Raw genomic sequence first — 68,113 nt, forward strand, 5'->3', positions numbered from 1 at the left:
GTGTGGGCACGGAGAGAGGGAGCAATATCTAAGGAGCTGGGGCAGTTTTTAGGCCTGTGCAGGGCCTTGCTGCAAGGGGTTAGGGGAACGACAACACGGACAATACGGTATCTCAGAGGAGCTGGGAGGGGGCCCGGGGTCTGTGAGGTTCCCGGGGTCTTTGAGCAGGGTGGCTCTGGAGATCTGTGAGGTCCCAGGGTCTCATGAGGAGTTTGTGCAGGATTGGGAAGTGGGAGGCGAAGTCTTTGAGTCCCAGCGTGTTTGAGGTCCCGAGGCTCTGTGGTGCCGGATCTAAGCGATCCCGGCTCTGTGAGGTCCCGGGTCTATGCGATCCGGGCTGTGTGAGTCCCCTAGATCTGCAGGTTCCCGGGGCTCCAGATCTCTGAGCTCCCAGGTCTCCATCGTCCCGGGTCTCGGAGGAGGCGGGCCCGCCCTGGTCGCCGCCGTCCCTCCCGGCCGGTGCTGGCGCCGCCCCGCCTGACATCAGTTCCTGCGGCCGCGCAGGGCCCGCGTCTCCTTCCCGGCTCGGCGCTCGGGAGGCGGCGGCGGCGGAGCGAGGCCCGGGCGAGGCGAGGCGAGACGAGGGTGGCGGGCGCCGGGGCCCGCGGCCGGCACGACGGAGCCCCCGCACGGCCGGCGGCAGCGGTTGGCAGCGGCCCCGGGCTCCCGGCGTGGGAAGCGGCGGCGGGGCGGCGGCGGCAGCGCCATGGAGCCGCGGGAGGTGAAGGACCGAATCCTGGAGAACATCTCGCTGTCGGTGAAGAAGGTGAGCGGCCTCCTTCGGCCCGGACCCCCTCCCCGGTCCCCGTCGCTAGTCCCCTCCGGGTCGCCTCTGGGACCGGGACCCCGGGCCACTGTCGTCCCGGCGACCCTGGGCCCTGCTGGGGAAGCGGGCGGCTCCCGGGAGCGCCGCGGCCTCCGAGCTATTTTTAAAGAACAAAGTTGAGGTCAGCGTCCTCGGAGCTCCCCGGTGCCCGACTCGGCCTTGTCTTCCTGAGACTGGCCGGTGACACCTCGGGAAGGCTGCGGGTAGGACGGGGCAGGGAGAGCATCCTCGAGGAATCCACTGCATCTTCCCTCCCTCCCTCGGGGCAAAGGCCGAGAACCAGCACCTGCTGGTCACCCCAGCTGTGCCCTGCAACATTGCTTGGGGACCCACGGAATCCCCAAGTCGTCCTAACTCCAGGATGGCAGTTTAGAAAAAAGCGAGCTACAGACTTCTGAGTGAGGACCTGAGGTGTCTATAGAGTTGTAGTTTTGGATGGTGAGCCGTGGGACGGTGACACTATGACACTTTGCGTTGGGGCTTGTTAGTATTGGTCATTGCCCCAATTCCTGGTAGGAATGACTACCTGTCAAGGGCACGCAAGGGGTGAGGAGACAGGCCAGCCTCAGAAGGCTGGGTGTGGTGCTGCATCTCTGTCATCCCAGCACTCAGGAGGCTAAAGCAGAATCCTGAGGTCCAGGCTAGCCTGGGCTACATAGTGAAACCCTGTCTCGGGGAAAAAAACAAAACAAAACGGAAAAATAGAAGAGTGGGGAAGATTGACTAGCCTGCTTTCATGCTTTTTCTGTGTGTGTGTGTGTGTGTGTGTGTGTATGTGTGTGTAACTAAACTTTAGGAGCTGTGTGTGTGTCCATATGTAAATGGGAGAGTAGAGGTCAGAGGTCAACTTTTAAGAATTGATTCTCTCCTACCATGTGGATTCCAGGACTCAAACTCAATGTGTACGTTTTGGCAGCAGTGCCTTCACCCACTGAAGCATTTCTCTGGCCCTCTTCTTTCTTGCTTTTCTTTTCTTTACTTTTTAAACAGTCTCACTATATAGACAAGGCTAACCTCAAACTCTCTCTCCAGAGTGCTGGCCTTAAAGATGAGTACCACGACGCCTGCCTCCTTTAAGGTTCTTTGTGCATAGAGGCACATGCCTTTGATCCCAGCATTTGGGAGGCAGAGGCAGGTGGGTTTCTATGAGTGTGAGGCCAGCCTGGTCTACATAGTGAGTTCCAGGACAGCCAGGGCTACATAGTGAGACTCTATCTTGAAGAAAAAAAAAACAAACAAGAAAACCAAAACAAACAAACAAAAAACCCAGAAAATAAAAAATAAGAAGGTTTCTGCTTCTAATAAGACCTACTCCAAGAGAGGAAGTTAGTTGTGGCTATTTAGTTTGAAGGAAGCTATGCAGTACTAATTCTCTCTCCGGACAACTAGCCGGGTGTTGGCTCACACCTTTAATCCCAGCGCGCAGGTGCTAGAGGCAGGTGGATCTCTGCAAGTTCAAGGCCAGCCTTGTCTACAGAGGAGATTTCCACCACAGTCAGGGAAGGCTAAATGAAGAAACCCTGTCTCTAAAAATAAAACCAAGGGCTGGAGAGATGGCTCACGGGTTAAGAGCACTGACTATTCTTCCAAAGGTCCTGAGTTCAAATCCCAGCATCCATCTGTAATGAGATCTGACGCCCTCTTCTGAAGACAGCCACAGTGTACTTAGATATAATAATAAATAAATCTTTTTTAAAATGTTTTAAAAATTTAATAAAATAAAAATAAAACCAAAACAAACCAACCAACCAAAACCAGACAAACAAAAACCTCACAAAACAAAACAACAGCTAGAAAGTTCAGCTCCCGCCATAGACACCAAGGCTGAAGCAGCCATGGCAGGCCTGGTAAGATGGCCAAAGCGGGGAAACTGGCTTGCAAGCCAAAGTTGGTGTGCAAACTGGATGTCTTGGGTTCAGTCTCCAGAACTCACGATGGAAAAAGTGAATTCAAAACAAAACAAAACACAAAAATGCTGCTGGACAGATAGCCAGGTCAGTGGCTGGCTAAGAGCACCGGCCTCTTTTCCAGAGACTCTAAGTCGGGGTCCTAGCTCCTAAGCTGAGTGGCTAACTACTGCCTGTACACCAGCGCTGCATGCCTGTGTGCGTATCTCCCAGCACCAACACACATTGATACACACATGGAACCTTTTAAACAGCAGCCGTTGTCTTCCCGAAGACTCTGTTGGTAGAGACTGGGAGGCCCTCACTAAGCCTTGGCAGACGGATAGGTCTTCTCAGAGAAAGAAGCCGCGCGGCATCCAGGCTAGCAGGAACATCCTCCAAAGAAGTGCCCCGCCCCCAGGTGGTTTTCTGGGGGTGAGGATCAAGGGTTCTGCTAGAGGTGGCTAGAGTGTGCGCCCTGGAAAAGCCACACAGCCTCGCACAGAGGCCAGCAATGCACAGACCCAGGCCGGCCTTTGGATTCTGGATCCTAGCAGCCAGCGGAGCCTCTGGTGACGTCACCAGTCAGACGTCAGACTCTGCTCATAATGCGGTATGGAAATTCAGTTCCGTGAGAGAATAGATCTACACTGCTCGCATCCCTGCCACACACTCAGGCCCTGTGACAGCTGCCACTGTCCACTGCAGGGTTCTCCTGTCTCTTTTCCCTGAGGTGGGGCTGGCACCCAGGGCTGTGTGCATGCTCTATGAGCGCTCTACCATGACCCACAACTATGGGCCTTTTTTATTTATTTCATTATTTTACTTTACCTTGTTCTTTTAGATAGCCCAGGCTGACAAAATGGCCTTCTGGTGATTTTTGATCTTTCCCCTCCACCTTTGCAAGCGCTGGAATTACAGGCATGCACACCACATCTGGCTTCTGTATGTTGCTGGGGATTGAACCTGTACCTTGCAAGCGCTGGAATTACAGGCATGCACACCACATCTGGCTTCTGTATGTTGCTGGGGATTGAACCCAGGGCCCCTGGAGTGTTGGGCAGACACTCCACACACTGAGCTACATCCTGAGTATCCCGTCTCTCTCTTTTCTTTTTTGGTTTTGCAAGGCAGGGGGTTTCTCCGTGTAGCCCTGGCTGTCCTGGAACTCTCTCTCTCTGTAGACCAGGCTGGCCTCAAACTCACAGAGATTCATCTACCTCTACCTCCAGAGCACTGGGATCAAAGGCATTCGACACTCTGTCCAGCCATTTTTTTTTTTTTAATTTGTCTGAGACAGTATCTAACCATGTTGCCTAGGCTGCTCTCGAACTCATGTTCTCTATCCTTAGCCTTCGAAGTAAGTACAATTATAGACCTGAGGCACCTTGCCCTCCTTCCTGGAAACTTTTTCTTGAAGGATCAGGTGGAGAATATTTTTAAGCACTACAGCCTTCACCAAAATCACCCACTTCTTTCCTTTTTACTCCAAAGCAACCACATTTGTGAGTAAGACTGTATTTTAGTAAACCTTTATAAAAATAAACCAAACTTTGGCCCACAAGTAGTTATTTATATATGGACACCTGGGTATACCCAAAGAAGTTCCTGTCAAGGTGGGCTGGGGAGCACTGTCAGAGATGACATGAGGGTGGCTAGGCCTGTGGAGAGCCCAGCATGCGTGCAGCTCACCCTTGTTATATCAGGCTTGCAGGGTGAATGTGGCTGCTGCTTCACCTGTTCGGTAGAGTCAACACTGCCTCCTGCTGACCGAGCCTCAGAGAGGGCCTGTTTCCAGCACATGGGCCCTAGCAGCCAGAGCCCGCCCCCTTCTGGGTCTGGACCCGGAGGCTCCTGCTCAGATGACCAGGCTGCAGCTGTGGCCTGGCCCAGCTGCACAGGGCTGCGTCCAAGGCTGTCCTGGGGAGGGGGCTTTTCCCCAATTTTTTTTTTTTTTTCAGACAGGCCTCTCATAGCCCTGGCTGTTCTTGGTACTTGCTAGGTAGATCAGGCTGGCCTGGAACGTACAGAGCTCCACCTACCTCTGCTACCTGAGTGCTAGGGTTAAAGGTGTGTGCGGCTATGCCTGGCCTTTCCTTTCAGCTCCTTCAGATAGCTTAGCCCTGGCAGTGGGTTGAAAGTAGTGAAAGTCTAGGCCTTTGCTGAACAAAAACATCATTAGTTTTTGTTCTCTCTGCTTTCTGGGAAAATATTCTGAAAAAACCCCAAGGCCTTGAGTCACTGGGACAAAGATCTAAGTAAAATAATAGCCACAGACCTATTTTATGAAGGAAGTCCCTCTTCCTTCTGCTGGGCCATGGTATTGGCCACAGCTCTTTCTCTTTGGTTGCAGAAGAGGCTGTGAAGGATCCAAGGGCTCCCAAGCAGGAATCACATGGTGTGTGGGCACTGCAGGCTCTGACCCTGTAGGTCACCCCACTGACATCAGGAACAGGTGTGGGACAAATGTTGCCCTGCTTCTCCTGAGCTCTGCCCATCGGGCTTACAAAGTGCCTCTTTTTATACACTGCTTCTCTGACATCAGGTTTCTGTTAGAAGCCTTATAACGCTGTGGCCTAGTCCATCCAGGGCTTGGCTCTAGCTTAGAGCCATTCATATTGAAAGGTTCCAGGTGATGGTTTGAAGCCAGGCACAGCCACCCACTGGCAATCGTGGGCTGCAAGGAGGACCAAGTCTGAGTCCCTGTGGTCACAGCTCACACTCAAGGTTGGGTGACTCAGTGGTGACTCTCTGATCTTCCTCAAAACTCCAACTCTCTGGAGTCCAGTGTGAAAAGAAGGTCATGAAAAAACTGAATCTTTCTGCCACCAGCAGAAAGTCAGTGTTAGGTCTAGAAGCATGCTGAACGAGGGTGCAGCGGTCAGGATGCTAAGAGAGGAGCTGGAGCAGGGCGTGGTGGTGCACGCCTTTAATCCCAGCACTCGGGAGGCAGAGTCAGGCGGATTTCTGAGTTCGAGGCCAGCCTGGTCTACAGAGTGAGTTCCAGGACAGACAGGGCTACACAGAGAAACCCTGTCTCGAAAAAGCAAAAAAAAAAAAAAAAAAAAAGAGGAGCTGGGTGTGAGTGTGGTGGGGAGAAGAAGGCTGGCTTTCCTAGGTAGCTCACCGCCCCTAGCCCTGGGCAGATCGTTTGTCCTGCTAGCATGCTTGTCTTGGCCTCAGGGGTCATCACCATGGCCCTTGCGTGATGCTGTCAGAGCTGACAGTACCCTGAATTCACTGGGGCTTTCACCCCCCGAAACACTGGGGCTTTCCTGTGGCAAAGTTCTCCCAGGTGGCCTCTTTGGTGGCAAAGGGGTTTCCCAGTATGCTCTGCAGGATAGATAGATGGAGCAACCCTTCCCCTGGGGTGGCCTCCTGGAGTATCCAGTCTAGGGAGCACTCCTGGTTGGTGTGAGCAAATGTTCCCCGTCAGCCAGTCGGTCCTCCGGCTCAGCCTCCTGGTGGCCTGCTAGGTGGGAGGGTCTTGAACTCCCACGTGGGCCAGAAGAATGATAAGGTTTTAAGCTGGTCTGTTGGCTTTCATGAGCACGTGGGGTCCTGAGCGTATCCCCTCTCCTACAGCAAGCTGGTCTTGCTTGCGTCTTTTTTTTTTTTTTTTTAAGATTTATTTATTTAATGTATATGGGTACAGTGTAGCTGTCTTCAGACACACCAGAAGAGGGCATCAGATCCCATTACAGATGGTTGTGAGCCACCATGTGGTTGCTGGGAATTGAACTCAGGACCTCTGGAAGAGCAGTCAGTGCTCTTAACTGCTTGGCCATCTCTTCCAGCCCACATCTCTGTTTCTTTTTTTTTTTTTTTTTTTTGGTTTTTCGAGACAGGGTTTCTCTGTATAGCCCTGGCTGTCCTGGAACTCACTTTGTAGACCAGGCTGGCCTCGAACTCAGAAATCCGCCTGCCTCTGCCTCCCAAGTGCTGGGATTAAAGGCGTGTGCCACCACGGCCCGGCCACATCTCTGTTTCTTACAGTCCATTCTCTTCCCCAGACAACTGTTCAATGGTAGGAACTAACAGAATCTAAGAAACCCAGTGGCTTGGGAGAAGAAGGGAGGGACTGTGCCCATTTGAAATCCGCAGGATCCCCCACTAGAGTTTTTGGAAGTCATAGGTCACTGATCAATCTCAGCACAAGTTGTTTGCTTTTTTTTTTCTTAGTTTTTCTCGAACTCACTTCATAGCCAAGGATGTCTTGAATCTTCTGGTCGTCCTGCCTCCATGTGGAGCACCTCGCCCAGTTTTATGTGTTGCTGGGGATGGAATCCGAGGCTTTGTATATGCTAGGCCAGCTCCCTACCCTCCAAGCCACGCTCCCCAACCTCAGCCTAACCCTTCATTTCTGGTGTTTCACTGGCCCCTGAGGCTTGAAGCATGGAGGGGAAGGGACAGTCACACAACCGGACTCCTTACATTTAATCTACCGGAGCCGGCTCCTAGCTCCACACCTTCCTCCAGTCAGTAGCATTGCACACTGCAGGACAGCCCATGCTGCCCGCCTAAGCCAGGGAGGGTAGGCTCAGGGAGGCAGCTTGTCCAAAACCATTAACCTCAGAAGGAGCAAGGTTAACCCTGGAACCGTCTTTCTGGCTCCTGCTCTTTCCATTTCTCCATACATGACGTCGGCTTTAAGGTGATAATCGCATGTCTCTGTAGATTGGTCTTTTTAATGCATACAGCACTAGGTTTCATCATGACAGTCACACGTGTGGATCTTGGACTCTTGTTGTTTGTCCCCCTCCTGCCCTCCACTCCCCTTCCCCCTTGGCTCAGCCTCTCCGTGTTTTAGTATTGTACGCATTTGTTGAGTGACTGTGTGCTGAGCGCTCTTGTCCTCCTAGGAATCAGCAGCGAGTTCATCCTGAGAAAGGGGCTTCACTCTGGAGACAAACTTGAGGCCGATGGCAGTGGGGGGTCTGTGGAGGTGGGGGGGGGTCAGCCGGTAAGGTGCACAGGGTCCTGTGTGTTTGACCACTGGAATCCACTTTAGAAAGCTGCCCACAGCAGATCATGCTTCATGACCATGAGGAGTTGACAGCAGGATTCCCAGGGCTTGATGGCCAGCCAGCCTAGCCCATTCAGTGAATTCCAGGCCAAGTGTGAGACCTTATCTCAAAAAAAAAAAAAAAAAAAAAACCAAAAAAAAAAAACAAAAAACCCAAGGTGGACAGTGTTCCTAAGGAACAGACATTAGAGGTTGTCCCCCTGACTGTGGCATGTAACACACACACACACACACACACACACATACACATGAAAAGGTAAGAAGTACAGTGGATAGATGCCCTCCTTCCTGGTCTTAAGTAACCCTGATTTGGAATCCAGAATGCTCCAGGCAGACTTCCCCACCCTTTGCATTTTCGGCCTGTGATGGATCTGACTGGTCCCTGGCATTGCTTGGGCCACGTCCTCCAGACTAATACTGTATCAGGCAGTGACCTTGGTAGCCATTTTCTTTATGGGTGCACTGCTTGGGTGGAGGAAGGACTCGGGAGGTCATGCAGACGCTGTGAGTTGGGGAAAGGGGAACTAGAAGAGACACAGAGACAATGAGGTGCCTGGATTAACCCAGCTTGGATTCCTGGGGTTAAAGCAGGCTCTGAGCAACCCCTCCCCCGCCCCCAGAACCAGTGACTGAGGAACAGGCAGGGTTCTGCCAGCTCCAGCCTAGAAGGATGGAGGAAAGTCTGCGCAGTGTTCTTTCAGGCCAGTGTCCACCTTCTGGGCCTCTGGTGTTTGTCCAGGGCTCTTGGCAGTTTTTCTCCCCACTCTCAAAGGCATCCTTGGTTCCTCCAAAAGGGGTCAAGGCTTGCTCCCAAGGCTGAGGAGTACGTGGAGGCTTGGGCAGTCTCCTTCCTGGAAGGAGAAGTATTTAACGACTTTTTAAAAAATGCTTTTAGAACTGGAGAGACGCACGCTCGGCTGTTAGGAGCACTGGCTGCTCTTGCAGAGGATTCTCAGGTTGGGTTCCCAGTGGCATGTGGTGGCTCATAACCACCTGTAACTCCAGTTCTAGGGGATCCAGTGACCTCTTGGGGTTCCTACAGGCTTTAGGCGTGATTATGGCATACACAGAAGCAGATCAAGCTGTTCATATACAAAACATAAAATGTTTTTTAAAAAAAAAGTAAAAATTTTAGATTACATATAATTATTTGTGGGGAGGCAAGCATGCTACAGTGCATATTTGGAAGTCAGAGGACAACTTTTTTTTTTTTTTAAGATTTATTTATTTATTATATGTAAGTACACTGCAGCTGTCCTCAGACACACCAGAAGAGGGCGTCAGATCTCATTTCGGGTGGTCGTGAGCCACCATGTGGTTTCTGGGATTTGAACTCTGGACCTTCGGAAGAGCAGTCGGGTGCTCTTACCCACTGAGCCATCTCACCAGCCCAGAGGACAACTTTTGAGAGTCAGTTCTCTCTTCCCACCTTGTGGGACAGAAGGATTGACCTCAGGTCATCAGGCTTAGTGACAAGCACCTTTACCTGCTGAGCCATCTTGCTGGCCCTTAACAACTTTACGGTTTTTTTAAATTAAAATTTTAGATTTATGCCTCTAATCTCAGCACTTGGGAGGCAGAGGCAGGCAGAGCTCAGAGTCTGAAGCCAGCCTGATCTACAGAGTTGGTTCCAGGATAGCCAGGGCTATACAGAGAAACCCTTTCTCAAAACAAAATTTTAAATTAAAAAAAAAAAAAAGAATTTTATGTGTATAAGTGTTTTGCCTCAATGTATGTCTGTGTACCATGGACATGCCTGGTACCCATAGAGGCCAGAAGAGGACGTAGGGTCTCCTGGAACAAGGGTTGTCATGTGGGTGCCGGGAACCTAACCTAGGTCCTCTGGAAGAGGTCACTCTTAATGGCTAACCTGTCTCCAGCCTTTCCAGCCCTTAAGTTTTCTTTTTCTTTTTCTTTTTCTTTTTCTTTTTCTTTTTCTTTTTCTTTTTCTTTTTCTTTTTCTTTTTCTTTTCCTTTTCCTTTTCCTTTTCCTTTTCCTTTTCCTCCTTTCCTTCCTTCCTTCCTTCCTTCCTTCCTTCCTCTCTCTCTCTCTCTTTCTTTCTTTCTTTCTTTCTTTTGTTTTGTGTTTTGAGATAGGGTTCCATGTAGCTCTGATGTCCTCAAACTCCCCGTGCTGCTAAAAATGACTGAACTTCTGACCGCTAACCACCATGATTACGGGTGTGCCCTTCTCTGCCTACCTGGTGTTGGTCAGTGAAGCCAGGGCCTCCTGCATGCTTACCACGTGTTTGATCAACTGAGCCCCAGCCCAGCCCAGGCCTTTAGAGAGTGCATTCTGTCGAATTACTTAAGAGGCCTGTCATCTTCACCCACTTAAACAAGGCACATAAAAAACCCTCCAGAACCTGTTTCCTTTTTTTCCCATGGAAGTTTCTTAGTAGATCTGCCAGCCAGTGTGAAGTCATGCCACTGTCCTGGGGCTAGCAGCCGTGATTTGGGAGGTGGGGACAGCTGTGGGATCCATTGATGGATGTTGTAGAGGCTTTAATGTTATTAGTGTTGGTTCACAAACAGACTCTCCAGAGCCTCAGGGACCAGGCAGTGACTGCCACACAGAGACAGCAGAGCTCAACGATGAGCATATCATGTCCATGAGGAAATGGGCTCAGACCTCTGTGCTTCATCTCAGCTATGGTGGAAGCAGGCAAGCTGCCTCTGGGGACTGAGCAAATATGGTTGCGTGGTACCGGAGTGCCTTTGCCTCCCTCAGCCATGAAATGAGGGTTTGTTTTTCTGACTTTCCAGCGTGCTTGTGGTTTGCTAAGTGCCACACACTGCTCCCCGCTCTCCAGGCCTCTCTCCCTTCCTATGCCACTCTGTCCTGGCATTCTTACCAAGACCGTGGGAAACTGCTTGATAGCCACACGGTTGTCTTAGAAACACCAGGATGTCGGAGTTCTTCAGCCCTGGCAGCATCCGGTCCTGACTGAGACCTTGTTGGGGAATTCTCTCTAGAAATGCTGTTGGCCCTGCTGTTCTGCTCCTTGGATCACGTGACACGGGCATTCTTGTTCTTAAGCTTTGCGGGACTGGAGGTGCGGCCTGGTTGATAGACTGCTTAGCGTGCACACACAAGGCTGGGGTTGTGATTTCTAGCACCGCACAAAACCAGACGTGATGATGGATACCTCTGACTTCAGCACTTGGGAGGCTGAGACAGGAGGACCAGACGTTGAAGGTCACCCTTGGCTACGTAGACAGCTTGGACTACTTGAGACACCCCTCACACAAAAGGAGCTTAGCTAAAATGTCTATTCACTATGTACCTATATATGTTTGTTTTTAAAGGAGCCTCACTAAAATGTATATTTATTATGCACCTATATATTTCATTCTTGAGGGATTAGGTAGGTGATGGGCACTAGTCTCGCCTGTCTGGTCTCTGGCATCTGTGCCTAAAGATGGTACAGGACTTCTGATCAGTATAAAGCTGGGCCGGATTGCAAAAGTTTGTAATGCAACTCTCTGGGAAACAGGCAGGAGGATCTCAAGTTCAAGGCCGACCAGGGTAGCCTCTTGTGGTAGTCATCCTTCTATTGCTGTGAGGTGACACCATAACCAAGGCAGCTCTTATAAAGGAAAGCATCTCGCTGGGGGCTGGCTTAGTCAGCTATCATCCAGCTGGGGAGTTGGGGTGGGGGGGCAGGGAGCATGGCGGCTGGCAGGCACGGTGCTGGGGAAGTAGGTGCGAGCCACATCCTGAGCCATAAGCAAATAGAGAGACCCAGCCAGCGTGGTATTTTGAAACTTCAGTGTCCTCCCCACAGTGACACACGCCTCCAAGAGGTCACACCTCCTAATTGTTGTAACCCTGCCAAAGAGTACCATTCCCTAGTGAATATATAGTATTCAAATATAGGAGCCTGCAGGAGATGTTCTTATTCAAACCTCCATGTAGTAAAACCTTGTTTCAAGATGAAAAGTTTAAAAAGGGCCATGCCGGGCAGTGGTGGCACATGCCTTTAATTCCAGCACTTGGGAGGCAGAGGCAGGTGGATTTCTGAATTCGAGGCCAGCCTGGTCTACAGAGTGAGTTCCAGGACAGCCAAGGATACACAGAGAAACCCTGTCTCAAAAAAACAAAACAAAGCCGGGCGTGGTGGCGCACGCCTTTAATCCCAGCACTCGGGGGGGGGGGGGGGGGGGGGCAGAGGCAGGCGGATTTCTGAGTTCGAGGCTAGCCTGGTCTACAAAGTGAGTTCCAGGACAGCCAGGGCTACACAGAGAAACCCTGTCTCGAAAAACCACAAACAAAACAAAACAAAACAAAACAACAAAACAAGGGCCAGAATTCTGGAGACCCTCCTGAAGGGACATAGTCATACTTCTCTTCTCCATCTGTCACTGATTGGACATATCGTCTTTTGGCCTCTTCCTGAGAAGTTTATGAATCAGAATTTGAAGATGCCCTGATTCCCAAGGTAATAAACGGGTGACCTTTATTCAGCCTCCTCCAAGGGCCAGCCTCACATGAGTGACCAGGGAGACCTGAGGGGCTGCCAGGCATGGTGACATACACAGCAACCCCAGCACTTGATAGGCTGAGGCAGGACGATGGCAAATCTGAAACCAGCATGGGCTGCACAGGGAGTCACCTTGACTCAAAACTACACTAAGTCCGGCTTCCTGCCCAGTCAATGGCCGTGCCTGGAATAGAGTTCTAACCTGCAAGGCGGACATTGCCCTGTCACTTCTCCCGGGACACACGACTGCTCACTCGCTCCTGCTGCAGTGTCTGAGGGAAGCTTCACTGGTCTACCAAGTTCCTCGAGGATCGAGGATCTCTGTGTCCGCTCCATCGTTGATTTGAGCTCACTTAAGTGTGGCTGCCATCAACTCAATTATTTAAAAGGCTGACTTGGGCGAGCCCATCTTTCCTTCCTTTGCTCTGGGCCTGGACTCCTGAGAGCTTCCTTAGCAGTCAGTCATCCGAATCCTCAAGTGAGGCCAGCACGAAGCTGCTGTTACCAGGTAACCTCTACTCCGGGCAACAGCAGAGAGGCTCGCCCGCCTTCCACGTTGCTAGGCTGTTTCTTCTATGTTTTAGGTCTGTGCATTCTCTGAGTGAGCAGGACTAAGCACAAGGATGGAACAGGACTAGGGACCAATCTGCCTTGTGACTGGCAGGGGTGGGAATGGGCGTGTGCTGCTGTGGGTTCTCTGAGCAGCAGCTGGTTACCACAGCCATTCTCTGCCCTGGATCCATCCTGCCTCGTACACTCTCCTAATACTGTGTACACTCTCCTGACATTGTCGAAGTGGGGTTTATCCTGTCCTGTGAAGACAAGAGTGTGACCCCCTCTCCCCCCAAGGACAGCAGCAGAGTCTCTTGTCAGTCTGGACAGCATATGGCCTCTTTCAGTCCCAACTGACCAGGGTAAAAGAAAAGTCATCTGTCCCCATCTTTGCACTTGGCCATTCATAATCTCACACAGCCATGTTTAAATTACCTGTTAGGGACCAATTCCTAAGGGTTGATGGGACCTGCTGTGGGGTTCTATGGTTTTGTTTTGTTTGAGTCATGTGTCCACAGGGAAGACAAGACCAGCCCTAATCAGAATGCTCTGCGTCAGACATTTCTTGGCTTGGTGATGAGTGCCACCCCCGTTTCCCTGAAGTCATGGGGCTGGTGCAGTCACATGATGGCTAGTCTCCCCAGGGCACTTAAGGAAAGCATCCTCCTGGCTTTAAGGGAGTCCAGGATGAACCCTGAAATCTCTCCCAAGGCCTGGTGCCTGAGCATACCCCCAAAAATGGGGGACAAAGTATCCGCTTAGCCAGTCCAGGGTGTGGTCTGGGAATAGGCAGCCTTTTTAAATAAAACAAAAAACAGCTTTACGGGATTATAATATTCTGGCTCTCTCTTGTCCAGCGGACCTGGATTTTTTTGTTTTTGTTGTTGTTTGGTTTGGTTTAGTTTTTGTTCTGGGTTGTTTGTTTGTTTGTTTGTTTGTTTGAGATATAGTTTCTCTTGAGCCCTGGCTGTCCTTGAACTCACTCTGTAGACCAGGCAGGCCTCGAACTCACATCTCTTTGCCTCTGCTTCTTGAGTGCTGGAGTTAAAGGCGTGCACTGGCTTGATCTTTTGTTTTGTTTTTGTATTGCTTTATTTCTGCATATGTGTCTATGTGAGTGTATGGTGTTTGTGTGCAGGCCCCTGCAGAGGCCACAATAGGCAGGTTAGGTCCCCTGGAGCTGGAATTACAGACAGTTGTGAATCACCTGATGACGGTGCTGGGGATTGAGCTTGGGTTCTCTGGAAGAGCAGCCAGGGCTCTTAACCGCCAAGCTCCTTACTTGGATGCTTTGAAACTTCTTCTGATGGGAACTTTGGCATCCTCCTGTAGGCAAGCATACCAGCCCACCTGTGTCATGGCAGTCACCCCCACTCCTGGAGCAAGGCTGGCTTTCTTGTTCTACCTGTTTTCCCAACATCCTTTTAGCAAACTGGTTAAAGGAGTTTTTAGTATTCGTTGTGTCCTATTTTTTGGCTCCCGTCCTTCCTCTCTGTCTTTTTCTAATTATCCTCTTGAATATATTCTACTGAGCGTGCTCTGTGTCCATATAGATGATTCTTCCTGCGGGAACTGATGCCACGGCTACTTTTTACATACACTTTAGTAAGACAGTGATGGGAGGGGGCCTGAGGGGGAGGCATACTGCTAATCCCAGCACTCAGGAGGCAGAGGCAGTCAGATAGGAGTTTTAGGCCCGTCTGTTCTACAGAGTGAGTTCTAGAACAGCAAGGGCTACATGGAGAAATCATATCTCACAAGAGGAAAAAAAAATAGTGATAAATTTCCTTAATGTCATCAGGGCTGGCTTGTAGCTCTTCACAGTTGGTAAAGCGCATGCGTAGCACACATGAAGCCCTGGGTTCAATCCCCAGCACTGTGTAAACCAGGCATGGTGGTGCATGCCTGTAATCTCGGCACCTGCGAGTTGAAGGCAGGAGAATCACAAGTTTAAGGTCATTCTCTGCTATATAGCAAGTTCAGGGCCAGCCTAGGCTACAAGAGACCATGACTCAAAACAAGGAGATCAAGAATCTACTGAGTTCCAAGTTCCAGTTATTGCAGTCATTTTAAAAATGCCTTGTTTACACTAGACATGTTCCATGGAACATCCCTGCCCCTTACCCCAGGGGCTTCCATCAAGGATCCTATTGCATTCTTTTAGGTCCTGGGCCACTGTCACCCCAGTAACCCATGGTGTCCTCTCTCTGGAAACTCTTTGACGTGGCTTCTGCAGCATGCACTGTCCTATGTGACTCTCAGATGCCCTCCTGACCTCATCCTGTATCACCAACCCCCTCAGCCTCTGGGCTCCAGCCACAGTGGATTGCTTAGTGGTGGTCCTGCCTCTGGACCACACCTGCCGTTCCCCCAGCAGGCTGGCTGTGTGTGCGTGTGTGGGGTTTCCTAGGAATGGTGTCTGGCCCACATGTGGACTCTGCTGAGTTACTCTGGGAAGGGGCCTGGGCATGGCTATAGTTCTCAGGTTCTGCGAGGGCTCCTGTAGAGCCCCTGGTCGAGGGTGATGCCTCCTGGGCAGCACTCAGAGACCCTCTCCCTGACCTCAGCTTCCAACATGGCTGCCGTAGTGCCTCTCAGCCCATTTCCCCACCACCTCCTGGACAGCTCCCGTTTAACGTCTCCTGGCAGAGTGCCACCTGGGCTATGAATGGGACTATTCAGTGGCTGGGACCTGAAAACCTAGAATCAGCACCACTTTCACACAGCCTCTCACCCACTGAAGACCCCCGGACCCCCGCTCACTTCCTCCAGCACCACGGCTGCCCTGGTGCTGGTGCCCTGGCTCCCCATCGCTCCCCATCTACACGATCGGGATTCTCCCAACCAAGCTTTCTACCTCCCCTGGGCATCCACAGTCTGGATGTGCCACACAGAGCCTGTGACATGCATCTGATCATGCTAGCTCCTGGTGGTTCGCCCTTTAGTGGGTTCCCGTTAAACTGGAAATGAAGTCTGGAGTTCTTACACGGCCAGTACAGGGAGGGTTCGGCCATCGCCTTCCTTCCGGGCCTCATCTTGCTCACATCCTTACCCCTGAGCACAGCCGTGTCAGCCTTCTCACTGTTGGTTCCACCTCAGGGCCTTTGCACGTGTTCTGAGACACGGACACTCATCCTTGAGGAACCTCAGTGATCATCCTTGGACGATCGTCCCTGGCCCAGAACTGATAACAGGCCCGTGTCCTTCTTTGCTTTAAAATAACACTTATCACCCCTGGTGCCATATCAGATGTATAGTTGCATATAATTTATCTACAGCGCTAGAATGTGTTACAAAGCCAGGACATTGCAGATTGCTGTGAAGATTGGCATTGGAGGTTAGGGGCATAGTCAGGGTAGTCTAGTTATTTGGCATACACAAGGCCCTGGGTTTGAGCCCCAAGACTGCCAGACTGAGATACAGAGAGCTTTCATACCCACACATACTAGGCAGTTAGTAATGCTAATTGAACTATCTGTCCTGAAGACCGAACCACCTGCTTTTCTGGCCTCTGCTGAACTGACCTGAGGAGACACTGCTCCCAGCTCAGCTGTCATAGTGTGCTGCTTACCACCTCTCTCGGGACCCTAGGCCATGGGCCAGCATCCTTTCTCTACGCAGAGCCAGATAGAATCTACTTAGCTCTGCCACTGTGGCACCGAGGCAGCGTAGATAGCACAAGCAGAATGGAGTGTTCTGCCAGCTCTGAAATCTGCCTTTCCCAGAGGACATCCTCTGAACAGTAGAGTGAGTTCTTCCCAGAAGTGGGGTGCTCCTCCGTGAGTCTCAAGGAGAGGCTCAAGGAGGGAGGGTCATGGGTCCATGGTCCCCAATAGTTCTCTGACAATCATCCAAGAAACAGGTTCAAATCTATAGGCGTTTACATTTTTACTTTTTTCTTCCTTTTTTTTTTTTTTTTTTTTTTGGTTTTTCGAGACAGGGTTTCTCTATAGCCCTGGCTGTCCTGGAACTCACTCTGTAGACCAGGCTGGCCTCGAACTCAGAAATCCACCTGCCTCTGCCTCCGAAGTGCTGGGATTAAAGGCGTGCGCCACCACGCCCGGCTTCTTCTTTTTTTAAAAAAAAGATTTATTTATTTATTTTATGTATATGAGTACACTGTAGCTGTACTCATATACAGCTACACACCAGAAGAGAGTGTCAGATCCCATTATAGATGGGTGTGAACCACCGTGTGGTTGCTGGGAATTGAACTCAGGACCTCAGGAAGATCAGTCAGTGCTCTTAACCGCTGAGCCACCTCTCCAGCCCAGATTTACTTTTTTTTTGTTTTTGTTTTTGTTTTTTTTGAGACAGGGTCTTTTGTTTTTTGTTTTTTTGGTTTTTCGAGGCAGGGTTTCTCTGTGTAGCCTTGGCTGTCCTGGAACTCACTCTGTAGACCAGGCTGGCCTTGAACTCAGAAATCCACCTGCCTCTGCCTCCCAAGTGCTGGGATTAAAGGCGTGCGCCACCACCGCCTGGCCAGATTTACTTATTTTTACTGTGTGTGTGTGTGTGTGTGTGTGTGTGTGTGTGTGTGTGTGTGTTTTGCCTGCATGCATGTATGTGGACCACGTGTGAGCCAAGGTACTCTCAGAGGCCAGAAGAGGGCACTGGGTCCCCTGGAACTAGAGTTACAGTTACTAAGTGGGTGCTGCGAACTGAACCCCTGGTCCTCTGCAAGAGCTGTCAGTGCTCTTGACCACCAAGCCATCTCTCCGGCCCTGTTGTGAACTTTTAAATCCTGCTTGGGAGGCACTGAGTTTTTCTTTCTTGGTCTCTCCTAAAACAGATTAGAAAATAATTTAAACAGTCTAACTTTTTTTGCTTTGTATTGGATCTTGAGGTAAGGGCTGGCTATATAGCCCAGGCTAGCCTCCTTCCTCAGCCACTAGAGTGCTGGGATTACAGACATGCGCTATCACATCTGGTAACCCTGACATTCACTGAGGGATTTTTGAACCCAGGCATGATAAAAAGTACTTATTTTTTATATGTGGCTGTGCCAAATGCTAGCTGTGCAGCCTGAGTCATGGTATGGCTGTGACAATTGAACAGACTCTGAGTAGTGTTTCTGTCACCAACCTTGCAGCGCTCAGCCTTGTAAAGTGTTTATGAGGCCCTTTGATTGGTGTTTGTTTGGTTTTTTGGTTTTTTTAAGACAGGGTCTCCCTAGGTAGCTCTGGCTGTCCTTGAACTCACTATGTCAATCACCCTGGCTTTGAACTCACAAGATCCTCCTGCCTTTGCCTCCCAGAGTGCTGGGGTTAAGGACATGTGTCACTACACCTGGCTGGCCATTCGTTTACCTTGATGCCATGGTTTGATGACCAGCTCCCAACATATGAGCTCAAGCTGTCAATGTAACTCCTTGAGCAGAGTCGGGCAGATCTCTGGAGCCCACTGGTCAGCTAGCTTAGCCAATTGGTGAGCTCTCGGTTCAGAGACTGTGTCTTTAAAAGGAAGGCAGTTAGCCTGGCATAGTGGTGCAGGCCTTTAATCCTAGCACTTGGGACTCAGAGGTAAATGGATCTCCTTGAGTTTGAAGCCAGCTTGGTTTACATAGCAAGTTCCAGACCAGTCAGGGTTACATAACAAGGTCCTGTTTCAAAACAAGGAAGATTAAAAAAAAAAAAAAAAAAAGCCTAGAGAAGCAATTAAAGAAGAAAGTCATTGTGAATCTCTACCCTTCTTCCCATGTTCACACATGAATGTGCACACCCAGGGATATAAACACAATACACCATGTACACACACAAATATGCACACACACACCATGCACACACCTTCTGCAATGGTTTCTTTTAACTGTCAGTGTAACACAGTCTGGAATGACCTGGAAATAGTTTCAATACGGGATTTTTCTAGATCAAGGTTGGCTCGGGGCACATCTGGTAGATTGTTTCGGTTATGTTAATTGATGGAAGTCCCAGCCCACCCTGGGCAGTACCATTCCCTAAGCAGGGCTCCTGGGCTATGTAAGTGGAAAGGGTGGGCTAAGGACACATTCAGTCCGCTGGTGACTCTGGATGTGATGGCCCAGATTCCTCTTGTTTTGGTTTCTCCCACCTTGACGGGCTGTGACCTGGGATTGTGAGCGAGAACAAACCCTTCTTCCTAAGTTGATTTTCGTCAGGGTCCTTGATCACAATCACAGAAATGAAACTAGGACACGTGCACAAAAAATAATTTTGTTTTTTAAAAAAGGGAAGAGTAGGAACCACTGCTAATAACATAGTCGCTACTGAGAGCGGAGTTCACTGTCTTTGCACTGAAGGGTATATGAGGTAGAGGCTACCCCACTGGTACGATTGAAAATGGAGGTTTGTTGTGGTTCATCATCTCAGCTAAAGCTATTTGCTTGGTGCTCACCAGCTATGCTGAGCCTCCTGGATGCTATTTATTACCCGATCCCCTAAACCAGGAACATCCAGCAGTACAGCCTGCGGTGATAGCAGTGCCTTGTGTCCCCACTGACCAGCACAGAGCTGCTATCCCCAGGCGGCTAGTGCTGCTAGGGTGGGTAGTTTGTTTCATTTGAGTTAGTTTAAATTTCATTTTGTTTTGGGTTTTTTTTTTTTTTTTTTTTTTTGGTTTTTCGAGACAGGGTTTCTCTGTGTAGACCTGGCTGTCCTGGAACTCACTTTTCATTCCAAGCTGGCCTCGAACTCAGAAACCCGCCTGCCTCTGCCTCCCAAGTGCTGGGATTAAAGGCGTGCACCACCACTACACACTGGGTAAATTCTCCACCACTTCAGCCCTATCTCCAGAACTTCAAATAGTCACTTTAGGGCAGCAGACACCAGACTGGACTGCTCAGCTCTAAAAAAAAAAAAAATCCCTTTAACTATTTTTTTTTCTCCCAAGGATGAGAGTTTGTCTCCAGACATGATTTTTTTAGTTGTCCTGGAACTCACTCCGTAGACCAGGCTGGCCTCGAACTCACAGATCCACCTACCTCTGTCTCCTGAGTTCTGGGATTAAAGGTGTAGGCCACCAACACCCAACTTCCCTTTAAGTCATTTTAAAGGGGAGAAAAAATGAGCCAGGGAGTCAAGTAACTCTCTGAGGTGCACCACTATGTGGCAGTGCCAGGCTTAGCTCCCGTTTCCTGCCTCCGCCCCCTGTGCCATTGCCGTATGCATCCCTGCAGTGTTTTAATTATATGTTTTTATTTTGTATGTGTATGGGGGGGTTACATATGTGTTGTGGCACATGTCTAGAGCTCAAAGAACAACTTAAGAGAGTCAATTCTCTCCATCTACCCTGTGGGTATGGAGGATTGAACTCAGGTCGTCAGCTTTGGCAGCAAGCCCCTTTGATGCTGAGCCATGGTGTGTGCTTTTTTTTTTCCCCCTAAAAAATGGTTTTGTGTTGTAGATTGTTCTGAGTCGTGAAATCACGTGTAGATTTTCAACCCTGTATTTTTGCAATGTTTGCATATTTGCAAAGTGTAAATATGTGTAGGACATATCTAAAGACATCTGTCAGATTTCCCCCAGGGCCTAAGGAAGACTGAGCAAATGGGGATGGGGCCTGTGTTCCTGGGCCGGAAGACTGGATACTGTGAGACACCATCATCTCTCCATGTGACTGGTCTCTGGGTTCAGCATAATTCTATTATAAATCCGAGATGGGGCTGGAGAGATGGCTCAGCACTGACTGCTCTTCCAGAGGACCTGGGTTGCATCCCCAGCCCCCCCCATGGCAGCACACAACTGTCCATATAACTGACGTACATGCAGGTAAAACACCCATACACATAAAACAAATTTTCAAAAAAAACCCAAAATGGAATGGTGATGAACTTTGATGGTGAGAGAATGGCTTGGGGTGAGCAAAGTGGCTGAGCACACAGAGGGGCTTGCCACCAAACCCGATGACCTGAGTTCGATCCCCGATTGCATCCATAAGGTAAAAGGAGAGAACCAGCAGGTTGTCCTCTGACCTCCATATGTGCACATGTGCCCCCTATAAGTATAACGTAAATGGCGGCTGGAATAACAGTTTTGTAAAAGAATAGCAGGGTTGGGGCTAAGTGAACTTCTGACCGTGTCCAAGGGCTGAGGAAAGTGGAGGTAATGAAATGGGGACTGATATGGAAATAGACAGCAGACCAACAACACAGAATAATCTAGAAAAGGCTTGTGGCTCAGATGGAAAGAGGCTAAGTCATTAATAAATATGAAAAAAAAAGTGGGTCACCCATCCAGAAGTAGTACAGGTGACCCTTAACTTCACACTCAAAGACCTAAGCACAGAAGACAAAGGTCTGCAGGGGTGGGGTAGCCAGCTACAGAGCCTCTTGAGTGGCTGTGTCTTGCCTAGCATGGACCCGAACGAGAATTCAGTCCCAGTCAGCCTGGCTGCTGGGCTTGTTCCGGGTCATAGAGAAGAGGCTATTTTTGTTGTGGGAGTTCAATGGTTGGCCTCCCTCCAAGAGCATGTGCCTCCTGGTGTGGCTGATCTGCCACTGCGGCTGCTTCCAGAAAACACTTGAGAACGGAGTGGTCCCAGGAGCTTAAACCCACCCCCCAGTGTGTGGGGATCTCTGCTCTTTTCTTGCATTTTCCATCTGGGCCACTGGGAAGGTGACAGGAGAGGGCTCTGCTCTGGCTGCATAGATCTCAGGCTCCTCGCCTGTATCAGCCTGGTGGGCTGGGGGTGCTTCAGAGCTCAGAGTCCTCTGAAATCTCAGACTTCCTCTCTTCCCCTTCTTTCTCTCATTCTCCCCGGCTCTCTTTTCCCCTCCCTCCCACCCTCTCTCTGTCCCCCTGTCCAGCCCTGGGAACAGAGTCTTTCTTGGCACGGGGCTTGACACAAATCTGGCACACACCTAGATGTGGCCATGTTCCTCGGGTACATCTAATGTCCATGTCAGCCTCTGGCAGGAAAGCCATCAAAGCAGGTGACCCAGCCTTTCAGACCTTGGTGTGTACAGAGGGCAGCTCCAAGCAGGGCCTACAAATTAAATAAATGATATTTTTTTGATATTTTTTAAAGTGTTTGGGAATCTTTTTTAAATGCCTTCAGATATTACCAACAGGCTCTCTCTCTCTCTCTCTCTCTCTCTCTCTCTCTCTCTCTCTCTCTCTCTCTCTGTGTCTGTGTGTCTGTGTGTCTGTGTCTGTGTCTGGTAACAGATACCACTGTGTGTGGTGCCCAGGCTGCAAGCACAGCCTATGCCCCTGCCCCAAAGCATAGTGTCCAACACTGTGAGCTGGCCATCCCTCACAGGGCTATCTACACAAAGTCCTCCTGAGAGCCTTTGCCCTCGGAAACCTCTTGGGCAAGATCAGGGCAGACTCAGTGGGCCATCCCAGGACGCCATATACCCAGAGCCGCTCCTCATCAGCACTGTCTTCTTCCTTTCAGCTGCAGAGCTACTTTGCAGCATGTGAGGACGAGACCCCTGCCATCCGGAACCATGACAAGGTCCTGCAGCGCCTGTGTGAGCACCTGGACCACGCCCTGCTGTACGGGTGAGTTCAGTCCCCTCCTCGTGCTGTGGGGGCCGGGCACAGGGAGGCTTGTCTCACTCAGGCAGGCCACAGTGAGGCACCTGGTTGCCTGAGACAGCCTGCCTCAGCCCAGCCCTGCCGTCCCATCCTCACAGGTTGCAAGATTTGTCCTCTGGCTACTGGGTGCTCGTGGTCCATTTTACCCGCAGAGAGGCCATCAGGCAAATCGAGGTGCTACAGCATGTGGCCACCAACCTGGGGCGAAGTGAGTAGAACCACTCCCCTGTGGGGAGCTCTGGTCCTGCCAGGGTTGGCCTGAGGCAGCTGTCTGTCTGTCTTGTAGCGTCCAGTGGCAGTGGGGGCTGACATGCCAATGCCTTCCGCAAAGCCTCATTTTTCCCCCCTGCATGTGACAGTTTGTGGGCGGGTCACCGAGGAAGTGAGGGAAACCTGGTACACAAGGAAACCTTTGGAGTCCCAGGTCAGAAACCATGTTAGCCTGCAGGGTCAGGGCAGCATCCTTGACTGTCTCAGAACTGCCCAGCAGCTGAGTCACTCCTGGCTTCTCTGCAGGCCGAGCCTGGCTCTACCTGGCCCTCAATGAGAATTCCTTGGAGAGCTACCTGCGGCTGTTCCAGGAGAACCTGGGCCTGCTACAGAAGTACTATGTCAGGTAAGTGTCTGGACCGCCTGGTCCCCAGCTCCCTAAGCCTCCGCTCAAAGCCTCCTGTCACACAGAGATGGAGGCCTAGCTCAGTGTCACCCACTGAGGGCTGTGACTGTGGAGCATGTGACATCTTGCTGGCAGTCTGAGGCCTCCTCCAGCATCCCAGCCGGGTTCTGAAGAGTCCTCCTTGGCCTCAGACTCACCACACACCCAATGCTTGCCTACCCGTTTTCTGAGGACACTTGAGGGACAGAGTGTTTATAGCAGCCACCGAGAGCCTGGTAAGCCTTATGCTCCAGGCCCATCTCTGGAGACCTCACAGCCAGTGAGAGAACAGTAGAGAGGGAGAGGAGTGGGGCGTGGCTGAATGAGCTGGGTGCCATCCAGGGGTAGGCTGTCATGTGTCCAACTTCAACACCGTGGGTTTTCTGGTGTGGGTGAGCCACGCTGGTGACCAGCCTCAGAAGTCTCTGGGTTGTTTTTTTCTATCTGGCAGGAATGCCCTGGTCTGCAGCCATGATCACCTGACTCTCTTCCTGACCTTGGTGTCTGGGTTGGAGTTTATTCGGTTCGACCTGGATCTGGTGAGATGCCTTGGCTCTTGGTACTGGAGGGAGGCAAGGGAGGGAACATAGAACTCCATCTTCCAGTCTGGAGCTTGCTGGGTATGGCCAAGCCTGGCTATGCCTGTTTGCTCAGATAAAGGATGCCTCTAGGTCAGCAGGATTAGATGGAAGGGGGACTGACTTATGGCCAGGATTCTTACTTCAGTGTCTTCCTACCTTTCTATCCACCTGGGGAAACTGCACATTGCCTGAAGTGTCTTAGCTCTGTGTCTGAGAGGTGACGATGAGTGTCCTTGGCTTTGTGCTTCTCCACAGAGCAGCCTGAAATACATGGAAATAAGGCAACGGTGGCAACAAACAGGGGCCAGTGATTTGGCTCAGCAAGCGAAGATGCTTGCAACATAAGCCTGCCCCCCTGGGTTCACCCCCCAGAACCCACATAAAAGTGAAAGCAGGGAACCAACTCCACAAAGATGCCCTCTGACTCCCCACAAATCCTGTAGCATATGCGGCCCCCCGCCCCAGCCACTGCCACACACACATCATCATCCACACAAAATAAAAACGAATAAATAATTTTTATTGAGATAGGATCTCACTAAGTAGCCCAGGCTAGCCTGGGACTCACATAGATACCTACCTCTCCCTCCCAAGAGTTGGGATTAAAGGTGTGTACAACCACGTCAAGCTTCCAGTTTTTTGAAAACTTATCAATTATTTATTTCTGGAAGTTTCCATTTCGTATTTCCAGACTGCAGTAACAAATCGTAGCAAGCGAAACTGCAAGCCTAAGGAGATGACTGTCTGAGCACAATGCCGACGACCCCAAAGAGGCCAGAGCATCTCATGGGCCTGGCTTCTGAGATTAACATAGCTGCCCCATTGGGCCATGGTAGACACCAGAGAAAGTGAGATTCTAAAGCCAAGAGCTATCAAGAGAACGTTACTGGTCTAGACAGCTCTTTTCTTTCTTTTTTGTGGTGTGATGGTGGAGCCCCCACCTTGCACACCTTGCACACCTTCAGGCAGGCAATGCACAGCTGCTGCTTCAGATGTCTGTGGGACACACCCGTGGCTCTAGGACTGGTTCCTTATTCCTTGGGGGCAGTTATTTTCTAATTAACTCCCGAAGCACATTGATTTCCCTAAGAGCATGGGATGTTTGTGTGTGGTATGTAGGGGTGTATGTGTGTGTGTGTCTTTGTATATCATATGTATTTGTGTGTGTGTCTGTGTGGGGTGTTGGGGGTGTATGTCTGTCTGTGTGTCTATATGCTGCATGTCTGTGTGTTTTATCTGTATGTCTGTGTCTGTTTGTGTGTATCATGTGTCTCTGTGTGTGTCTCTGTATGTTGCATGAGTGTGTGTGTGTGATATGTGCATAGCATGTGTATTTGTGTGTGTGTGTGTGTATGTCAGGTGTGTGTCTGTGCACCATCCCCATTTCCCCATCCTGGGTCTGCTGACTGCTACCGAGCCTTGTTTGCTGCCTGACCCCAAGTTGCTATCCAATATCTCTCTCTTCCTGTGCTCTCTCCCCAGGACGCCCCGTACTTAGACCTGGCTCCGTACATGCCTGACTATTATAAACCTCAGTACCTGCTGGACTTTGAAGACCGCCTTCCTAGCTCAGTCCACGGTTCAGACAGCCTCTCCCTAAACTCCTTCAATTCTGTCACTTCCACCAACCTGGAATGGGACGACAGCGCAATTGCCCCATCTAGCGAGGGTAAGCGGCCCTGGGGGTGAAAGGAACCAGGCCTGTGCCCTGAAGCATTCCCTGGAGCCTCCTGAGCCCAACTGAGCCCCACTGAGCTCCACTGAGCCTGACTAAACCTGACTGAGCCCGAATGAACCCAACTGAGCATGACTGAGCCCAACTGAGCCCCACTGAGTCCCACTGAGCCCCACTGAGCCCGACTGAGCATGACTGAGCCCAACTGAGCCCCACTGAGTCCCACTGAGCCCCACTGAGCCCGACTAAGCCCGACTGAGCCTGACTGAACCCGACTGAGCATGACTGAGCCCGACTGAGCCCCACTGAGCATGACTGAGCCCGACTGAGCCCCACTGAGCATGGCTGAGCCCAACTGAGCCCCACTGAGCATGACTGAGTCCGACTGAGCCCCACTGAGCCCCACTGAGCATGACTGAGCCCGACTGAGCCCCACTGAGCATGACTGAGCCCGACTGAGCCCCACTGAGCATGACTGAGCCCGACTGAGCCCCACTGAGCATGACTGAGCCCCACTGAGCCCCACTGAGCATGACTGAGCCCGACTGAGCCCCACTGAGCATGACTGAGCCCGACTGAGCCCGTCTGAGCCTGACTGAGCCCCCACTGAGCCCAACCGCCCGACTGAGCATGCCGGCTCCCTCCCAGTTGAACAGAGCTGACCATTTCCAAGATCTTCATTTCCTTGGTTTCTGTGGTAGCTAAAAAACATCGGTCGGGCTTTATGAGCCTTACTAACTTCTCCAGAAGTTTCTAACCTCATGCCCGGGTCAAGGAGAGATTCGCAGCAGTGTGCCCTGGAAACTCTTGCCTGAGTCCTGGCTGAGCATCAGCTGCCTGGGGAGGGGTGCCCTGCAGCAGGTTCTACAGAGAGGCTGAGCAAGCTCAGGAGAGACAGACAGGTGGTCTGAGGGGGGCAGAACCAGCACAGTTTCTTGGGCAGTCCCTGGTAGTGTCCCTCCATGGGTCAGAGGACTGTACCTGTCCTGAGACTGAGGAGCCGTAGGCGGAGCCTCCATCTCAGATCAGTTGCTAAGAAACCCTGGCTTGCCGGGCGGTGGCGGCACTTGGGAGGCAGAGGCAGGTGGATTTCTGAGTTCGAGGCCAGCCTGGTCTACAGAGTGAGTTCCAGGACAGCCAGGGCTACACAGAGAAAGCCTGTCTTGAAAAACCCAAAAAAGAAAAAAGAAAGAAAGAAAGAAAGAAAGAAAGAAAGAAAGAAAGAAAGAAAGAAAGAAAGAAAGAAAGAAAGAAAGAAAAAGAAAGCAAGCAAGCCCTGGCTTTCCCCAGACCTTAGGTCTTTGCCCCACTTTGGTGAGATCAAGGACGCCCTCACTAACTCGACCTCACCTCTGGGGGCTGGGGGGTCAGGGACTCAGTTCTTCTGGACTTGCTCCCTTGAGACCTGACCTTCCCCATTCTTTGTTCTGCTGTGCCATGGGTCATATGCCCAACTTTGAGACTTGCTGTGAGTAAGATCTGCATTGCAGGAGCTAGCAGTGTAGCTCAGGGGGCAGAACGCTGGTCTAGTGTGTATGAAGCTCTGGGTTCAAACCCCAGCATTGCACAAACCCAAGCCTGGGGCCAGTGAGATGGCCTAGTGGCTAAAAATCACACCAGGCAAGCCTGACCACATGTCGTTGGTCCTGGGAACCACGTAAGGAAAGAAGTGACCTTTGAAGCTTGTTCTCTGATTTACACACAGACAGACACTCACACAGACACACACACAGACACAGCCACACACCCACACAGACACACAGACACACACACCCACACACACACCATGATAGGGGAAGATACCTGTCATCTCAGCACTTGGGAGGTAGAATCAAGAGGATCAGAAATTCTAAGTCTTTCTCTACTATGTAGCAAGTTCAAGATCAGCCTGTGCTTCATGAAAAAGTTTCAAAAATTTAGCAATAAAAAGACTTGCACTGCTTATTTGCATATGGAACAAGGGAAGAGGACATTCAGACTCTAGCTGGGCCTCATGGGCTCCCCTAGAGGAGGAGACAACCTTGAAGCAACCAGGCCACCCATGAATAGAGGTCCCCGCTAAGCCCAGCGATTTATACTGACTGTCTAACTCAAGACAGAAGGACAGGACCTTGTTTCCCCAAGAGCCATGGAGGGAAGGAAGGCAAGGAGTAGAAAGTCAGACTCTTTTCTGCCAGATTAGGCTCTGAGTTGGGAAGGAGTGGCCCTCAGGGCAGCCGAGGTCATAGTTGCATCGTAGAGAACATGTACTGAGTTCCTCTCCGTCTCTTCTGTGTCTCCCGCCCTCCGCCCCGACGTCCCTCCCTCCACTACCTGTTTCTAACCCTGAGTTTTATCCCTCGTTTTTATAGATTATGATTTTGGAGATGTGTTTCCAGCAGTGCCGTCTGTACCCAGCACAGACTGGGAAGGTGGGACAGAGTCCTCTGTGACCCTCTTTTCCTGTTTGCAACGTTGCCATGCCAAGCTTGCTGCATGTTTCACAATCAGCTCCTTATTTCTTATAACAATGTCCGTGGTCAGAACGACGCCACAGCTGGTGTTGGAGTAGGTGGAATTCTGCAGTAGGAAACTTGGCCCTTAGCTCTTCTCTCAGGAAGTTTCTGCCTTCCCATGGGAGCCTGGGAAGTTACTAGTGAGTGTGGCACACACACTAGGCCACCCGCCCGATTCCAGTCCTGGTCATTATAAAACAGTGTATGTCAGTGGCCTGGCTCGGTGAAGCGGAAACTTATTCTAGAAAAGTGATGCTTTGAAATACAGGGATTGTGAGCAATCTACCCTGTGAGTATCCAGGAGGAAGATGGAGGCTTGTTCCTTTCAGGCTATCCCTAATGGACTGAGGAAACTGCCCAGGCATAACTAAAATGCCCTACAGGGAGAGCCAGCAAGATGGCCTGGCAAGCAAAGGCGCTTGGCATCAAGCATGGCCACATGAATTCTATCCCTGGAAACCACAAGTGGGAGGAGAGAACTGACTTCCCCAAGCTGACCTCTGACCTCTGCACACACACACACACACACACATGCACAGCATCCTCTGACCTCTGCACACACACAGGCATGCACAGCATCCTCTGACCTCTGCACACACACAGACATGCACAGCATCCTGACCTCTGCACACACACATACACACACACACATGCACAGCATCCTCTGACCTCTGCACACACATGCACAGCATCCTCTGACCTCTACACACACACACATGTACAGCATCCTCTGACCTCTGCACACACACAGGCATGCACAGCATCCTCTGACCTCTGCACACACACACACATGCACAGCATCCTCTGACCTCTGCACACACACACAGGCATGCACAGCATCCTCTGACCTCTGCACACACACACATACACATGCACAGCATCCTCTGACCTCTGCACACACACACACACATGCACAGCATCCTCTGACCTCTGCACACACACACACATGCACAGCATCCTCTGACCTCTGCACACACACACACATGCACAGCATCCTCTGACCTCTGCACACACACAGGCATGCACAGCATCCTCTGACCTCTGCACACACATGCACAGCATCCTCTGACCTCTGCACACACATGCACAGCATCCTCTGACCTCTGCACACACACACACATGCACAGCATCCTCTGACCTCTGCACACACATGCACAGCATCCTCTGACCTCTGCACACACATGCACAGCATCCTCTGACCTCTGCACACACACACAGCATCCTCTGACCTCTGCACACACACACATGCACAGCATCCTCTGACCTCTACACACACACACAGCATCCTCTGACCTCTGCACACACACACATACACATGCACAGCATCCTCTGACCTCTGCACACACATACACACATGCACAGTATCCTCTGACCTCTGCACACACATACACATGCACAGCATCCTCTGACCTCTGCACACACACCCACATGCACAGCATCCTCTGACCTCTGCACACACACACATGCACAGCATCCTCTGACCTCTGCACACACATAGCATCCTCTGACCTCTGCACACACACAGGCATGCACAGCATCCTCTGACCTCTGCATACACGCACAGCATCCTCTGACCTCTGCACACACATACACACATGCACAGCATCCTCTGACCTCTGCACACACATAGCATCCTCTGACCTCTGCATACACGCACAGCATGCCCTGTCCCATTAATAAGTCAATGTGGAGGTTCTCTTAGATTCTCACTGTCTACTGAACATCAATATTGTGGAGACATTTTTCTACCAGCAACCCATGTCTGGGTTTGGACAAATTCATACTCCAAGGTTGTACGACTTACTCAGAGCATGGTCTGTGTTTGATATCGTAAATGTGTGCTCCATAAATCTGAGGCTGTCCCAGAATCCCTTCCTAAAGAGCTCCTGCCCTGGGGACCCCTTCTTGCCTGAGGTGGGGTTCCTCTGAGCAGTGAGAGAGAGAGAGCTGATTTCCCATGTGATGTAGAGTGTGAACCACCTTACCTTTGAGAGACATGGGGTCCAACACTGTGGTGAATTGTGCCACTCGGCTGAGAAGGTAGCTCTGAGGAGTGTGTGTGTGAGTGCAGGTAGCGAGAGATCCAGAATTCCACCTTAACATCTTTTCTCCTTTAGCTTCTTCTGAAGTCCAATGTCAGCGTTGGCTTTTCCCTCTGATTCTAACCACTAATGCTTTCCAGACACTGTTTTAGTCACCTGACAGGCAAGCCCCGACCTTCTGACCTTCCGACATTCCTCTGCAGCCCTTAGGTCCTCCTTAGATCTTGCTTAGAAGCTACTACCCCAGCTTGCGCAGGCTGGGCAGGCCCAGTTAGATTCTCTGCAACAGTGACTTCCCAAGTTCCTGAGCACTGAAGAGTTCCCTAGCCCACAGTGCCAGCTGAGGCCCCTCTGTCACCTGGAGCCTGAGAGAAAGTAGGACTTGGGGGGCAATTCCAAACTTGGGTCCCTGATCAGGGCTGGATAAGGTGTTCTGTGGTCTTAAGCTTCTTTATAGAATTGCTAGGCATCCAGGCTTAACACCCACTGTGTTCTGGGGTCTGTATGCTGGCTTCTCATGACCCCTCCACAAGCAGCTCCAAGTGCTAAAGGGAAGAGATGGGGAGAAGCCCTCTGTCCCTGTGGGAGCCTCTGAGCTGTCTGAAGTCATGGCTTCCTTCCTCTGAGAGCTAGGCTCCAATCTCAGGGAAGCTGAAGAGAGTCGCTAGTGTGCCCCTGGCAGAGCTGCAGTTACGTTTAACCATTCCTGAGGCAGGAGGACAGTCAGGACTAGATAGTGAGAAGTGAGATTCCACATCTTAAAAAAAAAAAGAAACGAAGTGCATCTTAGGCCAGCAAGCCCGGCCGGCCTGCTCCTGCACAGGTAGATGTGCTTGCAACAACAACTAGAGTGTGTGTGGCCATTAGCCCTCACCCAGGCTGTGTCAGTGGCTGGTCTCAGCTCTCTGCCTGGGCAACTCCCATCTGCCACCAGATAAATGGCCCCTGTACTGACCACCCATGATGATGCTCCCTGCCTACCCGCTCCAGTGAGTTAGGACAGAAGGGTTTGGAGTGGGGCAGATAGAACAGCTCCTCACTGGAAAGCAGTACCCTCCAGCTCACCTAAGAGGGGTACCTGGCTCTGTTCCCCAAGAGTGCTGTTGAATTGGGGGGGGGGGAGAAAAGCCAAAATCCTCTGAAGAGCCCGAAGTATCTTGAGGGCAGCCCCTTGTACCCCTTCCTCTCTGTATCTCATTTTGTTGTCCCTGATCTGTCATATTGGGTCCTGTGTCCCCTCCCCAGCGTCCCTCCCCCGTGCTCTCCCTAGCCCATGCTTCCATGTCCTGTCTCTTCTGTTCATCCTGCATCCTTTGTTCCCTGTTGTCTGTGGTGGAGCGGGGCTTGCAGAGGACTTTGGGTATCACTTTCCACAGGGAGCGGTGTTGAGGGGCTGCCGGGCACCCCTAATCCTTGTGGGAGAGAGGGCCCTGAGGTTATCCTAGGAGGTATGCAACCTGTCTCCTCCTGGGGGCCCAGCCACCCTGGCAAGCATCAACGTCACCCTGCCTGGGGCTTAGGCCTAGAAGCTGTTTGACATTGTGGACCCTTAACTGAACTCGGCTAAGTGACTAAGGGTTCCCAGTGACAGACAGGAGGGGGTCCCCATCATCTGGCTCCAAAAGAATCAATTCCATGTCCTGTGGGTTGGAGCCTCTGCTCTTCAACTAGGGCCACTGTGGTCGGGCTTCCCTGGGAGGAACCTGGCCACCTCCCTCTGAGATAGGCATTCTTTGGGGTCCAGCTGGGGGCTGACAGGATGTCTGTGTCCTGTCTCCTTGTCCTTGCAGATGGAGACCTCACGGATACCATCAGTGGTCCGCGCTCCACTGCTTCAGACCTGACCAGTAGCAAGACATCCACCAAGAGCCCCACCCAGCGCCATAACCCCTTCAATGAGGAGCAATCTGAGACTGCATCACCCGACACCACCCCTGTGCACACGGCCTCTCAGGAGAAGGAGGAGGCCCAGGCCCCAGACCAGCCAGATGCTTGTACAGAGCTTGAAGTTATCAGGTGAGCAGGGAACGGGCCCAGAAGAAGGTGGACGAGCGTCTGTGGACTTACTATGTAGTCCAGGGCAGACAGTCTCCCCCAAGGGCAGGAGACGTCTCTGAGACTTAAGAAGCAACCCGTCAGCCGGGCGTGGTGGCGCACACCTTTAATTCCAGCACTTGGGAGGCAGAGGCAGGCGGATCTCTGAGTTCGAGGCCAGCCTGGTCTACAGAGTAAGTTCCAGGACAGTCAGGGCTACACAGAGAAACCCTGTCTCGAAAAACCAAAGCAAACAAATAAAAAGAAGCAACCCCTCCACACCTTGTGGTGTTCCTTGGTGTTGTATGTGTTTTTTATTATTATTATTATCATTATGTATTGTGTTGCTTATTAACTCTACTAGGTCTATTACTATGACCCAGCCAGCCCCCCACTCACAAATGGAGATGACCCCTGTCAATGCATTTAATCAGTTACTGGGCGATTGTCCCTAATCTGTTTTTCTATACACTAGGCTGGCCAGTTCCCAGCTCTGTTCCCAATGTCACTTGCTGTTTGAGTGCTGTCCGGGCTCTTTCTGCCCCATCGGCCTGTCCTAAAGATGCAGTTTCGTTGGCCTCACGTTCACAGTCTATCCTGGTCAGAGCCACTCAGCTCTTTGACCTCCCTGGGGCCTGCTCTGAGAACTTTCCAACCCAATTGAAGAGACACCCCTTATCCTGTTATAACTTCTTGTCTGAGGCAGGAGCATTACTCTTTAGGGTCTGGGCCTGGCACACATATTCTCCCTCTCCCTCTCCCTCTCCCTCTCCCTCTCCCTCTCCCTCTCCCTCTCCCTCTCCCTCTCCCTCTCCCTATCCCTCTCCCTCTCCCTCTCCCTCTCCCTCTCCCTCTCCCTCTCCCTCTCCCTCTCCCTCTCCCTCTCCCTCTCCCTCCCTCTTCCTCTCCCTCTCCCTCCCTCTTCCTCTCCCTCTTCCTCTCCCTCTTCCTCTCTCTCTCTGTCTCTCTCTCTCTCTCTCTCTCTCTCTCACACACACACACACACACACACACACACACACACACACGGTCACACACACTCTCTCTCAGGCTGGTTAAAGCACACAGCGACTATAGTGGCTCAGACCTGAGGTAGCTTAGCCAGGCTCATCCCAGCCATCATGGAACCAAAAAGCAGGGCCAAGATGATGAGCCCAGAAACTCTGAGGCATTTCTGGCCATGTCAGTTATCCACAGTGATACCCAGTGGAAAGGATCTATTGCTCAGATCCTAAGGAGCCTATGGAGTAGAGAGCCATTGAGCCAATCAACCACAGCCTAGGTTGGATTCCTGAACAGGCGCAGCTAACTCAGTTAGGTTTGTTTTGCTCTGTTTTGTTCTTTGAGACAATGTCTCGCTGTTTCCCCCTGGTTAGCCAAGAACTTGTTACATAGACCAGGCTTCCCTCAAATGTCCTCCAGAGTGCTAGGATTGTAAATTTATGCCACCAGGCCTGGCTTAGCTCATGGTTTTTTCTCTCTATTTTTGCAATGGTGTCTTGGCTCAGTAGCTCAGGCTGGCTTTGTCTTCACGATCTTCCTGCCTCTGCCTCCTGGGTGCTGGGACTATTAAGTTTACACCAGCAGGCCTGGCTGCTCTCTCAGTTCTGTCACCTAGAATTTGTAGGCATGCTCGGGAGTCATTCATGACTGTCCCTCCCTGGCTCTCTGCCAGCAGCAAGCCACCTTAGACCTCCCCGCCTTGCACTGCCTGGGACCACACACTCTGGAGAACTGCCTCTCTGACCCAGCCTGTTTCCCTCAGTGGACACTCAAGTGTTCCCTCCCTCCCTGTCCCCTGTGTTGCAGGGTCACCAAGAAGAAGAAGATTGGCAAGAAGAAAAAGACCAAGCTGGATGAGGATGCAAGCCCACTGCACCCCACCTCTAGTCAGCAGAAATGTGGCCAGCAGGGGGAAGGTGACGGACTTGTGGGCACCCCAGGCCTGGTGAGGGACCCTTCGGACACTGTACTTGCTTCCCCTCAGGAGCAAGGGGAAGGACTCAGCAGTACGGCTGGGAGCAGCGAGCTCTCTGAGCTCAGCCAGATGGGCTTGCTCATCCCCGAGATGAAGGACACCTCCATGGAGTGCCTAGGACAGCCTCTGAGCAAGGTCATTGACAAACTCCACGGCCAGCTGGACCCTAGCACCTGGTGCTCCCATGCCGATCCTCCCGAGCAGTCCTTTCGGGCCGGCTCTCCGGGGGAGGCCCCGGAGAAACCACCATTTTGCGACTTTAGTGAGGGGCTTCCAGCACCCATGGACTTCTACCGGTTTACAGTCGAGAGTCCAGGTACTGTTGCACCAGGTGGCGGCCACCATGACCCTCCAGGGCCGAGCCAACCGCTGCATGTTCCTGGTAGCCCTGCGGCTGCTCTCCAAGAAGAGGAAGGAGGAGGAGGAGGAGGAGAGGGACAGACATCTCAGCCCCTAGAGGACCGGCAAGGAGAGGAGACTCAGGAGCCAGAGCCTCGGGAACCGGATAGCCAGGAGCCACTGGTCAGCCAGGAGCCACTGGTCAGCCAGGAGCCACTGGTCAGCCAGGAGCCCGTGCCCGAACCTGTGTCCCAGCCTGAACCTGGAACCCAGGAGGCTCTTTGCAAGCTCAAGCGAGACCAGCCCAGTCCTTGTCTGAGCAGTGCTGAGGACTCCGGGGTAGAGGAGGGCCAGGGTAGCCCTTCAGAGATGACGCACCCCTCAGAGTTCAGGTGAGGGCTGTGCGGGATCTGCCAGTCCAGCAGGGATGGTGGATCTAGCCTGCTGTGGGAGGCGGAAAGGAGGGTGACCTCCTGCCTGACCTGACCCCTGCGCCTCCCTACCCTTGTTCCTGACACAGAGTAGACAACAACCACTTGCTCCTCCTCATGATTCACGTCTTTCGAGAAAATGAAGAGCAGTTGTTCAAAGTAAGTCCCCGAACCGGGGAACCATCAAGCGGCACAGGAAGGCGGGTTGAGTCGCCCACTCTGTTCAGTGCGCATGCGGGTCCCACGGGGCGGGCCCTCGAGCTGACCGCGGTTTGCCTCGGCCCATAGATGATCCGGATGAGCACAGGGCACATGGAGGGTAATCTGCAACTGCTCTACGTGCTACTCACAGACTGCTATGTCTACCTGCTTCGGAAAGGTGCCTGCCACCCCAGGCCAGGGTGGGTGGGGCTGGGCTCCTTCCCAACCCCCACCGTAGGCTTGAAAGTGTCCAGAGGGAGGTATTGCTAGTTGGGCTGAGCACCCTATCTGTCATTCTGCTACACAGTCACTTCCTGTTGCGGGGCAAGGAGGGCTGGGTCTTCGCTAATGGGGCTGGGGGAGAGGAAAAGAGGCCAGCCCAGGTAATAGGCATTCCGGTCTCCTCTCTCAGGGGCCACGGAAAAGCCATACCTGGTGGAAGAGGCTGTTTCTTACAATGAACTTGACTATGTGTCGGTGAGTCCAGGCTCTGCAGTTGGTATACCCACCTAAGTACGGGGCTTCTCAGGCTAGCCCTGCCCAGAGCTGTAGAGCATAGGCCACGGGCGCCAACATCCACAGAGGCCTCTGTACACGTGCTGGAGACGGGAGTCAAGGGCGAAGACACCTCTTCCCGTCCCAGATCTCTGACCATCTTCCCTAACTCATCCAGACCCCAGTCTTGGTTAGAGGCCTTCTTAGTCGTGACCCCTCCACATGGGGTTTCTCCCTTCCCAATCTCAGCCAACCCTTACTTAGGACGCCCCTTACGGCAGGCAGAGGCCAAGTCCCGTGTGTTTTCCCGCAGGTTGGCCTCGACCAACAGACTGTCAAGCTGGTGTGCACCAACCGCAGGAAGCAGTTTCTACTGGACACAGCCGACGTGGCCCTGGCTGAGTGAGTGTCAGCCCCTGCCCCTCACCAGGACAGGAGAATCAGCATCTGCCATGGGCGTGGCCCTGGCTGGGGGTAGGAGGAGACATCAATCTGGGCCCCCCCCCCCAAGAGCCTGCGGTCTGCTCAGAGAGGCAGGGAAGTGGACAGTCACTGACCGACTGACTCTCGTCAGCTCAGGTGACCTCAGCCCCTCAGGACCCACAGAGAGGATGGGGGCTGATGTGAGGTCCGATGGGAGGGGAGGCACAAGAGCTGGGCTGCTGTCCCAGGTGTATGGCCTGGACCTCTACGGACATGGGAATTCCATGTGAGGAGGTCACTTCTGTACTGACTGGAGTGGTCAGATCCTACTGTCCCAGCAGTCTGGGTAGCCTCCTGTCAGAAGCCAAGGCCACTTGGACACTAGAAATGGTCAGGCCGCCGGGCGTGGTGGCGCACGCCTTTAATCCCAGCACTCGGGAGGCAGAGGCAGGCGGATTTCTGAGTTCGAGGCCAGCCTGGTCTACAGAGTGAGTTCCAGGACAGCCAAGGCTACACAGAGAAACCCTGTCTCGAAAAACCAAAAACAAAAAAAAAAAAAAAAAAGAAATGGTCAGGCCTTTTCTGGGCACCATGCAGTGATGCAGGGCTCTGACCCCGTCACACCTATCTGCCAAGGACCTGTCCCCAGGCCTCTGACAGCAAACTGCACTCCCTGAACAGGCTCTTCTTGGCGTCTCTGAAGTCAGCCATGATCAAAGGTTGCCGGGAACCACCCTACCCCAGCATCCTGACTGATGCTACCATGGAGAAGCTGGCGCTGGCAAAATTTGTTGCCCAGGAGTCCAAATGTGAGGTTAGTAGCTGGGGCGGAAACCCCAGTCAGTGCCATCCCATTGGCCTGCCTTAAGACTCACTGATACACATGGACCAGGGCCAGCATCTCCCAGCCTTCCTCCTGGAAAGGGCTTCCCTCTTCTAGGTCCTCTCCTCTTGTCCACTTGGCTATGTCCCGAGGAGGCCTTGTTCTCACGGTGGCCGTGCCTGGGTCATGGGTAAGCTGAGGCCTGGCATGGGCTTTGCCAAGGCCTCACCTGCCGTCGTCCGTCGCCTTCACCCCCAGGCATCCGCCGTGACCGTGCATTTCTATGGGCTTGTGCACTGGGAGGACCCCATGGAAGAGGCCCTGGGCCCTGTTCCCTGCCAGTGCTCACCGGCCGAGGGCACCGTCACCAAAGAAGGCATGCTGCACTACAAGGCCAGCACCTCCTACCTGGGCAAGGAACACTGGAAGGCCTGCTTCGTGGTGCTCAGGTGGGAACCCCAGCAGCTGTGGGCCCAGGCATGTGTCAAGTCCCTAGCAGGGAGGAAAGGCCCATGGGCGGGTGCCTCCCTTTGCCCCGGCGCCGTGGGCTCACCCAGGGATAGAGAGCTTCTCTATAAAGCCAGTTCTCTGGGCCCAGAATTCCCAGGGCAATGTTCTCCATAGGCACGCTCAGCCTCCTTTGTCGTCCCCCCCCCCCCCCCATAGAGAGCAGGTCCCTGGTTCCCATCCCAGCCAGTATATGGGGAATCCCTGGGATCTTCTTAGCCAGGCCTCACCTCACTGTAACTGTGACCCTGTAGCAATGGGATCCTCTACCAGTACCCTGACCGCACGGACGTCATCCCCCTGCTGTCCGTGAACATGGGGTAAGTGTCCCAGGAAAGGGGACTGTGCAACGGTCATGGCTAGGTATTCTGCTCAGAGGTCAGTTGTGGCTGAGTCTGAAGCTTGGAGTCCACTGTCCTTCCCTCCCTCTCCTCACCTTACCCTGCAAACCTGACTAGTGCCTTGGGCTTCCCAAGCTGCAAGGAGGCAGGATGATCAAGGAGCCACCCTTTTGCCTAGAGAAAGAAACCCCGTCCCAGGAATTCCAGCCAATGAGAGGCAGGCGGTAGAGGAAGTGGGTGGGCGGGCACTGGTTCTGAGCAGGTGCAATGAGTGGCTTTGTAATCTTTTCTCGCTGTTTTTGGGAACCCCGGGGGAGCTTGGTAATTCTGGAGATACAGGTTGTCAGGTGGAGTGGCTCTCTTCAAATCCAGTGTGGGAGATAGGCGTATGCTACATACATCCTCTGCTACATAACAAGTTCCAGACCAGCCTGGGCTGCATACCCTGTCTTAAAAGAAAAAGAAAAAAAGCTGTTACTTACACACACGCACACGCGCACGCACGCACAAGCATGTGCAAACGTCCCTAGAGACCGAGGCCCAGTACCTGCGCACCTCAGCCCACTCCAGGGTTTCCACCCCTGCCTCCACCCTCCCATTTCACCCTCTTCCTCTGGCCCAGTGGGGAACAGTGCGGTGGCTGCCGGAGATCCAACACCACGGATCGGCCCCACGCCTTCCAGGTCATTCTGGCTGACCGGCCCTGCCTGGAGCTAAGCGCCGACAGCGAGGCTGAGATGGCTGACTGGATGCAACATCTCTGCCAGGCCGTGTCCAAAGGAGTAAGCCCACCCGTGTCCACTGTCATCCACCCAGCCATCACCCCTGACCCCACCCCTCACCCTTAAGGGAGAGTCTACAGGGGATTCTTGATGCAGGCCACACTGGAGAAGCAACCTGAGTCTCTCACCTTCTGCCAATGTCCAGGTCATACCCCAGGGCATAGCTCCCAGCCCCTGTATCCCTTGCTGCCTGGTGATCACAGAGGACCGCCTCTTCACCTGCCACGAGGATTGCCAAACCAGCTTCTTTCGCTCCCTGGGCACAGCCAAGCTGGCAGACATCACTGCCATCTCCACGGAGCTGGGCAAGGAATACTGTGTCCTGGTGAGTGGGCAGGAATGGGGCCACCGGCTTTGCCCCAGGAAATCCATGCATATTCATTCACCCGGGACCTGCTGCCCCTAGGAGTTCTCCCAGGATAGCCCACAGCTGCTCCAGCCTTGGGTCATCTACCTGAGCTGCACTTCCGAGCTGGACCGGTTCCTGACTGCCCTGAGCTCTGGGTGGAAAGCCATCTACCAGGTACCTAGCTGTTCTTGGAGCCTGGCCTCGCCTGGAGGGTTCTGGGGACAGCAATTTGCCAACAGCTTTAGATAGTCAGAAACTTTGGGCCCCATTGTCAATGTGTCTGTCAAAACTAAAAATACTACCAGGAGCTGCTGTTCCTGACCTGAGCTCCAGTCACCGTGGGGCTCTTGGTAAGTCTGGTGAGATGTAAGTCTGGAGAATTTACCTCCCCCACCCCAGAGCTGGAGAAGTGGTGACTTGCTTTTCTTTTTGTTATTTTTGGTTGGTTGGTTTTGGTTTGGTTTGGTTTGTTGTTGTTGTTGGGGTTTTTGGTTTGGTTTGGTTTGGTTTGATGTGGTTTGGTTTTTTTTTTTTTTTTTTTTTTTTGAGACAGAGTTTCTCTGTGTAGCCCTGGCTGTCCTGGAACTCACTTTGTAGACCAGGCTGGCCTCGAACTCAGAAATGCGCCACCACTGCCTGGCTAGTTTTTGTTTTTAAAGATATTAATTATTTTGAGTACATTGTTGCCGTCTTCAGACACACCAGCAGAGGGCATCTGATCCCATTACAGATGTGAGCCACCATGTGGTTGCTGGGAATTGAACTCAGGACCTCTGGAAGAGCAGTCAGTTCTCTTACCCACTGAGCCGTCTCTCCAGCCCCTGTGTTTTGTTTTTGAGACAAGATCCTACTGTACATCTCTGGCCGGCCTGGAACTCACAGGGAAAAATCTGCCTCTGGCTCCTGGGATTAACGGCATGTGCCACCACAGCCAGGGAGAGGGACTGTTTTATGCAGTGCTCCCTGCACCCTGTCATTCTGGGTGGCTCTAAACTGAGCCAGAGATGGAAAACAGTCAGGTCAGATCCCCTCACCCAGTGAATTCCAGGTCGCCCGGAGAGCTGAGCCTCGGGGTCTGTGCGCTGAACAGGGGGGAGACTTGCAACATGGAAAGTGTTCCCAAAGGAGTGTGCAGGGCCGTGAAGGTCTTCCAGGCTCCTGGGAGAACAGCCGATAGCCCTGTGCTTTCTGCTTGTCTAAACACAGGTAGACCTTCCTCACAAGGCCATCCATGAAGCTTCCATCAAGCAGAAATTTGAAGATGCCCTGAGCCTCATCCACAGCGCCTGGCAGCGGAGCGACAGTCTCTGCCGCGGCAGGGCCTCCCGGGACCCCTGGTGCTGAGGTGTGGCTGGGCAGCACTGTGGGCAGACCGGAAGGAGGTGGGCTGACTGACTTCTACACTGCATTGTCCCACCGTGGTGTTTCGGGGCCGGGGATCAACAGCCCACTGCTGCCTTGGGGTGGCAGAACCACATGGTGTGGCTAGAGACAGGAGTTCAGAGTCAGTGCCTGGCACCGTAGGCACCCTGCCCGCTGGTAGTGACTAGTGGTCACTGGGGCAGAAGGTCTGAGCCCTGTGGGCTCTATAGACACTTGGTGTCCTCTGGCCACCATTGAGTCCTCACCATCTGCTCAGGGTGACGGAGAGAACAACATCCATTTAAGAGGGAGCAAAGAGACGGGGAGGGTGGGTGCGCCATCTTCCTCTCCTGGGTCAGGGGCCTGGGCGGATGGTCAGGGCCCCCTGGGGGGTCCTGAGTGCCCAGCCACCCTTGTTCATTATTGAACAGTGTCCCCATCACACAAGGAAAGGCAAACACTAGGATCTGTGCATGCCCCCCTCTCACGAATCCACCCCATGCACAGCGGCCTGCCTTGCACAGCCTGGGCCCAGCCCGCAGCCCTCCAGGGCTGCCAGGAGGCCCTGCATGTCCACAGCCCTGCCTCTCCTCTTCCTCAAACACAGCAGAGCTTGTAGAACCAGGGGTCAATTGGCTCCTCTTGCCAGGAGCAAAGGAGAGGGTCAGAGAGAGGAGCAGAGCCCATGAGCGCGTGGTGGCTTCTTTGACATCTGACAACCAACCCCTGCTAGGCTGGGGCTGGCCCTTCTTGAGGTCTATGTTAGGTCCCTTGAGGGACAGGTCAGGTGGACTGGGTTTTGTTTTTTAAAATAAAATTGATGTTATATTGCTGAGACTTGTCGCTGACCCTCTTTCAGTGTGAGGGGGGTGGAGGAGCGCCCTACCCCCTCTCCATCTCCATTGTCTGGGCGGGCATACATACACAGAGACACACAGAGAGAAAGAGGGAGAGGGAGAAGAATCAGCCCCAGGTTGGCCTTGGCTGCTCTGCCCTGCTGCCTGGAGGAGGAAGGGCCTGGAAGTCCCTGTGCCTTCCGGTTTCCTGCAGGGCCTGGTGGCTTGGTTGTTAAGGTAAATGGCTAGAGCCACCAGGTTTACTCCCCAAGGGGCCCTCATCATTCCATTTCATCCCAAAAAGGCACTCTGCAGTTTGGGATGAACGTAACTGAGGCACTAGAAGTCGGGGCACAGGAGGGGTATGGACTGCCTTCCACTGGGTGCAGCAGGCTTTTGACACGTCACTCTCCCAGGGGCCTTTCTGGACTCTCCCCTCCCCTCCTGTGCAGCACCATCTCCACAGAGGTTACCTGCCCTCACGAGTGGTGAAACCAGAAAACGGAAAATCTAGAGCTAAGCACTTGTACGGTTTTAAAATGCACACACTGGTTTGCATACTGTGTGCTGCCTGCACAGATGTGGCTCATCCGGTTGTCGAGCGTCTCTGCTGAGTACACCATTAGGCACCTGGCTTTCACATCGACTGGGGGTGGAGCAGGATTTGTGTTCAAGTGACCCTTTTTTAAATAATGGCCCCTAAAGTTGCCCTCAGTGTCTGTCATGTGTGTATCCACACACATACACATGCACACACACAGGATAATCTAAGCTATATAGTGAGACCCTGTCTTTTTAAAAAAGGAATTCACATCAATGGTGTTTTCTGGGTGTGATAGTGCACGCCTTTAACTCCAGCACTTGGGAGGCAGAGGCAGGCAGATCTCTGTGACTTCCGGGCCCTTGTGATCTCCATAGTTCCAGGATAGCCAAAGCTACACAGAGCAACCCTGTCTTAAAATAAAATAAAATGAACGGGATTGGAGAAATGATTCAGTGGTTAGAGCACAGAACTAGCTGTTCTTCCAGAGGTCCAGGGTTCAATTCCCAGCACCCACCTACATGGTAGCTCAGACCCCAGACCCGTTTGTAACTCCAGTTCCAGAGTATACAACGTCCTCTCTGACCTCCATGGACACCAGGCACACCAGGCTCACACATGCATAGGCAAAACACCCATATACATAAGAATGTAAGAGAAAGCAGGCCAGGATCTGCAGGTTTGTGTTGCCAGCACGGGGGGGGGGGGGGGGGGGGGGGGGGGGGGGGGGCAGAGGCAAGTGGAGCCAGCCACCAGTTTGGAGGTGGCCCGGGCAGCACAGTGAGTCCTTGAGAGTGAGACACCGTCACAGGAAACTGAACAGTCTCACCCATGGCTCTGCAGGGCTCTGAGGCCCTCCCTGACATTCACTTCTGTTGAACTGTAAAGCCGGGTGTGGTGGTGCACCTTTAATCCCAGCACTGGGGGAGGCAGAGGCAGGCAGATCTCTGTGAGTCTGTGGCCACCTGGTCTACATAGCTAGTTTCTGGCCAGCCAGGGTTATATAGAGAGACCTCGTTTCAAAGAAAAAAGATATTAAGTGAATAAACCTTAGAGAGAGAGAGAGAGAGAGAGGAGAGAGAGAATAGGGCTATAATCTGGCAGAGGTTGAAATGGCACAGTTGCTGGTTAGCCATGCTTACGGCCAAGTCACCACAAGCCTAGGGCTTTTAGCTGGAGCCCTACAGGGATAAGAGATGGAACAGGAAGTCTAGAGGACAAGGAGGAGTGCCCTCCCCTACTCTAGCTTGGCTCTTTCTTTCTGCCCACTGTCCTTCCAGTCACAAGTGACCTTTCCTCCAGATCCCAGGGCCCAGGCCCGCCCTGGCCAGCAGCAGCTGGGATTGGTCTGAGCCAGAGGAGGTGTGTCCAGCTTCCCATAGCCCTGCTGATGAACAGCAGGTGGAGTTCCAAGACAACCAGGGGCCACCAGCCAGTGGTAGGATCTCTGCCCTCTAGACATGGCACTGGCCCCCTTTGATCCCCAGCCCTGTGGCCATGCAGAGGTACAGACTGCCTAGAGACTACCATCTATAGCCTGTGCCATGAAGCCGACTCGGGCACAGATGGCTCCTGCCATGGATTCGAGGGAGATGGTGTCCCCGGCTGTGGACCTGGTGCTGGGTGCCTCAGCCTGCTGCCTGGCCTGTGTATTCACCAACCCCCTGGAAGTGGTAAAGACCCGTCTACAACTGCAGGGGGAACTGCAGGCCCCAGGCACCTACCCACGGCCCTACCGGGGCTTTGTGTCTTCTGTTGCAGCCGTGGCCCGGGCAGATGGGCTGTGGGGCCTGCAGAAGGGGCTGGCTGCTGGCCTTCTCTACCAGGGCCTCATGAATGGTGTCCGTTTCTACTGCTATAGCCTGGCATGCCAGGCTGGCCTCACCCAACAACCAGGAGGCACTGTGATCGCAGGCGCTGCGGCTGGGGCATTGGGGGCCTTCGTGGGGAGTCCTGCTTACCTGGTAAGTGTCTTCTCCTTCCTTTAAAACTCCGTGACCAACGTGACCAGTGGACTTTGTGGCCCTGGGTTGGGCGTGCCAGTTTGGGAGGGGCCTATTCACTGGGAATATCTGGCTTAGACCTGAAATCTGCCCTCGCTCTGACCCTTGCTTCTTTGGGGGCCATGCCCACTGGTCTTAGCTGGGAGAGGGAACAGCTTATGGAGTAGGTAGATTCTAGTCCTTGCTTGCCTGTGGTGGCACCTAGGGAGCCTGGCATACAGTAAGAATAAAAACTGCCACAGAGCAGAGGACTGTTGTGTCCTGGTCTAAACACTGAACACTTTACTCTGTCCTTGAGAGTGGCAACACAGAGTCCCAAAGATCTCCTTAAGAAACCTGAGCCACCAAGATGTGTGCCAGGCCTCAGGATGTGGCTCAGTTGGTATTGTGTTTGCCTGACATGTACTAAGCCCTGGGTATGTTCCCAAACACAACATAAACCAGGCGTGGTACCGCTTGCCTGCCTACCCATAAGCCCAGTATTTGAGAGGTGGAGACAGGAAAATCAGAATTAAGGTCATGGTGACAAGACTTATTTGGTGCCAGCCTGAGGTACGTGATGAAACACAATGTCTCAAATTTTAAAATAATAAAACTGAGCTCTGGCCAACCAAGACTGTCTCTGAGCTTCAGATGTGGGGGTCAGGGATACTATGCAAGGGGAGGGGCTCAAACACGCTCAGCTCAGTTTCCAGGCTCTATCCTAGAGCTCCCATCTGCTCTGAACTTGCAGGTCAAGACACAGCTACAGGCCCAGACAGTGGCTACTATGGCTGTGGGGCATCAGCACCAGCATCAGGTAAGATTACTTCCCCGGGACCCGGGGCTCCAGGCTGTGCAGGCGCAGCGGCTCTCTAGTGACCCATACCATCTCCTCCCTGCAGGGTGTCCTGAGTGCGCTGGAGACCATCTGGCGCCAACAGGGCATGCTGGGGCTGTGGCGGGGTGTGGGTGGGGCCGTGCCCCGAGTCACAGTAGGTTCAGCTGCCCAGCTGGCCACCTTTACCTCTGCCAAGGCATGGGTACAGGATCGACAGGTAAGGAGCTGGGAACACTAATACAGACAGGGAGTGGGAGGTTTCCTGCCTCTGTCACACAGGGTTGGTGACAAATGGGGCCCAAATCAAAACCTGGTTTTGCTGAACATGGTGAGATGCACTTACGTTCCTAGGCCCAAGCTACTACCTACATGAGGAAGAAAGACAGGGGAAATGGGAAAGGAAAAAGGGAGAGAGGGATAGAGAGGAGGGAGAAGGAAGGAAGGAGAGACAGAAGGAAGAAAGAAGGGGAGGAAGGGGAGAGGGGTTGCAGCCAGGACAGTGATCCTCACCTGTGATCTCAGAACTTAGAAGGTGGAGGCAGGAGGATTGCAAGTTGGAGAACACCCTGCTGCATAGCAAGATCTGTCTCAACCAAGAGAGAATGAGCATGCTTGATGGTATAGGATGGTATAGAGGGAGGGAGAAAATAAAGTTGTTAGCTCTGCCATTATAGTTGCGACCTAGCCTTTGTGTCTCACAGGAGTTGGGGTGGGGGGTCATCGGTGAACTCTAAAATCATGGAAAAATGCAGGGTTGGCATCGGGAGTTGGAAATGGCTGGAGAGGTCTGATTTGGTTGCCCAGCTCAGCCCTTCCAGCCCTCCTGGGCTGGGGGCAGGGGGGAGAGCACAGTAGGGGTGAGTATAGGCAGTGGGTAGGGTGAACAGCTTGTGCCATCTCCACAGTGGTTTTTGGAGGACAGCTGGCTGGTGACCCTGGCCGGCGGCATGATCAGCAGTATAGCTGTGGTTACAGTCATGACACCCCTGGACGTCGTCAGCACGCGGCTGTACAATCAGCCAGTGGACAGAGCTGGCAGGGTGAGCAGGGGACAAAGGGAACGGGGACACACACACACAGAGCCACCAAGGAGCACACACTATATTCACAACACATTAACAGGCAAATCCCAAGTTCTTTGGATTTTATTCTGTTTCTTGATGAAGAAATCAACTCAGAGAGGTCCAGTGACACAGCTGAGGTCGCCCAGATGTCGTTAGAAAAGACAGGGTTGACTGGGCAGTGGTGGCGCACGCCTTTAATCCCAGCACTTCGGAGGCAGAGGCAGGTGGATTTCTGAGTTTGAGGCCAGCCTGGTCTGCAGAGTGAGTTCCAGAACAGCCAGGGCTATACAGAGAAACCCTGTCTCAACAAAAACAAAAACAAAAACAAAAACAAAAACAAAAACAAAAGAAGGAAGGAAGGAAGAAAGAAAGAGAGAGGCAGGGTTTGGAATTTTGGCCTTTCTGTCATAACGTCAATAGGAAATGTGAGGACAAAGGTGTGTGTGCCTCCATATCCAAGCCGTACCCCTGAAGGAGGCTATCCACCTGCAGGCAAAGGCTCCTTTTTATTAGCGTCACAGTCTATAACCCTCCCATATGGGAACAGATGCACTTCTGACACCACTAGACACACTCGGCTGTGTCATCTGGGACCCTCAACTCTCTCCCCATGTTTATTATCCCCAGGGCCAGCTGTATGGGGGCCTCGCTGATTGCCTGGTGAAGACCTGTCAACAGGAGGGACCCCTGGCGCTCTACAAAGGCCTAGGCCCTGCCTATCTGCGCTTGGGTCCCCACACCATCCTTAGCATGTTCTTCTGGGATGAGCTTCGGAAACTGGCCACGAGGGCCCAGCACCAGGGCACCTAGACTCAACTCTCATCCCACCACCAAGCCTGCCATCTGGTGGAAGACTGGCTGCCCAGAGCTAGCTTGAGTCAGGCCCTGCCACAAGCCAGGGGGAGAGGGCAAGGAACGATGGACAACTGGGATCTATTGAGCCCCAGGACCAGTGTGCCCCATGTCACCACCTCTTTATTTCCCTTCTCTCCCCTGGGTTACCATGCCTTAGCTCATGGCCACAGCAATGCCTACATATAAAGATTCCCATTAGGGGAGCCACTCAGCTACACTGGCTCCTCAGTCCTCCACCCACTGTGTGGCCACATGAGCCTCTCTCAGCATGGGGAAACTGAGGCTGAGGGGAGCCATGTCTCTGTGGAGCCACATATGTTTGCCATGACAGAGCCAGGACTGGAGTTCAACTCTGCCTACCCCCATACAATGCTCTCAAGGAAGACACGGCTACATCAGGACTACTGGGCTTCGTGTCCCTCAGAGGCCACTGCATGTGAGACCCTTGTGCCACCAGGGAGTCCTTGGTGTTCCCAGAGTCTAGTTGGCCAAAGCTAGTTATCAGACCAAGTTATGAAGCCGCCTCAATGGCTTAGCAAAACAAACAAACAAACAACCCTGTTTTCCTACCTTCTGAAGCTGGAAGCGCAGGAAGGTATTGGTGGTGTTGGCGACTCTCTTTACTTTTATTTCAGTTATCTGTGGTGCTGTGGTAGAGCCAGGGCCTGGGCATACTGGTCACCTTATCTGTCCGTGGTCCACACCACAGCCCAAGGCTGACTTCTCCTGAGACCTCCTTCCTTGACTTTAAAATGAGCAGCTTCCTTCCGTCTTCTCTGAATCTGAGTCAAATCGGCTTTCCTCAGGCTGGGGACATAGATCAGTCGGCAGACTGCCCACCCACTGCTCACGAGGCCCCCCCGGATCCAAATGAACTGGGCATGATGGCACCTGCCTGTATTCTCAGCCCTGGGAAGGCAGAGGCAGGAGGACCTGGAGTTCAGAGTCATCCTCGGCTCCATAGCAAGTCTGAGGTCAGCCTGGATTCCATGAGAGCCAGAGAGGAGAGAGAGGGAGAGGAGGGGAGAAGGGGGTTGAGGAGGGAGGAAAGGGAGGAGGAGGAGGAGGAGGAGGAGGAGGAGGAGGAGGAGGACAGGGAGATGGAGACCCAGTTCTGTTGAATAGGACCCACACAGGGACTGCATATTACCGAGGGAGCTACCACGGCCTCCCTCTACAGTCCCTGAGGGGCTGGATTAGGGCGTCAGCAGCAGTCTTGGAGCGGTTGAGTCCAGGCTTCCTGTTTGTGTACGTCCCAGGGGAGCTCAGGCCTAGGGAAGAGGGTGCCTGACCATGTGGGTCACGGAGCAGAGCCACTGCAGGGCCAACGACACACTCCGAGCCCTCTCTCCAGACTGCAGGCACGCCCCACCACAGGGACAGGTGTGTAAGGCACCCAGTGGCCTTTCTCCTATAAAAGTGGACACCCGCTCTTGGCCAGGTAGCCTCAACCACCTTCCCCAACCACTTCCCAAATGAGAAAAATTACTCCAGATGAACACTCCTGAACACTCCAATAAAGTTTTATATTTTGTGAACTTTGGTAATTGCCCTCTGCTTCCCTGTCCCTGTCCCTGCCCCGCCCCGCCCCAAACCCTCAGTCTCAAGCCTTTTATTTCTAGGAAAGACCCAAAAAGCAGCGCCCGCCCGCCCAGGTGAAGCCTGCCACCTAGTGGACAGAAGGACAGTATGACCCCGAGATAGACTGCGCTCAACCTGAGTCTTAGTCTTTTTTTTTTTTTTTTTTCCTGAGACAGGGTTTCTCTGTGTAGCCCTGGCTATCCTGGAACTCACTCTGTAGACCAGGCTGGCCTCGAACTCAGAAATCCGCCTGCCTCTGCCTCCCGAGTGCTGGGATTAAAGGTGTGCGCCACCACACCCAGCTTCAACCTAAATCTTAAGGGGATTCCAAACCCTTCTTTCCCTGTGGCTTGTAGAAGCTGAACTACTAATTTTCAGAAGCCCAAAGAGACAGAGCGCTGCGGGGAGCAGCTCTGCTTTGGGAACTTGAGAGGGCCAAGTCACACTTCAGGTCACACCTGAGAGGGGGAAGGCCAGGTGAGCTGACCGAGGAGGGACTTCCGGAAGGCATGGTGGCCTTGAAGTCTAGCGGGGACAGACCAGAACCAATTAACTGCTTTGCCCTTGAGACCTAAATGGGAAGCCACCAGCAGCTGCGAGAAGACAGTGCCACTGAATCCAGCAACCTGGAAGATCTAAAGCGGCTGGATCCCCGGCCCCGCCCCCAGGCCTTTGACCCTTTCCTAGTCCCTCCCCTGTCCTCTAGAGACACCTTTGACCAGTGATATCATTGGGTTTGTCCCAGCGCGGACCCGGTCCGAGGCTGAGGCTGGATTCCTGGAGGCTGCCATGTTCTCCCTGCCTTCCCTCTCCTCCTGGCTCCCCAGCCTCCCTTCCTTTGAGTGGGGTTCCAGTCTCTTCGACAGCCTTCTGCAAGGTGAGCGCCTCTGGGATGCATACCTGCCCCTCCCCGCCACGTCCCTCCCGCGGGTGGGCGGAGTGCAAGGTGGGCCCCACATCCACGTGGGGGTCTCGGCTCCTGGCTGCCCCCTGAGCTCACCCTGCCTCCTCCCCGACAACCCTAACGCCCCCCACCACCCCCACTTCACCCTCTCCTTTGTCTGGCTCAGGCTTGATCGGGGCCCTTGGAGTCTCGGTTCTCAACAGTCTCCTGAAAGTTTACTTCTTCGTGGCCTGTGTCAAGTGAGTGTCCACGTCGGTCCCACCCAGCCCTGCCCAGGCAGTTGGTCCCTGAGCGGAGTCTGGTCTCTCTTGGAGAGAGCCGAGAGAGTGGAGCTGGAGACCTGGCAACTCTCCCACAAGACAGGACCCCGTGATCCTTTCAGCCCGCACCCATTCTGCCCCCACAGTGACCCCCAGCGGCAGCCCCAAAAGCAGCGGCTGAGAGCACAATGGGCCTCGTTGGAGATGCTGCATCTGGCTGGTCTGACCCTGTTCCTGACCTTGATAGGGTCCCGGGTAGCCTCCCTCGTGGTCTTGGAGTTCTCGCTCAGGGCTGTGTCCATGCTGCTGTCTCTGGGCAAGGTGAGACCACAGAGTGGGGCCACTCTGGGCCACTTTCATCCTCTGGATTGGGAAGTAGAGCCTAGTGACCCCCCCCCCCCCTTTCAGATGGAAACCATAGATTCCAGTTTGTTGCCTGGCAGTACGAGACAGACCCAACACACACACACATCCGTGTAAATATCGGTTCTGTGAGCTAGGAGTGTGGTTCAGTTGGTAGAGTGCTTGCCTGGCATGCTCACACAAAGCCCTGGATTTGATCCCCTGCACTGTGTAAACCCAGGCCTGGTGACAACCTTGCCTGAAGGATGAGAAGTTCAGGGCCATCCTTGGCTATTGGGTCTGGGGCTAGCCTGGAATCCATGAGATCCAAAAACAAAAGGCTTGTTCTGCTGAGCTTTTTGCCTGGCCCTGGCTAAGTCCCTTTGAGGGCTTTGGCTCATTTTGTCCGGACAGCTGTAATGATTAAGGGTCTTCTTGGATCTCCACCAGTGTGGCAACTGACGCTCAAAGGAGCACACGGTTTGCCTGTGAAGTCGGGTCTTCAAGGCCCAGACCCATCACCCTCTAGCCAACTGGATGAACAAGAGAAACCACCCTCCTGATGCCAGCCTCCCGCCATGTGGCCTACCCTGGGCTCTCTTCCCCTGCAGGGCTCCGGGGACAAGGAAAGGCTCCAGCTCTTCCTGGTGTGTCAGTTCTCCCTGGGCTGTGGGCTAAGCTGTGGCCTGAGCTTCCTCCAGGAAGGTGCCCCTCACCGCTCCCTGAACCTGCTGCTGAGCCTGGGGCTGGCTGTACTCCTTGCCCTGGGTGCCCGGCGCCTAACCCGCCACATCTGCAGCCTCTATGAACTGCACAGCAGCCAGCGCTACTGTGGGGTCTGCTTGGGCCTGCTGGCCAGCCAGCACGGCATGCCCAGGCTCCTGAGCCGCACTCTGACAGTAGCCTTTGCTGTGAGTGATCTGGCGGCTGTGGCTCTCATCAACAAGGACTTCCTGAGCTCCTCAGAGGCCGTGCGGTTCTGGACCCCGCTCACCATCTGTTACACACTATTGGTCATCTACATGCAGGGTGAGAGCCCCAGGGCTGGGGTCCCTTCCATTGCCCACACTCCCCTTGTCATCCCAGCCACCCAGTCCGGGGACAGGATTTAGACTCTACTATGGGCTTCTTAGAGCAGCGATGCCATATAGGAACCCATCACATAGGAACCCTGAAGACCTGGTACCTGGGTTGGTCTTGAGGTCTAGGTAAGGTGAAAGGGATTGTGGGCCAAAGCACAGAGTGAAGGTGTGGCCATGCAGGACCACTGTGTGTGGTTCAGGGTTGTCTCCCCCCCAGGACCATAGGGATTATAGTCAAGGCTGGCTATAAATTCAGAAAGGCCCATTCTAGAGCCCTGGCCAACCAAGCTGGGCAGGGTCCTATGCAGGAGAGAGTAGCTGGTCAGATCTGGCCACTAGGAAGAGGCCCCTGGCTGCAGAATGGGAGTTAGTTGCAAGTGGAGGAGCAGGGAAGGGTGATCCAAGCGGTAAGAACAGCAGGTGTGAAGACCCTGAGGCAGAGATAGACTTGGCAGTCTCTGTGTATGAAGTGAGGAACCAGGACTGCTGTCTTTCTAAGTAAAGGGAACACAGATCGGATGAGGATGGAGAGACGGGACCAAGTCAAGTTTGACTGTGGAAAACAAGACTTCCATTAGTGTTCTCTAAAAGCAGAGGGATGGTGTCATCTTATTGGTGTGTTTAGGTCGCTTTAGATGGTCAGTGGAGCTTGGTCGGGAATAAAACTCAGGTGCCTTGATGAGTGAGCTTCGGCAAGAGGGGAAGGTGGCTGGGACCAGGATGGAACAAGAGAGAGACTGGCAGAAGCCGACTGAGCTGCGATGATTCAGACCGACAGGCAGAAAGGGGGAGAACCTTAGATTCCTGCCATCGACTGGCAGGGCTCTGTCCTCAACCAGGGGGAAACTTAAGGGTGGGTAAGAAGTCCTGTAGGTGCCCAGAGATGGAAGCAGGGCTGTGGGAAGGCAGTCAGGGAAGCTGACAAGATCCCGGGGGAAGGCAGCTGAGAAGTGGAACAGGCTGGCCCCAGCTGATCTCCAGAAGGTGCCGACTGAGACAGTGACAACCGCGTCCTACAGAGGAGCAGCGGCAACATCGCTTCAGCCTACAGGGCCAGGTCCAGACGGTGCTGGTGCGCATGGGTGGCCTCTTCCTTCTGTTGATGACCGTGGGCCGCTGGCTGGATCTCCTGAGTATCTTTTTCTCCCTTTTGGGTGAGCTGTGGTGCTTAGCCGGTATTCGTGCCTTAATCGACCTCTGCCAGATACAGGTAGGTACCTTTATGGACCCCCTAGCTCCCCACCCTGTTCCCAAGGTTCCCAGCACACACACACCCAGAGGTGACAAGAGTCGGGAGGGCAGGGGACCCTCACTCGGAGCGAGGAGCTGGGTACCAGGGACCACTCCAGCTGGCAACCTCGGGGGTCCCAGAGGGTAGGAAGATCCTGATGACGGATCTGAGACTAACTGGGGTTATGTGTCCCTTCGGACCCTCCCCCCAGGGCTTTCCACCCCAGAGGCCTACAGTAACAGCAGCAGTAACAGCAGAAGGAGAATCAGGATGGACAAATCCATGTGAGCCCCGGCCTTCCACACCTGCCCCAGCCAGGAGCGCGGTCCCCTCCTGATTCGCCCTGCGGAGGATGTGAAGTCAGTTTCAGGCCTGCGCGGGCTAACCAGCAAGGTCTTGACCGCACGATGTGGCCTGAAGACTGAGTGGCAGAGCTGGTCCTCACCTAGACTTTTGGGCAGGCCATGGGGGGGCTCTGGAGAAAGGGGGTGGTCAGGGCTGGGGACCTAGAGAGGTGGGGACATGAAGGCCTCAGAGTGAATCCCTCTCATGGAGATGGGCAGCTTCAGCAGACCCACTTTTCTTGTCTGGACAAGAGGACAATTGTGACCTCAGAATGGCCCCCGCCCTCTGGCCACCCCTCCCCCACCTTGCTCTCGCCGAAGACAATAAAGATGACTTTTCTCAACCTGCGTTGAGGATCACAGTGGCCCAGGAAGAAAAAGGGGGCTTCCTGAATCCAGTGCCTTAGTGGGCAGGCTTCTAGGATATGAGCCTCAAACCTGGCCCTGTCCTGAGTTCCCTGGGGGACAAAGGACACAGGCTGAAGTTACCAGGTTCTTGTGTCCTAGGACCAAGAACTGCACCAGCAACATGCGGTTATCAAGATGGTTGGGAGCTGGAGAAGTTGCTCAGGGTTACGAGCATGGAATGCTCTGAGTGTCACCCCTGCACATGGCTCTCCTCGTCCTCGTAGATTGCTGGCCGATTCGGCCGAGGTCCAACAGGGGGTTCAGAAGCCCTGTGAGTACTCACTGTGAGTACCGGGACCCGAAGTCAGTCGGCAGATCATCTTTGCCTAGGGTGACTGCAGGCTTATACAGTTTGGGGGGACTAAAGGCAGGGACATCCAGGATGGGCAAAGGTCATTGGCTGGGGGGCTTAGGGGACCTGGAACGCCTCATTAGCCTGGGGAAGCACTCCAGGAATCTCCGGCGATGGCTGAACACGTCTTGTAGGAGAAAGGAAATTGATCCTATGAATTAATTGAGGCTATGTGACACTCCTCAGGTAGAGGCGAGTGTTGAGGGCTTAGAAACCCCAGCCAATGCCAGAGAAACTCTGTTAACACCAGGAGTTCCCCCATTATGCACCAAGCCCCAGAAGGCTGTGCAGTCAATGACAACCTTTGCTCATCCTTAGTTAGCAGGTTTCCCACATCCCCCATCAGGGAGTTCACAAGTGTCTGTAGGAGATGCTAAGAGATGTGATGTCTCTGGCCTCCTTGGGCACTTGTATTCCTGCTCACACACACATATGTATATAGAATTAAAAATAAGAGAAGTAGAGACAGCTTATTAAGAAAAAAGAAACCCAGGGCTGGAGAGATGACTCGGCGGAGAAGAGCACTGACTGCCCTTCCAGAAGTCCTGAGTTCAATTCCCAGCAGCCACATGGTGGCTCACAACCATCTGTAATGGGATCTGATGCCCTCTTCTGGTGTCTGAGACTCCATATAGATAACTATATAGATAAACTCATATAGATAAAATAAATTTAATATTTTTTAGGAAGGGAGGGAGGGGGAGGGAGGGAGGGAGGAAAGGAGGGAGGGAGGGAGGAAAAATCCACAGCCAGGTGGTGGCACTACACACCTTTAGTCCCAGCACTCGGGAGGTAGAGGCAGGTGGACCTCTGTGAGCCTGGTCTACAGAGTGAGCTCCAAGACAGACAGGGCTACACAAAGAGACCTTGTCTCAAACAAACAAACAAACAAACAAAACAAAACAAAGAATAAACACTGGAGATGGCAGTGAGCTAGTGAGCTAGGAAAGGCATAGGCTCATTGAGAGTTCTCAGGTTAGCAGGGCCTGGTGGCACACAGCATTAGGTAAGCAGACACATTTCAAGTTCAAGGCCAGCCTGCTCTACATAGAGAGTTCCAGGCTAGTCAGGGCTACATAATGAACCCCCCCCCCCATCTCAAAAAAAATAAAGATGTACCAGGTCACATGCATAGTGGTGAACTGTTAATCTGCTCTGAGCTCCCAGCGGGAGATCACACGTCTTGCCACCCACCAGAGCTCTATGTATTCACTAATGAAACACACACACACATACACCCCACAGCCTTTATATTTTCATATTCATATGCCTTGATTAGTTCAATAGTTGGGCTCTTCCAAACCTCCCCTCGGCTAGCACACACTCCCGATATTCCTGAGTTAACACTTTTTTTTTTTAAGATTTATTTATTATTATATCTAAGTATATTGTAGCTGTCTTCAGACACACCAGGAGAGGGCGTCAGATCTCTTATGGATGGTTGTGAGCCACTATGTGGTTGCTGGGATTTGAACTCAGGACCTTCGGAAGGACAGTTGGTGCTCTTGACCGCTGAGCCATCTCTCCAGCCCCCAGAGTTAACACTTTCTAAATCTCTATTTTACCTTTGCTGCCTTGTTTCCTTCTGGGCAGCCGTCCCATGGGGCCGCTTTCCTTTTGCACCCACATTGCTGGATGGCTTCTCTCCTGCCATTCTTAAATCTGATCTCTCTGCTTCTGCATCCGTCCCTTCGCTCCTTTGCATTTCTTGCCCGGGATTCCTAAAAGTCCCTCCTCTTTCACCCTGCCCAGCCATTGGCCGTTGACTCTTTATTGATTAATCAAAAACCAACTGAGGACAGGGACCCTCAGCATCTGGCTATGCAGATCCCTGTGTGATTTTGGGAGCTGAATTAAGACAAAGCATTAGAACCAATGCCCAACAAGCATGGCTCATGGCCACTCTAGGTCACAGTCTCAGCTGTTCTCTTCATTTCCACAAACCTGCTGTTTGTTGTGTGTGATCCAGAGGGGGAATTGGCTTCAAGTCATCTGTGTTGACTGGATGCTTGCAGAGCTTAAGCCTGCTGCTCCAGTCTCTAGTCTGGGGTGTGGTACAGAGGAATCATACTGAGGTGGCCAAGGAGGCGAGGTAGGGTAGTAGAGACATGATGCCCACCTGAGACCAAGATGCCCTGTCGAATTCCAGGCTAGAACTGCTCTTGGGTCCCCAGCCCCCGATCCTAACCTATTCAGGGCAATGAGGGTCCTTTTCATCTCAGTCCTGTCCAGGGATAAGATCAGGGACAGAAAGGGCTGTAACCACTCCATCTGCCTTCTGTGTGACTAAGGACAAGCATGGCCCCTCTCTGAGACCATCTAGAGAATTACTAAAGCATTGCTAGCGTTTTAATCCCAGTTCTCAGGAGGCAGAGACAAGAGATGTGAGTTCAAGGCCAGTCTGGTCTACAGAGCAAGTTCCAGGACAGGCAGGGCTACACAGAGAAGCCCTGTCTAAAAATAAATGAATAAAGGAATAAATAAGTAAAAAGAATTACTACCACTAGGAGTGATGGCTCATGCTTGTAATCCTAGCATTGGGGAAGAGAAGCAGGCAGATCTCTTGTGAATTCAAGGCCAGCCTGGTCTACATAGCAAACCCACAGCCACACAGGAAGATCCTATCTCAAAAAAAAAATTAAATTAAATTAATATCATATGTTATGTGCTTACCAAGTATTCAAGTACTGAGCACTTAATCTATTTTGACCCTCTGATTCCCACCACCCCTTCCTTTTCTGATTCTCAGCTTTGTTTCTAAACAAAGCACTGGGGTTTCACTGTGACTATTCTGAAACTCACTATGTAGACCAGGCTGGCCTCAAATGCAGAGATCTGTCTTCCTCTACCTGATGAGTATGGAATTAAAGGTGTGTGTCACCATGTCCAGCTGCCTACTGTTTTTGAAATGGTCTAGATATGTAGCCCAGGCTGGCCCTGAACTCATGGCTACGAAGTCCTCTTGCCTCAACCTCCGAATTGCTGAGATTATGGGTATACACCACTACACTACGCCCTGGTTCTGGAGGTTACATCCTATGATTGTGTGTGTGTGTGTGTGTGTGTGTGTGTGTGTGTGTGAGAGAGAGAGAGAGAGAGAGAGAGAGAGAGAGAGAGAGAGAGAGGATTGTATTTGTTGATTCTAGAGTTGTCAGAGGGCAGAAGAGGATGTCAGATCCGCTGAAGCGGGAGGGAGTTACAGGCTTTTGTGAGCTACTTCCTATGGGTGTTGGGAAGCCACTGCAGTCCTCTGCAAGAGCAGCAGGTACTCTTAACCACTGAGCCATCCTTTTAGCTCAGGCAAGATTTGAACACGGGCAGCCTGCTCCTCACCCCATTCCACCCAACGGCTCGTAATTTGTATGTTCCTTGTTCCCCATCTCTGTCTGAAGGTTAGGTCCGGAGAACTAACAGGACTGCATAGGGAAAACAGGCAGGTCCATCCCAGGTGGCTCTGGAATGTGTCTCAGGCCACCAGAGGCTCCCATCAGGTCTGTTCTAGACCCAGCATCGAGCAACTTGGTTCTGTGGGGATTTTAAGAGGGGAGGCCTACATAGCAGAGATGCCCAGTCCACTAAGAGGCCTTCCTGGGGCCATAGAGCTGGCCTGTGTGGAAGTGGCAAGGAGGTTGTGAGGCCTGGAGAAGGCTCTTGAGGACCATAGACTCTGCAAAGATCCTTCCTCCCGCCATTATAGACGGAGTGTGATGAGGTCCTAACTCGGTTCGCAGAGGGCTTGCACGAAGCCCTGGGTTCAGTCCCCAGCACTGCATAAACAGGGTATGACGGTTTACATCCACAACTCCAGTACTTGTGAAGTACAGGCAGAAATATCAGGAGCTCGAAGTTATCCTCTGCTACATCCCAACTTCATAGCCAGCCTGGGCCACACACATGAGACCCCATCTCCAACCCCAAAACAAGAAAACCACCATTGCTGCCTGAGAAATATTGGCCGCTGCTCCTCTCCTCCCCAACCAAGGCAGGGCTCCAATCGGAACAAGTGGAAGCTGAGGGGACCTGATGGTATCAAGTACAGCTTGAGGGCAGCAAAATCCCTGCTCAGTACAATATCAATACCCCTGCTGTGTGATTTGACTTCCACCCCTCAACTTGCCCTGTCTAGAGGAAACGAGTCATCTGGTGGGCGAAGAGCCAGTATCCGCCAGACCCAGACTGGCTCTGGGTTCCAACAAAACCTCCTGTTTGTGCTGGAAGGCATTTTGGTCTCAGCTCACAGACTGGCTGGGAAAATACTGGCAACATCTGGGAGAGAGCTGGACTCAGCTGTCCTTTCCTTTTTATGGGCACAGGGACCATTATCCAAACAAGATTTGGAACATGAGGGCTGGGAGAGATTTCTCTTCTTATCAAATTGTTTTTCTGGAACTTATTTTGTGCCTGGCAAGAGTCTTAAAATTTTGGTCACCCAGGCTTGGGGGGTATAGCTCAGTGGTATGGTGTTTGTCTCAGATGCATGAGTTCCCCCATCCCAAAAAAAGGCTGGGGATGGGACTCAGTTGGTAGACTATTTGCTTACCACACAGACACAGAAGGCCCCGAGTTCGATTCCCAAGTGTTTAAACTAGGCATGAGCTCGCATACCTGTCATCCCAGCATTTGGTAGATGAAGGCGGTTGGATCTGAAGTTCAAGGTTATTCTCTAGGTGCATAGTGAGTTGAGCAAGTTCAAGGCCAGACTGAGATACAAGAGACTCTGGGGGGTTTTTTTGTTGTTGTTTGTTTGTTTGTTTTGTTTTGCTTTTTTTTTTTTTTTCCGAGACAGGGTTTCTCTGTATAGCCCCGGCTGTCCTGGAACTCACTTTGTAGACCAGGCTGGCCTCAAACTCAGAAATCCGCCTGCCTCTGCCTCCGAAGTGCTGGGATTAAAGGCGTGCGCCACCACCGCCAGTCGAGACCCTGTTTTCAAAAAGAAGAAGAGGATGAAGAGGAAGAGGAGGAGGAGGAAGAAAGAAAAGAAAAGAAAGAGAAAGAAAGAAAGAAAGAAAGAAAGAAGAAAGAAAGAAAGAAAGAAAGAAAGAAAGGAGAGAGGGAGGGAGAGAGAGAGAGAGAGGGAGAGAGAGAGAGGAAGGCAGAGGCAGTGGTGTTGAGGGCCCATCTGGTAAGGGTGCTTGCCACCAGGCCTGATAACCTGAGTTTAGTCTCTGAGACATGAAGGAAGGAGAGCATTGATTTCCACACAATTGCTAGGACAAGCTAATACATATGCACTATAAAGAAGTGTAAAAAAAATTGTTATAAAATTTAAAACAGGGGCTGGTGAGATGGCTCAGTGGGTAAGAGCACCCAACTGCTCTTCCAAAGGTCCAGAGTTCAACTCCCAGCAACCACATGGTGGCTCACAACCATCCGTAACGAGATCTGGCGCCCTCTTCTGGACTGTCTGAAGACAGCTACAGTGTACTTACATATAATAAATAAATAAATCTTTAAAAAAAAAAAATTTAAAACAGGAGCCCCGTATGGCATGCTGCAGCGCTTGCCTTAAATCCCAGGGGGAGCAGCCACAACAGGGTGTGCGAACTTGACGGCCAAGAGAGCAGAAGGTGGCCAATCTTCCTTTTTATCTAGGCTGCCGTCGGAATGTGCCACCCACACTAAGTAACTAGGACAGATCTTCAGCTGAGGTTCCCTGCTCATGTGATTCTAACTTGTGACTAGCTGACATTAAAACCAACCATGTGGGGCAGGGGGAGCTGGAGAGATGGCTCAGTGGTTAAGAGCACTGACTGCTCTTCCAGAGGTTCTGAGTTCAATTCCCAGCAACCACGTGGTGGCTCACAACCACCTGTAATAGAAGCCAATGTCTTCTGGTGTGTCTGAAGACAATGACAGTGTACTTATATATGTTAAACCATGGAAGTGTATGGCTCAGTGATAGTCTACAGTAGCAGGCTCTGGGTCCCAGCCACCAAAAGAGCAATAATAAACACACACATAGGTACATAAAAGAAGTAAAAGACCAGGGTCTTCAGTGTCTGCATAGAGCGGGTGACTCCTATAGCAGCTGGGACTGGAGAGAGCACCCCTCCCCTCTTGAATATTTCTGTCATCTCTCTCTCTCTCTCCTGTCCCTCTCCCTGTCCCTCTCCCTCCCTCCCTTCCTTCCTTCCTTCCTTCCTTCCTTGGCTCATTTGATTCATTTGTGTGCTGGATAGCTTTATGTTAACTTGACACAGACTAAAATCATCTGAGAGGAGAAAACCTCAATTAAGAAAATGTCTCGGACCAGGTGTGGTGGCGCACGCCTTTAATCCCAGCACTCGGGAGACAGAGGCAGGAGGATTTCTGAGTTCGAGGCCAGCCTGGTCTACAAAGTGAGTTCCAGGACAGCCAGGGCTACACAGAAACCCTGTCTCAGGGAAAAAAAAAAAAAAAAAGCAAAGCAAAACAAACAAACAAACAAACAAAAAAAAAACAAAAGAAAGAAACTGTCTCAGGCTGGAGAGACGACTCAGCAGTTGGGAGTACTGACTGCTCTTCTGAAGGTCCTGAGTTCAATTTCCAGCAACCACATGGTGGCTCACAGCTGTCTGTAATGAGATTTGATGCCCTCTTCTGGGGTGTCTGAAGATAGCCACAGTGTACTTACATATAATAATGGATAAATAAATTAAAAAAAGAAAAGAAAAGAAAAGAAAAGAAAAGAAAAGAAAAGAAAAGAAAAGAAAATGTCTCTATGCCAGGCAGTGGTGGCCCACATTTATAATCCCAGCACTCGGGAAGCAGGGGCAGGCGGATCTCTGAGAGTTGGAATGCTAACCTGATCTCCAGAGTTAATTCTAGGACAGCCAGGGCTACACAGGGGAAAAAGAGGAAAAAAAGAAAAAAAAATCTCGAAAAACCAAGAAGAAGAAGAAGAAGAAGAAGAAGAAGAAGAAGAAGAAGAAGAAGAAGAAGAAGAAGAAGAAGAAGAAGAAGAAGAAGAAGAAGAGAAAGAGAAAGAAAGAAAGAAAGAAAGAAAGAAAGAAAGAAAGAAAGAAAGAAAGAGAAAAAGAAAAAGACTGGTGAGATGGTTCAGCGGTTAAGAGCACTGACTCCTCTTCCAAAGATTCTGAGTTCAAATCCCAGCAACCACATATGGTGGTTCACAACCATCTATAACGAAATCTGATGCCCTCTTCTGGAGTGTCTGAAGACAGCTACAGTGTGCTCACATATAATAAATAAATCTTTTTTAAAAAAAGAAGAAGAAGAGAGAAAGGAAGGAAGGAAGGAAGGAAGGAAGGAAGGAAGGAAGGAAGAAAGAAAGAAAGAAAGAAAGAAAGAAAGAAAGAAAGAAAGAAAGAAAGAAAGAAAGGAAGGAAGGAAGGAAGGAAGGAAGGAAGAAAGAAGAAAGAAAGAAAGAAAGAAAGAAAGAAAGAAAGAAAGAAAGAAAGAAAGAAAGAAAGGAAGGAAGGAAGGAAGGAAGAAAAGAAAGAAAAGAGAAAGGAAGGAAGGAAGAAGAGAGAAAGGGGAGCTGGAGAGATGGCTCAGTGGTTAAGAGCACTGACTGCTCTTCTGAAGGTCAGGAGTTCAAATCCCAGCAACCACATGGTGTCTCACCACCATTTGTAATGGTATCTAATGCCTTTTTCTGGTGTGTCTTAAGATAGTACTCAATTAAATAAATAAAGGGAGGAAGGAAGGAAGGAAGGAAGGAAGGAAGGAAGGAAGGAAGGAAGGGAACAAACTAAAGCTGAGCAAGGCAGTAAGCAGCACCTTCCATGGCCTCTGCATCAGCTCCTACCTCCAGGTTCCTGCTCTGTGTGAGTTCCTGTCCTGGCTTCCTTCAGTGATGGACTATGATCCCGAAGTGTAAGCCAAATAAACCCTTTGCTCCCCAGCTCTTGGTGCATCAGAGCAGTAGCAACTCTGACAAGACAGTTTAGGTTTTTTGCTTGTTTATGTTGTTTTTGTTTTGTTTGTTTATTTATTGTGTCTCAGAGTAGCTACTGGTTGTCCTGGAACCTGCTCTGTAGACCAGGCTGGCCTTGAACTCAAGAATCAGCTTGTCTCTGTCTCACATGTGCTGGGATTAAAGGCGTGCGCCACCACTCCTAGCCCTTCCTCCTGTGCCATATTGTCTCTCTGGGCTTCTGCACCTATAACTAGCAGATCAGCCCAGAGTACCTGTAAGGAGTCTGCCTCTGTTGGGGCTGGAGGGAGGCTGTGATAAGCTCGCTGCTCTCCCTTCAGGGAGGTCACCCTCCACAGAGAGGAACAACAAGCCAGCGTGGCATCACTTGACAATTAGTGCAGCCCGAGGAAAGGGAGCTGGTTTAGAGAATGGAAGATTGATGGGTAGGTGTTTAAGGGGCCCGGGGAAGGTGTATCTGTCAGCTGCAGCTGTGTAACAGATTCCCCTCCCCCAAGGAAAATGTAGTTGCTTAGGACAGTGGACATTTGTCAGCTCATGCCCTCCGTGAGTCAGACATTCCGTGCAGCTCAGTCACGTTGTCTAGCTCAGAGCCTGTGGTCGAGAGGTCAGCTGCTGCGATTCAAGAGACTTCCTAAATCTGAGATCCTCCCTCAAGCCCTTGCTACACGGACGTCACCACAACCCAGCAGCTCCTGCAAAAGCAGAAACCATGGGAAGGGCACGAAAGCCTTGAGGGTGGCGTGGACAGATCTCTGTGGTGAGAAAGAGCCGGGAGAGTGGGAACCTCACAGACCGTGGAGTTGGCAGAGACAGCCATGGAGAAGGGCAGAGCCCTGGACACTCAAGTTCAAGGTCCTAGTTCTCTGATGGGAGGCCGTGGTGGGATTTGAGGTAATGAATCTGAAGCCCCCTGCCAAGGGATTCCTCTCTCTGATGTCCCAGGGACACAGAAGCATCTGGAGTCACAGCTCCACCTGAGAAGAGAGGATCCCAGGCCAATGGCAGGGTGTGGTCAAGAGCTCCGGCCTTAGGGCTCTAATGGGGCTGTAGGAGCTAGTGAGCAGGGCGTGGGTCCCACAGGCCGGGTAAGAGGCTCAGGGTATCCTCAAGAGCAGCGGAGAGCCACAGAAGACTATGCAGACAGGGAGACAGTCAGACACCAGCAGTGTTGGCCTGTCCGGAGAGTGGACTGTAAGGAGTAGGGACAAGGTGAATCTGAGCTTTTGTGGACAGTAGAGCTAAGGGTCAGCTCAGCTGTGCTCAGCTGTAATCTCAATGCTGGGATAATTGCTTCTTAATGAGCTCTAGGCCGGAGGGGAGGTCTGGAGAGATGGCTCAGTAGGTAAGAGTGCTTTGGGTCCCACCCATGGCAGGTGGCCCATAAAGGCCTGGAACTCCAGTTCCAGGGAGTTTGATGTCTACCCCCATGCACCTGGTACACACACCCCGAAACACCCATACACATGGATAAAAATATGAATAAAAATAAAAAATAAGTTTTTAAGATTTATTATGTGTCTAATGTTCTGCCTGGATGTACACCTATGTGCCAGAGGGATCCCATTACAGATGGTTGTGAGCCACCATGTGATTGCCAGGAATTGAACTCAGGACATTTGGAAAAGCAGCCAGTGCTCTTAACCACTGAGCCATCGCTCCAGCCCTAGAAATAAGTCTTAAAGTATAAACCTGACATTAAAAAAAGAAGAAGAAAGAAAAAAGAAAACCAAGACAACAAAAACAAAGATGAGGGAGATGGTTTCTAAGGAATGACACTCCAGGTTAACCTCTGGCCTCCACACGCAGGCCCACACACATGCACATGCCCACACACATGCATATGCACACACACACACACACACACGCACATGCCCACACACGTTTGGGGGACAAGAACATGAACTTCTTACAAAAGAGTAATGTTTACTTAGAGAAAGGAAAGCACATTTAATTATTATAGACAGGGTGCCGGGGTCCATTCGTCTGACATCTTTCTGGGCTGTTGGCCAGGAATGCTTGCTGGCGAGGCTTCCTGCCTATAACCTGGCTGCCCTCTCCGCCCACAATCTTCCATAATATCCCTATGCAACCCCCAGTCCTTCTGAGGAGCTCACCCAAGTGAGCGCAGCCTGATGGGAGCTTACTTACCTTCATGCTGAATTTGCCCCGGGGCTCAGAGAGCTGGGGAGGCCAGCAGGGCCATGTTGGGTGCAGGCTACAGAACCTAGGGTTGGTATGCCATAGAGGGAGGGATAATTCTCAGTGAGAGAGGGCTCGGAATGGCTTTAGTGAGGCCACAGGGCCTCAGTGCAAGAAAACAGATGGGGGCCCTTTGGAGAAACTGAGGCCAGGATGGCCTCCCTGCTGTTGGCAGAGGGGCTCTGACTCACAAGGCCTAGGGCCAGAGAGGAAGGCTTGAGGCTCGAGGACCCATCCCCCACCTCCCCATCCTCAGTCTAGAGCCCTGCTCACCCAGCTCAGCAGCTGTGGGAAAGGGCAGGCTTGGGCAAGCTGGGCCAGAATCGGCTCAGGCCCCCAAAGCAGAGGATTAAATTTGCTTTCATAGTCAAGACCCAGGAAAATGGCCCTCCCTGCCTGGTGAGGCAGAATCACATAGGCTTGCATGAAGTCCCACCATCCATCCACAAGCCTCCTAGACCCTGGGCACTGGGTGTGTGTGTGTGTGTGTGTGTGTGTGTGTGTGTGTGTGTGTGTGTCAAGACAGGGTTTCTTTGTGTATAGCCCTGGCTATCCTGGAAGATCAGGCTGACCTCAAACTCACAGAGACCCTCCTGCCTCTGTCTCCTGAGTGCTAGCAGCAAGGGTGTGTGCCACAGCCATTCAGCAACCCCAGGCTCTTTTATCTACAACTTTCCATGACCAGGGAAGTTGTGGCAATCCTACAGGAACCTCAGACACTGAGGAAAAAAAGGGAGGGTTCCCCCCAAGAGAAGGCAGGTGCCGTGGTGGCACTAGGGAAGACAAAGCTGGACTAACCCAGGGGTCCCTATAAACCCACATCCCTACCTTTAGCTCTTCTCAGTCACACCAGAAGAGGGCAGCAGATCCCATTATGAATGGTTATTAGCCACTGTGTGGGTGCTGGGAATTGAACTCAAGACCTCTGGAAGAGCAGTCTATGTTCTTATTAACCACAGAGCCATCTCCCCAGCCCCCTATTTACTTTATTTATCTGTGGCTCTTCAAGACAGACTTTCTCAGTATAGTCTGGCTGTCCTGGATCTCACTCTGTAGACCAAGCTGGCCTCGAACTCAGAGATCCCGATTGCTTCTGCCTCCCGAGTGCTGGGATCAAAGGCGTGTACTACCGTTAGCTAGCTCCTCAACCTGTTTTCTTATAGAACTCAGGATGGCCCCACCCACAGTGGCTGGGTCCTCCCCCACCAATCACTAAGAAAATGCCCTACAGGGTTCTCTACAGCCTGATCCTATGGATCCATTTCTCAATAAAGGTTATTTCCTCAGATGCGTTCAGCTTGTGTCCAGTTGACATAAAACTACCCAGCCCCATCTCTATCTACAGTTTCCCCATCACTTACAAGAAGGCCACAGCCGTGAGTTGCAGGAGAGTGAGGTCCGGAGAATCAATTTGCCCAAGGTCAAACAGGCTGCCAGGGTCACTCAGGAGCAAGGATACCAGGAAGTTCTCCAGCCCATCCCTGCCACCATCTGGGACCCCTCAAGCCCAACCTACCCCAGCCCTGCCCTTGCCCATCAGGGCATTTGTGAAACTGTGTTTAGGAAATCTGGTCTCCTTCAACTTAAGGCAGATAAGCGGAAAGATGGGGAAGCCAGAGCCTTCTTGTGACTGTTTGCCAAGGACTGGGCCACCACACTTCATGCATGCGCACATGAGCTGCCATACCTGACCCAGAAATGTAATTTTAACTGGTTTGGGGGAAACAGAGGTCAGGCAGTTGGATCTGGGTTTAGCCCAACAAGCTCGCCAAGGAGAGACAGCTGAAGGGACATTCTCTCGAGTTTCCAGGCCTAGTGTCCATGATGTGGCTCAGGGAGCTTAGGAGCAAAGGACCATATTCCCAGAGGAAAACACTTCCTTCCTGCCCTCCGGCCAGTTGGCCGAAGTACCTGGATCTTGCTGGACTGTAGATGTAGTAGGCAGATTGTTCTAGAAGCTAGGCAAGAATGATGTGGGAACCCCAGGCCTTCCACAGGAGGGTGCCAATGATAAACAGACTCTCAGTGTGCTCTCTGGATGTCTGTGGCTCTGACATTCCTACTGAGGGAAGGCTGTGTGCTGTGTGTGCTGTGTGCTGGCAGACCCCTTTAATCTCAGCACTTGGGAGGCAGAAGCAAGTGGATCTCTGTGAGTTGGAGGTCAGCCTGGGTTCAGTCCAGCCAAGGCTACATAGGGAGACCCTATCCAAAATAAAATTGGGAGGTGGTGCTTGTTCAAGGCCAGTCAGTACCAGACGACTAAGAGTTCATTTGGCCTATGCTTCTGTGGTCCTTCATCACAGACTAACAATGACTTCAGAGATACCTTCTCACCCGCCACCTCTCTGTCTCCATCCCTTGACCTTCCATCCTGGCACATGCCACTATTGGTAACCGTTGCCCTGTTCTGTCTTCACCCCCCACCCCATTTATGTCTCTGCTCCTTCCTTGTATAACCCATTCATAATCTCCCCACCTAGGTAAGGAGTAATGTCCAGACTTGGTTCTTATTGGCTCCCGATTCTCTCTACCAGGCAGCCAGAGCCCAGACCATGTTTACAGGGCCTCCTCAGTCCCCACTGTGGAAGGTAAGCGAGCTATACTTCCCAACAGAGGAGTCTGGACGGCAGCAAATATCACCCACTCCCTGGATCTTATCCCTAAGCCCTTCTCCTTCTGCCTGCAGGGTCTCGGCAGTCATGGCTCTAGTAGAGGGCTCTCTTCTTGTCCACTGGAACTTCTGAGGAGAGAAGAGACCTGGTCTGAGCTTGGCAGGGAGGGGGGAGGAGAGCAGAGTGCATGAGCTGGCAGACAGAGGGCGTGTATTCTCTGCCCGCACACTTCCTGGGTTTCCATTGCAGGAAGTTTGGCACCTGCCTATTGGTGCCACTGATACCCAGGCTGGTGCAGGCGACTTTTAGCCAGGACAATACCCCAACAGGAAGCAGCAACAGCAGCAGTGCAGGAGGTGAAACAGAGGCCAGGGGTGCAGGACAGCCGGTGAGTGGTAGCAGCTAGACCCCTTCCAGACTGCCTTAGATTGTGGATATGGGAAGCCTGGCTCCTAGATTAATCCCTTTGACCTTGGCGAAGGCCCCAAGTCAACCCTTCCTTCGGTGTGGCATCTCATTGTGGGGTAACCGGGTAGGTCAGTACCACCTTGACTCAGTGGCGCCCCCCCTCTTTCTCAGCTGAGGTGTAAGAGTCTCCACACCTGCCACAGACAAGAGGCCCCATTGCCAGGTTGGGAACGCACCCAAGGGGCCCCTGGGCACCGGTAGCCTCAGTGTAATACTGGGTTCTGTCCTTGGCTCTCATCTGGAGATGGTGGCAGCGATCCAGCCTCTGGGACTAGCAGATCCGGGTGCCTAAGGGGCACTCTCTGGTCTGGCTTGAATCTAGCCTTGTCCAGTGTCCATTGCACAAGCCTCGGTCCTCGCCAGCTTCAGTGTCTGGTCTGTGGGGTGGGACCTAATAGGCCCTGGAGTAGAGTCTGGAAGGGTTAGATGAAAGGTTTGAAAGAGACACAAGTCTCTAGAAACAGCAGTTACTGTCGTCAATCTAATGGCAAAGACTGGGGAGGCCATTAAGGGGTGTGGGGCTTAATGGGGAGGAGGATGGAGCTGAGCACCCAGGCACCCCACTCTGACACCTCTCTTCTGCAGCAATCCCAGGACCACCTCAAGGAGCTGTTGTTGGGGGGGGGGCTGCAGAAGGGGACCTAATCCTTCCTAATTACCCCCCCCATGACTCTGGGTTCAGCTCTCCCCTGCCCAGTCCCCCATTGTGCCTCTAATCAAAAGAACAATCTGCTTGCCTGAGAAACAGACCCAGATTCCTTTCCCCTGCAATGTCCTCAGGTCTCTAGGGACCTGAGCTGTCCAGAGCAGCCCCAACCCAGGCCCCAGGGCCCTGTGCTCTGCTTCTTCAGGGGCCAGTAACAGGGCCGGAAAGCAAACAGGTGACCTGATTGTTTCCCCTGTCTCCTGTAGGGGCCTCTTTCCACTATAGGACCTGAGACCCACTTGTAGAAGGATTCATAGGCTCACACAGGCAGTGACAGCCCAGGACAGCAGATCCAGGTGACTTGCTTCACTGGGATGTCTGAAAACCCTACCCCAGGCATCCTTTGAATAAGCCCTGCAACTCCAGTATATGTTAGCATTATCGCTTTAACTCTAGGCCACGTTGCAGAGGTGGGCTGTGCGGACCCCATTTTAGGAATTAAAGATTGAGGCTTAGGAAAACAGGGTTGACAGTCCAGGTTCATGCGTCTAGCCTATCCAATGACCCTGAAGGATTTCAGAGTCAGTCTGGCTACAAGTACCCGTCTCCACCAATTGGGACAGGTGGGGCCTCTCATCCAGGTGACCTAGAGTGAGGTTGGCTAAGGATCCCACTCCCCAGCCCGCCCCGCCCCTCCTCGGTGCACCGTGGGGGTGGGCAGAGGAGGAGGAGCCATAGGGAAGGGGAGGAGTGGTGGGAACAAAGGGAGGGGGCGCGGCCACAGGTGGGGGGGCAGGTAGGGCGAGCCAGCGCCCCCTCCCCGAGCGTCACCTTTTATGGTAAGGCGCGCGCGGGGCGGCGGGCGGAGGGAGGCTGGGGCGGGAGCAAGGGGCGGAGGCGCAGCGCCGGCGGAGGCCGGGCGTGGGGAGCGCGGCAGGTAAGCGGGTGCGGCGTGGGGGTCCTGACTGTGCGCCCCGGGCAGGGTCAACTTCAGGTGGCCACATGGGCAACTCTCGGCCACCGTACTGGACTCAGCTCGGCGCGGTTGGGGGGCTCGGGGCGGGTACTGTGTCTTGTCCCTGTGTGTCCCAGGATCTCAGCCATTGGGGACTCTGGGAGGCTGTGTGGGGACGGCACGGGGGTCATGTCCCGGCTCTGGATTGGGACGGGTTGAGCAGGGCAGAGGCTCCCGCACAAAGAGGACAGCGTCCCGCATATGGATCGAATTATAGTCACTGCGGTGACCCGGCCAACTGTCCCGCTCTGCTGTTGTGCCAGGGAGCAGAGTTCCTGAGTTCTTTTGCCCCTCCCGGACCCTGTTTCCAGCTCCAGTCTGGAGAGGGAAAGGAGGGTCCTGGGGTCTCCTCGCCTGGCTTGGCTGGGTGTGGAAGTGGGCGATCCCCAAAGTGAGTGCAACTACTCCCCTATCTCCAGCCCAGACCTGAGGTCCCTGGGGGAGAGGCTGGGCAGCGCCCAGATTCCAGCTTTTAACAATGGAGATCACTGTCCTCCAGCCGCAGGGCTCCGCCTGCCCCCCCCCGGGGGGGCTGAATGACCAGCTGGCCTCCCCAGTCACCCTCCAGGGCAGACTTCTATTCTCTTGATGAATAAAAAGCCGAGCCCAGAGAGGTTGAGTGACCGCGTCAAGGTCGCCCAGTACAAAAGACCGGTATCCTGGGGAGATCCTACTTCTGCGCCTCTTCCTTTCTCTGGTCTAGGAAAGAGGATGAGAGAGGCCCTTAGCCTTCTTCTGAGATCGCAAGGTGTCTTGTGGGAGTGAGTAGGGGGACATTCACTCTCCCACTTTCAGCAAAGTTTAATTCTAGTCCTCAACTTAGATTGCTTATTGGTCTGTGTGAAAGAGCAATGCTTAGAAAT

General features: G+C 52.5%; 4 protein-coding genes and 1 long non-coding RNA gene across 11 annotated transcripts in view; 4 read left to right on the top strand and 1 right to left on the bottom strand.

Annotated features, from left to right (window-relative positions):
* Nucleotides 1-504: 504 nt before the first annotated feature.
* Nucleotides 505-40,642, top strand: Plekhm2 (pleckstrin homology and RUN domain containing M2). Of its 3 annotated transcripts, XM_085838741.1 has the most exons (21): nt 505-766; nt 22,150-22,256; nt 22,391-22,500; nt 22,809-22,908; nt 23,399-23,486; nt 25,011-25,197; nt 27,555-27,614; nt 31,531-31,756; nt 33,584-34,259; nt 34,296-34,483; nt 34,612-34,681; nt 34,811-34,901; nt 35,136-35,200; nt 35,532-35,620; nt 36,323-36,455; nt 36,723-36,913; nt 37,226-37,291; nt 37,935-38,094; nt 38,240-38,419; nt 38,501-38,617; nt 39,650-40,642. In XM_085838741.1, the coding sequence occupies exons 1-21, from the start codon at nt 707-709 to the stop codon at nt 39,785-39,787; spliced, it is 3,102 nt and encodes a 1,033-aa protein (XP_085694867.1). In that variant the 5' UTR covers nt 505-706; the 3' UTR covers nt 39,788-40,642. The 3 variants fall into 3 exon arrangements, with proteins under 3 accessions (XP_085694867.1, XP_021014975.1, XP_021014976.1); XM_021159316.3 differs by having other exon boundaries at nt 33,584-34,483; XM_021159317.2 differs by lacking the exon at nt 27,555-27,614 and having other exon boundaries at nt 33,584-34,483.
* Nucleotides 37,562-43,192, bottom strand: LOC110292182 (uncharacterized). Its single transcript, XR_002377684.2, has 3 exons — nt 43,144-43,192; nt 38,223-38,409; nt 37,562-37,761 (listed from the first exon to the last, which is right to left on the bottom strand). It is a non-coding gene; the product is annotated as an uncharacterized LOC110292182 (long non-coding RNA).
* Nucleotides 42,564-47,462, top strand: Slc25a34 (solute carrier family 25 member 34). 2 transcript variants are annotated; one of them, XM_021159319.3, is made up of 5 exons: nt 42,564-43,146; nt 43,919-43,984; nt 44,070-44,222; nt 44,911-45,045; nt 45,697-47,462. In XM_021159319.3, the coding sequence occupies exons 1-5, from the start codon at nt 42,727-42,729 to the stop codon at nt 45,877-45,879; spliced, it is 957 nt and encodes a 318-aa protein (XP_021014978.1). In that variant the 5' UTR covers nt 42,564-42,726; the 3' UTR covers nt 45,880-47,462. The 2 variants fall into 2 exon arrangements, with proteins under 2 accessions (XP_021014978.1, XP_029331972.1); XM_029476112.2 differs by lacking the exon at nt 44,070-44,222.
* Nucleotides 47,463-48,001: 539 nt separating this feature from the next.
* Tmem82 (transmembrane protein 82) lies at nt 48,002-52,012 on the top strand. The gene is made up of 6 exons (XM_021161501.2): nt 48,002-48,382; nt 48,576-48,648; nt 48,816-48,990; nt 49,623-50,040; nt 51,113-51,303; nt 51,536-52,012. Exons 1-6 carry the CDS (start codon nt 48,295-48,297, stop codon nt 51,659-51,661), a joined length of 1,071 nt encoding a protein of 356 aa, XP_021017160.1. The 5' UTR covers nt 48,002-48,294; the 3' UTR covers nt 51,662-52,012.
* Nucleotides 52,013-65,404: 13,392 nt separating this feature from the next.
* Fblim1 (filamin binding LIM protein 1) overlaps nt 65,405-68,113 on the top strand; it is a 27,831-nt gene continuing 25,122 nt past the window's right edge. The window contains exon 1 of one of the 4 annotated variants that reach the window (XM_085838744.1): nt 65,405-65,509. Coding sequence is in view for 2 of the 4 variants with exons in the window: in XM_085838745.1 (XP_085694871.1) it covers nt 67,072-67,074 (3 nt within the window). In the remaining 2 variants the exon portion in view is untranslated. Of the gene's footprint in view, nt 65,510-67,040; nt 67,075-67,129; nt 67,173-68,113 lie in introns of those variants that run through there. The other 3 variants (XM_085838745.1, XM_085838742.1, XM_085838743.1) reach the window with 3 other exon arrangements.

The sequence above is a fragment of the Mus caroli genome, unplaced genomic scaffold (genome assembly GCF_978045245.1).
Source record: "Mus caroli unplaced genomic scaffold, Mus_caroli_1 scaffold_6, whole genome shotgun sequence".
In the NCBI taxonomy this organism is placed as follows: Eukaryota; Metazoa; Chordata; class Mammalia; order Rodentia; family Muridae; genus Mus; species Mus caroli.

What these genes read in the sequence shown, in the direction of transcription:
- Plekhm2 (XM_021159316.3), top strand. Translation starts at nt 707, where the DNA reads ATGGAGCCGCGGGAGGTGAAGGACCGAATCCTGGAGAACATCTCGCTG. An exon ending in CTACAGAAGTACTATGTCAG is followed by an intron (nt 22,909 to 23,398) that starts GTAAGTGTCTGG and finishes TCTATCTGGCAG; the next exon opens with GAATGCCCTGGTCTGCAGCC. An exon ending in ATGAAGAGCAGTTGTTCAAA is followed by an intron (nt 34,682 to 34,810) that starts GTAAGTCCCCGA and finishes CTCGGCCCATAG; the next exon opens with ATGATCCGGATGAGCACAGG.
- Slc25a34 (XM_021159319.3), top strand. Translation starts at nt 42,727, where the DNA reads ATGAAGCCGACTCGGGCACAGATGGCTCCTGCCATGGATTCGAGGGAG. An exon ending in TGGGGAGTCCTGCTTACCTG is followed by an intron (nt 43,147 to 43,918) that starts GTAAGTGTCTTC and finishes CTGAACTTGCAG; the next exon opens with GTCAAGACACAGCTACAGGC. An exon ending in CAGTGGACAGAGCTGGCAGG is followed by an intron (nt 45,046 to 45,696) that starts GTGAGCAGGGGA and finishes TATTATCCCCAG; the next exon opens with GGCCAGCTGTATGGGGGCCT.
- Tmem82 (XM_021161501.2), top strand. Translation starts at nt 48,295, where the DNA reads ATGTTCTCCCTGCCTTCCCTCTCCTCCTGGCTCCCCAGCCTCCCTTCC. An exon ending in CTTCGACAGCCTTCTGCAAG is followed by an intron (nt 48,383 to 48,575) that starts GTGAGCGCCTCT and finishes TGTCTGGCTCAG; the next exon opens with GCTTGATCGGGGCCCTTGGA. An exon ending in TCGACCTCTGCCAGATACAG is followed by an intron (nt 51,304 to 51,535) that starts GTAGGTACCTTT and finishes CCCTCCCCCCAG; the next exon opens with GGCTTTCCACCCCAGAGGCC.